This window comes from Dipteris shenzhenensis, chromosome 19, assembly GCF_047967505.1.
Source record: "Dipteris shenzhenensis isolate YYH24624 ecotype China chromosome 19, Dip_SZ_1.0, whole genome shotgun sequence".
Taxonomy (NCBI): Eukaryota; Viridiplantae; Streptophyta; class Polypodiopsida; order Gleicheniales; family Dipteridaceae; genus Dipteris; species Dipteris shenzhenensis.
In genome coordinates, this window is record NC_141614.1 from 50221470 (window position 1) to 50293558 (window position 72089).

The 72089-nt window shown below is 43.5% G+C and overlaps 1 protein-coding gene across 3 annotated transcripts; it reads left to right on the plus strand.

Annotated features, from left to right (window-relative positions):
- Nucleotides 1-2771: 2771 nt before the first annotated feature.
- On the plus strand, nt 2772-58356 carry LOC147890599 (uncharacterized). 3 transcript variants are annotated; one of them, XM_087390558.1, is made up of 23 exons: nt 2772-2792; nt 6210-6781; nt 6895-7089; nt 7173-7343; nt 7458-7721; nt 7834-7972; nt 8081-8272; nt 8373-8518; nt 8730-8861; nt 9005-9277; nt 9402-9581; nt 9692-9807; nt 9896-10046; nt 10376-10494; nt 10622-10835; nt 19446-19604; nt 19837-19958; nt 25183-25291; nt 25414-25550; nt 25640-25793; nt 46767-46904; nt 57643-57744; nt 57829-58356. In XM_087390558.1, the coding sequence occupies exons 2-23, from the start codon at nt 6263-6265 to the stop codon at nt 57901-57903; spliced, it is 3807 nt and encodes a 1268-aa protein (XP_087246684.1). In that variant the 5' UTR covers nt 2772-2792; nt 6210-6262; the 3' UTR covers nt 57904-58356. The 3 variants fall into 3 exon arrangements, with proteins under 3 accessions (XP_087246684.1, XP_087246682.1, XP_087246683.1); XM_087390556.1 differs by lacking the exon at nt 2772-2792 and adding an exon at nt 3683-3703; XM_087390557.1 differs by lacking the exon at nt 2772-2792 and adding an exon at nt 6098-6118.
- Nucleotides 58357-72089: the final 13733 nt, after the last annotated feature.

The window sequence follows — 72089 nt, forward strand, 5'->3', positions numbered from 1 at the left end:
CTTTGTAGATTGCATCGAAAAAGTCATCCATGATATCTATTTGCAAATGCTTAGACATACAAAAGTGTAGGCATGACTAAGACCAAAAGTATAGGCATGAGTGGGTGCCAAAGTACAACTTAAGAGATAAAGGTTGGAAGTCAACATGCAAGGGAAAATCAGAGGAAGAGGAGTATTGTCATTGTTATTGTTAGGTAAAGGTGATGAGGATGGAAAAGCTATTTATGTTTTGAAGCTATGTAAACTACAATGCAAGGCCCATATAAAGCTATCTATTTCAAAATGCTAGGTGTGTAAAAGTGCAATTTTAGAGAACAAACATTGTGAGCAAATATGCAAACACAAAATATACTAAGGTACGATTTTATTGTTGTGTCTCATTTTGCTTGCATCAAACCATTAAAAATTCAATAACATGAAATTCAAAGCTTCACTCCTAAATGATAGATGGTAGCTCGTGCATAAGGGAAGAATATGGCTGCATGTACAAGAATAAACACTAAAGTATATCTAGTATATATCTCTTTTCATGTTATAAGTGAGAGGATTATATTAAATGATGACAAAAAATGTAGCCTTAATACATATGCATCACTGATGTGCCCTAGCAAGAAGACAACCATGGAACATGTTGTAGATATGTGTGTGAAATTATTATTTAAAATTGGGTATAAAGACATGGGTAGAGAAGGCGCCTGAATTCTAACCATATTGGTTTGCACATTTTTTCATAACAGTTACAATTAGAGATTAGAAATGGAAGAAACACATGAATTAATTTTAAGCCCCAAAAAGTGGTGCTAAGGGCATTAGTAGTGGGGGAGTACTACTCATTATGCTTAACCATGAACTTAGTAGAGACATATCTTTTCTAATTAGGGGGATCTATTTCAAGGAGGAATACTCGTTATCCTTAGCCATAAGTTTAGTAAGTCGATGAGGCACAAATTAGATTAAGAGCACTAAATCAAGGGACTAAAGTACCCCAAAAACCTTGAAAAGAATACAAGTGCTTCTAAATGCGTTAACTTTGCTTGATTCAGCTTTTAACAGTTTGCTACTTTGTAATATTGTAGTTGGTGGTTACATTAAATAACTTACAAATGTCCAAAGAACACTCAAGGATCTATATCTTGTCACATTGTTTTGGAATTATGCATGAATTTCACTTGACCAACTTTTTGATAGTTTGCTACTTTGTATAATTATAACCTTTTGAACTAAACAACATAACAAGGTCCAAAGAATACACAAGAATAATGTATTAAGTACGATCAATTGGTTACATAGATATTACAGATATTAAACTTATGCATTAAGTTTGCTTGGCCAAATTTTTAATAGTTTGCTACTTTGTACTTTTGTAGTCCATTTGAATACAAAACATGCAATTAAAAAAAAAACTCAGATGACGTATTTTAAATATGATCATATGTGCTTTGACCTCTAATTTTTTATTCTCTTCAAATGATAATATCGAGATATTCTTAAGATCTAAAGAGATTTTGCATCTTTCCTTGGCCGACTTTTAAATAGTTTGCTACTTTGTACTATCGTGGTATTTTCCAATAAGGAGCTTGCAAATGTCCAAAGAATACTCAAGGACGATGGGTATTAATATGATTGTATGTCTTTGAACTTTGAACTTTGAGATTTAAATGTCTTCAAATGTCAATGTCATGGATGGGAACAATACATGCATGAGCATAAGACTTTTGATCCAAGTGTGAATCTATATCCTTCGTTTTCTTGTGAGAGCATTGCACGCAAAGGTAGAATCACAATAAAGTTAAGGTCGTAGAACTGAAGAAAATAAGTGTTCAAGCATGCCACATATGATGTGGCCATTTTTTGTTTTGGTCATGCTTCGCTAGAAAATAAACTTTTGGAAAAGCCCCTTTTTAATTTGGCTAGTTTGGATAAGATACATTTTTATTCTATCTTTAATAAGCAAGAATCATCTCGAACCATGCTAGTAATGTGATTAAGATGTTGGAAACACCCTTCAGCCTTAAGGAATGTACAATTGCATACTTTGAAAAGTTAGCTTTTCATTACTAATATCTTAACAAGTTAAAATTGTGTCCAACCTTTTCATAGTGGGTCCAAGATGTTTGAAAATTCAAAAACTTATAAGCCTCAAGTAACGTATATAAGTAAGGCATTCAATCATGCATTAAATTTCATGTGATCATTTGCCATTTTGATTGTTTTGACTACAAAAACAAAAGGTAGTGAATCCTTATGGGTGTTGCCACATGGTCTATTAGAAGTAGAAGGGGGCAATTGGTGAGCTTAGAGCAGAGAGAGAGAGAGAGAGAGAGAGAGAGAGAGAGAACAAGAGTGCACAAGTACATGTGGGCAGTGCCTCCTAATATAGTGGTAAGGCGCTTTTGGATGCAAAGAGGAAGCAAATGTTTTATAATTGCATTGGTTATAAGCGTGAAGGTTGAAATTTCCACAAGAGGAGAGTCCAATTCTCCACTATAGCACTCCCTAAAAGGATAAAGGCCCCTCCCTAAAAGGATAAGGAGTGAGGATAGTGGATGGAAGCTGGAGGTCAAAAGGGGTGGATGGAAGAGAGACAAAGGGGAGGGGCTAAAAGAAGGGGCATCCCATGGTCCAACGACGACCTTCGTTGGGCGGTCGGCTTGTCTCCATCAAAAAAGTCAAAAATAAGGGGCTCATGAGGCCAGTCCATTTGAACCGTCCTTCTTACTTTCTTTATTAAAGTGTCCTAGTTTTTTAATGATACTTTGCAATCAGTTTTCATACCTGCATCTCTCACCAAGGTCCGTTCCTCGATCGATTTTTTCTTTGCAGTTGCCACTCGTTGTTGTGATTTAGTTGTTGTTGTTGTTTGTGCTTTGATGTTGTTCCAATGTTTAGTGAATGGACGCCGTTTTTGTTTTGCGCTACAAGGAACTTGCATGTGTTGTTGTTGCTTGTGCTTTGATGTTGTTGTTGCAAAGCGGAAGGAAATTGCATTGTTCTCCTTCACTAAATGTTGTTGTTTGTGCTTTGATTAACTAGTTATTACACACAAGCAAGCAGTAGTTGTTTGTGCTGTGATGAACCAGATACAGAGTGAAAGTTGCTGTTGTTTGTGGTTTGATGGAGTTGCAACTTACAGAGTGCAAGCACAAAAATAGTTGTTGTTTCTGCTTTGATTGTTGTTGCAAATCGGATATTCCATCGCAGGAATCAATCAATCACTCAATTCTCCAATTTAGCTTTTGGGCAAGCATCAACATAATTGCTGCGCAGAATCTTTACCGGTTCATCATACAAGCTCGCATCAATCCGTAGTGCAATTTTTCGGTTTTCTGTGTCTCAAAAGTAAGCGGCTAATCCGCCTCGCTTTGCGGGCTTTCTAAGTAACGCCCACTTTAGCTATAAACTGTCTGCGCCTCACACTATTCTGCAGTTTCCGTTCTGCTCATGTACCACCCTTCAGGCTTCTATCAATTGCATTTTTATACCCACCTGCAACCTCCAATTTTCAGGCCTGGGCAGCTCAATTCAACGCGTACCCGTTGATATCCGTTCGCTGTCTGAGCGTCTAAACTTCAGCATTAGCGAAGCGTTCGCTGCATCGCTGTTTGAATGCGCGTCCGTGTTTCCCCCTTATCGATAAAATTGCAGGTGATCGATACTCGATAACGTCCTTTCTGGAGCAGCTGAAAAAGCCTCCCAAATTTTAGTATGACACTCTATCAGGACGCAAAACCACCGAGCTTTTTTCGGCTCTAGGAGCCTTGCGTTTTAGTCGGTCAACATCAGTGCGGCAACGGAGTTTTCTTTGAGCTTCAAGACAGGATCGCATAATCTTAATCCTCCTTAATCAAATTGCTTCGATACTTTTTATGTTGAACATCGTTATTGTCAAAGAATCAAACTTAGTGATTTCACGATCTAGGCTCTACCAAGAAGGGGGAAGTTAACCGTATGCGAGTCTCAAGGAGTTTTTCAGAGGAAAGACTCTTGCGCGAGAGATTGCCCAACGCGAAGAGGAGAAACATGGGAAAAGGAAGACCTTGGTCAGGAAACCTTTCAAAGAATGCCATGCTAAGAACATGAAGATTAGGACTGCTGTTGCCGAATGAAACCGCATTCACAAAGGCATTATCCCGCTTTCCATAACTCTCTTTGTCAGTAAGACGTGGTGGTGGCATCTGGGGAGTGCTCCATGCACCTCCTATCACTGGTGCTTTTGGGCTAAGGACGGAAGAATCGTCCATCCAGCTGGCCACAGCACCAATTCCATTCCCTACCGAACCATTGGAGATCATTGGAAGCCTGGCATCATCAACAGTCTTGCGATAGACCTGACTCTCCACAATGGAGCGTGACCCTTACACGCAGGAATTCTCCCTGTTTCAGGATACGACTTTCCGCGTCCCATCTCTCATTTTGTTCAAGAGAGATTTGTATAAATAGTCACGACTCGGCACCTCAACAACTTCCCAACTACAAATACGTGTTAGATAAAGCGAGTAAAGTTACCATGTTGTGCATAGATCGAGGAAAAGAGTTCAATTGAGAGAAGGGAACCGTGCTAAATTCTTGTTATCGTAGCACCTAATGGATGCCTGAGCCTGGTTTCATATGATCCCACTTTTAACCTGCCACTTCTTGATAGGGAAATTTTACTTGTCACGATAGATATGGAATGTGGATTGCTTTGAGTAAGTCCTATGTACTCACAAAGTTTGGAATGTGGAGTGCTTTAAGTAAGTCCTATGTTCTCACAAAGTTTCCTGCTTTCTTTTAAGTTGTGTGACATCTATGTATAATGTTCAGCTATCTGATTTCATTTTGTGTTCTTTACATATTGTGTTGGTGACCACTTCATGAGATCATGGCATGGCAAAGTATCAAGGAAATCTCCAGAAGTTTTGTGATTCCTTCTAAAAAATACCTATGGCTACATCCTATTGTCTTGATATTCACATACATTAGTAAACTCTAGAAGGGTGGAGATCTCTTCTAATGCATTTGATCTTACCTCTTTGCTAGGCTCCTTATCCCCATTAATCTACAATTTGTTCATGTCATAAGCTTATTGCTGGTCTTGAAGTACACACTTACTCATCATGCGGACATCTATGTACAAAGATGCCACATGTTGCATTTTCATATTGTTTTAGGTTTTCCGCATGGACTACTTTTTGATTAGCCTTCTCCTTCCAGACCAAAGTAAACAACTTGGCCTTTTATACATGCCATCTTTTGAAGGGAAGGACAACCCTAATTGCTCTCTACCACTCTCTCTTCTCATTCTTTTACCATCCTCTTGGGCCCATCTGACTCCAAGACACAATCTTGGCTTGACAAACTCGCCACCATCCATTAAATGACGTTGTTAACCTATTTGGTTAACATCCCCCCCTTCTTGTTCTTGATCTAGTCCCTTGGATCATGTAAAGGTCATGGTTGTTGGTTCATTCTTGGTGAAGATAATTACTGGCGAGTACCTGTGTGAATTTTTGGCATCTACAGTGCTTCATAGATCTTCATTGGATCCTCTGTGGTGGAATTGTTGCTAGAAAGATGGATATTGCATCTGGTAGCATTGGATTCCACTGTAATTGGCATGGCATGGCTTGATTGATTGCAATGGTTAGACGTTGGGTGGAGGGAGTATAGATGAGTACTTGTGACCTTTCAAAGAAAGAAGAAGAAGAAAAAGAGAACGAAAAATCTAAGGGGAAAGTTAATAGGCAAAAGTTGTTAGTAGGGGTTAATGTAAGATCCTAGTGGTTGATGTAAGATCGTAGTGGGATTAGTGTTAGTGGGGGTTGATGTAAGATCCTAGTGGGACTAGTGTTAGTGGGGTAAGTAGGGGTTGATGTAAGATCCTAATGACACTCCTATCTAACCATCAAACTAAAGATTTCAGAGGTGCTTCTGAATTATACATGTCCCTCTTCAATATAACAGTGTTCACGTGATTGGATTGGAAACAGTGACAAAAGGAAACTTCATGTCATGACTTATTAATTTAAAGTAGAGAGGATATCTAATTATTATGTATACACTGCTGAAGATGTGGCAGCCTCTGCTTGGAGATAATTTTTCTGTCAGGGACAATACAAAACGATACATAGTCCAAAGAGTAGGCAATCTGTTTTAGATCTTTCCATTTTGAATGTTGAAATTGAAGTTTCTGCTCGATACCTTTCTAATGATGCTGTGTAACGATGCAGACGAGATCTGTATGCCTTTGAGACTGGACAAGTAGAGAACTAAGGCATATGAGATGGGGAAGTATCCAAGTGGTCCAACTATCTGTTCTGAAGATCCCTCGTGTCGGGTTCTTATTCAGAGTCTTACAGACTGGGGGCCTATATTGGTGTTTGCATTTTGGGGCTACGTTGTGGTGACTTGTACCATCTTTCATCTTTTAAGACTACGGCAGCTGACCAGACGACCTGTTAAGTCCCTGATATACAATGAAGGAAGCTTGCGTGCAAGTCTAGACAATTCAATTTCTGGGCTTTCAAAACTTTACAGTGATGAATCAAAGAAGGGACAGCAACAGAGTAAAGAAGTGTTGGTCAACATGGAGGGTGAAAGAGAGCTGGAAATAACAGGATACTATCACACTGCTTTTGGGGAGTTCTGTTATATCTTGTGCTGCTTCTGTTCTCTGCATTGGATTGCTTTGTTCATTTTAATACTGTTCGATACATACAACAAGTGTGAAGTGGGTGGGATTGACAACCTGTGCTTTTATGGAAATCATGTTATTTTTGGCGTTTACGAATTCAATGCTGTGGTAAGGGCCACTCTGTTACTTTCAACTATCACATTTAATCTGCTTCATGAAGTCTCAAAGGCATAATTTGCATGATGTTTTCTGCTGAAATTCATCTTTTGTTGTGTGCATAGATATTCTTTGTCATTTGGTGGCTTGCAGCCATATGGTTTACAGCATGGATAATCAACCGTGATAGACTTCACAATTGGTTCCGTCTCCCATGTGATTTGTCTCGTGCGCAAATTGTTCGTGTTTGGGCACGGGACCAAAAAGAGATTCTTTCTGTCAATGTTTTCTATTTTATTCACATTGCACGCAAAATAAAGGTATGCTCATTCTTTTTCACATTGTGGGGCTTTGTACAAACCTCAAGAACTGCATGATGAGTCTGCTTGCCTCTTGTTTTCAGAATAGGATTATGCCCCCTGAAGCACGGGGTCATTATGAAATGATCTATGTTGAAAGAACACACAATGGGCAGCGTTTCTTCTTGTTTCAAGGAGCACGCTATCTAATAAAGGGTAATTCAATTCAGAGGTCTTGCATAAAGGTGGGATACAATTTTTCAGACTTCTACCAGGTACTTAAAGCCTCTACACCTGACATTTTCAACGTCACCTTTGAAAATTTGTGAATGTCTCTTCCTGCAGAGGGTTGGTGTCATCACTTATGATCATGATGACTTTTTTTGCAGTGTGAAGGCGGCTTGACTTCTGAGGAAGCACAGAAACGTCTGGAACTTGTTGGCCCAAATGAGATACCCTTCAAACCAGAATCATTGCTGTACACAGCCTATGCAGAATTGTTCTCACTTTTTCATGTGTACCAGCTTATAATGTACCTATTGTGGTTTTGGAACAGTTATCTCTTTGTCGGTGCTCTCATGTCTCTCATAGTCATGCTCAGTGCTGCTATTACTATTTATACACGGCAGCGTAGTCAACGTACTATTGCAAAGGTGATGATCTAAAAGCGTGGTTATACTTAAGGTTGCTGATCTATAACATAAGGTGAACAAGACTGCACCATGCATTGTTAGCAAAAATTGAGAGTTCTCTTGTTGGTGGCAGTTGACTGAGTACGTCACAGATGTTGAAGTTTTCCGGAATGCAACTTGGTTAAAAATTGATTCGAGAAAGGTGGTCCCTGGTGAGGTGGTGAAAATCACCAGCAACTGGCTCCTACCTTGTGACCTTGTCATTATCAGAGGTTCGATTGCTAAGTAAAGTTTTACATGTGCGCTTTTGTGTAGTGGTACACTCAGAATGGAAATTTTATGGTTTGAACTGCTTGCTTGTTGCTGAATTTTTGTTTTAGGATCATGTGTTTGCGATGAGAGTTCATTGACTGGTGAAGCAACACCAGTACAAAAGTACTATGCACCAAACACCTCAGCCATTTATGAAGTTGAAGGACGTGGGGCTCGCCATACCCTCTTTTCTGGAACAACAGTGCTTCAGGCGGGTACCCGAGAGAATGATGAAGTTTTGGCTGTTGTTTCAGAAACAGGTATTATACAGAATTTATATTATTTACAATGATGTTCCTGAGCGCTGTTTATCTCAAATACAATGTGCATTGATTGACAAATTAAGTCTGGTTCTTCAAGGCATGACTACTTCAAAAGGGAAGATACTTGCAGCAATTTTATATCCAGAGCAGATGCTGTTTAAGTATGATGAAGAGCTGCCAGTTGTGGTCGTTCTTCTTTTATTTTATGCAATCGTCTGCTTTTCGATATCTATCGTATTTCAGGTCAGGTCAACTCTTTCAAAATTCAGTCTGATGTGTTCTGAGAGGATGAGTTTGGGCATGTTCCTGAATTATCTAGATTAAACTGTCTAGATATAGGCTGATGTGATCCCTGTTCGAATATAAAGCACATATTGTTTTATGCTGGTCATATTGCATTCATCGTGTCCTTTCACTCGATCATGTCGTCAGATGAGCAATTTGGCTCTTGCAGACTATCACAGGCGCTCAAAGCATTTGGGTAACCAAGTGGAACTACTGCATGGCTATCATCAATCAAATTATGTCACCCTTACTGCCAGTGGCTCTTGAAGTTGGCCAATTGCACGCAGTTAAGCGCCTCAAGGTAAGCATTCTGTGAATGCACTGTTCTATGGCAGATATTGTTCTGTCGTTGCAGCTTAGCCTTTGTCCGTTGAATTACTATCTGCCAGCTTGGGTCGTGTCTCTGGTTTTCACATCTCTTTCATGATTTGGTCCCTTTTACAGAACCGTGGTATCTTCTGCCTCAATCCCAAGCGCATTGCCATTGCTGGCAAGATACGAGTGTTTTGCTTTGATAAAACAGGAACTTTGACAAAAGAAGGCTTGGACTTCATTGGTGTTCAAAGCTTGTTAAGCACGGCTGAAGCTGAGCCATCATTTGGACCACTTTTGTCTCTAGAAAAGGGGGACAATGTTAGCTCATTGACATTACATGGTCTTGCAACTTGTCATGCCGTGTCAAAATTTGGCAGTGAATATGTTGGAAATCAAGTCGAGGTGATACTAAAACACATGCAATTTTGGGAAAAACCAGAGCAAAAATAACATGGAAATTTCGAAGCGTACTCTCCATAAAGCTATAAAAGTCACTGCAATTATTGACAAGTCATGTTGCAAACAGGTGAAGATGTTCCAAGCAGTGGGATGGGAGCTGATAGAAGGGTTACATGAACCAGATGTTGTATATGATGGGATTGCTGAAAGACTTAAAATTTTAAAGCGTCATGAGTTTGATCACACAAGGGCAACAATGAGTGTGATTATTCAAGATAACCAGGGCAGTTTCCATGTTTATTGCAAGGTATTTGTGTGATGGTGGCATATCTTTACTGTTTTTGTACTTTTGAAACTAAAGCTTCCCTGTGGCATTAAGTAAGATGATAAAGATGTGACATTCCAATTGTGAAACAGGGGTCATTCGAGAAAATACAAGAATTGTGTTCCCAAGAAAGCCTGCCGAATAATTATCTAGAAACAGCACAAGCTCATGCCCTTAATGGCTGCTATGTGCTTGCACTAGGTTACAGGTAAGTTATGGGGGTTTCTAAAGGCGTTTTATGTGTTTTGGTGTTGAGTACCAGTACTACAAAATGTTCTCCTGTCTTTTGCCTGCAGAAATCTTCGATCTGAATTGTCTTTGAAGGATTTACTGGAAATTCCTCGGGAAGAATTGGAGATGCACTTGCAGTTTGTATCTCTCATACTTTTCAGGAATGAGCTGAAGAAGGACAGTCCGCTAGCTATTAAGGCCTTGAAGGAGGGACAGGTCAATGCCTTGTCTAATTTGGTTGTCTGATTTTGTCATCATTTGAAGTTTTGTCTATATATACACAATCCTCACTGCACAAGCAGCAAGGTCAGAATTTAAATCGAAAATTCAGCCAAGCTTTAAAAGATTGAGATTAAAAGGTAAAACTTTTAGACTTTGACGAAAAAACTTGACCATGTGGGTGTGATCATGTCTTTGAAAGGGAGGGAAGGAGGCAAGCTAGCTTGAGGAGCATAACTAGTTTTTAAAAAAATTTGGAAAAGAGAACTACTTTGTTAGTTCTACTGTTCAAAAATAGTAATTGAAAAAAATGATGTCAATAACAGGTCCGTCCTGTGATGGTGACCGGTGATAATGCACAATGTGGGCATTACATTGCAAGAGAATGCGGTATGGTGGCACCACATGCAGAAATATTTTTGGGTGATACAAATGCTGAAAACAGGTTTGATGCTTTTCCGGAGTATACATGAAGTTGAGCTTTACAGCAGATTTTTTAGATCAACCATTGTTCACAGTAGATTTCTTCTGCTATCCTGCTCTGAGACATGCTGATAGGATGGATTGGACAGCATTTTGTGGACAGCAATGAGCACAGATCCAGAAAGGGTTTCCAAACCTTTGATGATTGATGAGGTTTTTCAACAGCACCAAAAAGGTCTTGAATCTGGAGTGGTGGAGCTTGCAGTCACGGGAAAGGCATTTAATATTCTGAGAAGCACAGAAATCATGGATAATATTCTATTTTTCACTCGTATTTATGCACGTTTTACTCCTGAAGATAAGGTGAGTTATGGATGCAGACAGATGACTGAATCATCCAGAAGTGCTTTTTAAAATTTTTTTGTTCAAACATGTTTCCCTTGTATGACAGGATTGACCATACTTTTTGCCCTAAATTGAATTATCTCGATTTGATTTTGGATTCTCTTAACAAGGGCCTTTGTGTGGATGGGATCTTGTTTGGCCAAGTAGAGCACATAGTACTGGTTTTGTGTTGTTTCTAGCGTGTTTTTTCGCAGATCATCCATGAAGTTTGAAAAGTTGGTCATCCCATAGATTCATTTAATTTCTCTCCATCATGGTGAGCATGCCATGCTTTTGAAATTCAAGCCCAAAGGGAAGGGGCAGCATAAGCAGCATGCAAATCAGCCTACACATAAGCATAAAGCTGATTCTTGATAGCCTTCTCACAAGGCTAAGAATGATGCAGAGAAGCCCAAGAGAAAGGGCATTTGTCATTATTGCAAGAAGCCGGGTCACTACATAGGAGAATGCAAGAAAAGAATTGCCAAGGAAAAGAAAAAGGGTTCAAGTATGGCTGTCACAGATTCAGCTCCTCGTGCACATGACGGTGGTGATGCCATCCGCTACCCCCCCCGCTACCCCCTCCGCTTTGTTTGCTACCCCCCCCGCTACCCCCTCGGCTTTGTCTGCTACCCCCCCGCTACCCCCTCGCTACCCCCCCCGCTTCCGCTACCCCTCCGCTCTGTTTGCTACCCCCCCGCTACCCCCTCCGCTACCCCCCACTACCCCTCCGCTACCCCCTCGCTACCCCTCCGCTACCCCTCCGCCACCCTCGCTACCCCCTCGCCCAGCCCCCCCCCCTTGACCTTTTTTTGTTTTCTTCTTTTTTTCAGCTCTCTCCTCTTTTTTCTCTTTTTTTCTAGCTCTCCTCCTTCCCCCATAATGAAGGGAACAGGGGGATGAGGACAGGAGACTAGGCGGGAGACCCTTCGGTCCAAATTTACATACGTGTGGAGATGGGGAAGGGGAATGGTGACAAGGGGAAAACACAAAAGCAACTCAGTGTGGAGGACTTCAACAAACGTAGCAACCAGAGCGGTTTGTCAGTGGACAGCACCACGGCCCAAAAGAAAGGGGCCCACCCAAAGCCCATGCCGCTCACCACATCCTCGACCTCTATGGTTACCACCACTATTTCACCACCATTATCCGCCTCATCATCTACGCCACCTCTCTCCTTCCCCTCCCCTGCATCATCATCACAGGTCTCCTCTCTAGTAGCCTCACCACTGGCCCCACTGGCCACGGCTCCACAGTACTTTCCCCTCGTATCACCTCTACCTCTCAGTTAGCCACCCTTCATCACCTCGTCCGGCCTCGCTACTCCTACATACCACTCCCCCGCCCAAATCATGCTGTCCCCACCCTCAGTACAACCTCAGCAGCCCACCTTCATTCCAACCCCTCTCGAGATTGAGTTCCCACTTGGACCAGGACATCTTAGGCCCCCACCAGATGCTTGGGACTCCCTATTGGCTGAGATACACAGCATCCGGGCCCATCAGGCAGAGCTGACACATTACACTTAGGAGCAGGCTCGATACATCTAGGAGCAGGCCCGCATTATACACGAGCAGGGCACCCTTATCCAGGGGCTTAGACACGACATCACACAGCTTTGAGAGGAGCTCGGGACCCTGAGAGCAGCGCCTAGAGGGACCCCAGTCACAAAGATGGAGGCACAGATAGCCATGATACAGTCGGCTATAGCAGAGACGATTAGATGGGTGGACGTGGTGAAACGGGAGCCCGCAAAGGCAACCGTTTCAGCCGCCATACGAGAGTAGTAATAGAGGGCTTCGAAGGCCCTCAACATCCGGATACAAGGGATCACGCGAGACATCACTAGCACCACTACGACGCCCATGGAGGAGGCGATCACCTTTGTGACCATCACCATGGGGATCCCTGACCATGGCATAGAGGGAGCATGGCGTGTTGGGAGAGACCCCACCGGTTGGAGAGCATCCCCTAGTCATTCACTTTAGAGATTCACATGCTCGACTAGCAACACTCCGACGCCGAGCCGCTCTACGAGAGCATCCCACCCTGTCCATGGACGAGGATTTGACACCACTACAGATTAAGGAGCGACGAGTTCTTCTGTAGCAGTGGGATGTTGCCCGCAAGGAGGGGCAATGGGTTGTGGTCTGAGATGGTAGGTTGTTGACCGGCACCCGTCGGGCTCCCACCTGTACCTCCTAGGGGGACGGGGCCTATGAGACTCAGGTTTCCAAGACCCTAGTCTGCACCATTTGGAACTGTAATGGTACCTTATGGTCAGACCAAGGGAACTTCTCAGAGTCTTATACAGGATGAGACAGAGTCTTTTACACGAAGACACACCAAAGCCCAAAGCATCCACTACCGATAGTCAGTGGTTGCACATGGGAGTCAACCTTCAGGGATGAGACGAGGGATACAAGAGTCGTGCGAGGATCAGGCGGGGTCGCAGTATTGTACAGGTCTTCCCTCGCTGGAGCCATCTCCATTGAGAGAAAGGACGCACACTCCCGATTCATGTGGATCCAGATCCGACGCACAGACATCCGTGACCTTTTCATAACAATATGCTACTTCCCGCCAGACACATCCCACTTTGCCAGAGTGGCACGAGAGGAGGGTGAGACATTGCCATATGCACCCTTACATCAGGATATCCCAGACCTTTCAGTCCGCAGGGAGATTCTCCTTGTTAGGGACTTCAACGCTAGGACGAGCGCGCGCCAGGCACCACTCCTGGACTTCTGAGACGACTCTATCATGCTATTAGACATGGACCTAGACGGAGAAGGTATGACCAGGACCTCATCAGACTGACACGGGCCTGTCACACCATATGGACACGCGCTCCTTGACCTGGGCAGGATGCATGATCTCATCATCTATAACAGGCTTGACCTATGGCCCTCCTCAGGTGGTTTTACTTGCTTCCCACATGGGGGGGGCACTAGTGTAGTAGATTACATCATGGGATCCCCTACCTTCACTTCATGTATCACCGACTTCACCGTAGCACCACTCCCTCCAGGAGCTGATCACACATATCTATTCTTCACTATCGCCACCCCACGCTTAGCCACACCACATATCACATAGGAAGCACAATACCTACCACGACATACACTTTGATCACAGTTTCTCACTGGCCTCCTCTGGATGCCTAAACAGACTCCTAACCTACATCTATCACATACCACTCATAGAGGACTGTGCTACCCTGACTAGTTGCACACTCCATGAGGCTGCCCTCCAAATCTTTCCCCACACCACACGGTCCACTAGACCACCACCTCTTGGTTCTATACCCTGCAACAACTGGTACGATGCGGAGTGCAAGGCTTATCGCCGACAGCTCCGACTTAAAACTAGATGTCACCTCCCGAACACACCAGACACGGTATGCAAGTACCGACATCTCTTATGTCGGAAGAAGCATACATTTCTTCGTCGAAATGAGGAGGAGCTGCTGCACATCTTGTATATCAACAACGAAGGATTTTTGGCAGAGATTCCTTGAGCGTAGGTCTCCATCACCCCTCACTGACACGAGAGTCTAGCACACGTATGCACACCATCTTTATGATGTCCCACACCAGCCCACTCCAGATCTCATACACACACCTCGCCCCACCACTTGCACGTTGTTCACCAGAGGGGGAGTCAAGGACGCGACATTGAAAATGAACAATGGCCGAGCTAAGGATCATGAGGGGCTATGCACTGAGTTTATCGCATATGGGATCGACACGTTAGCCCCAGCAAAGCTATTCAATGACGCTGTTTGCCTTGGCTTCCCCCACACTTGGACACTCAACATCATCACCCCCATCCACAAGGCAGGGGATCCCATGGACCCGAGTAACTACAAGACTATCATGATTGGACACGTGATGTCCAAGATCTATGCAGCTGTATTGGATGCGTCGGTCAGCTTGTTCGTAGAGATGAGAGGGCTCAGAGCAGAGGGTCACGCCAGTTTCAGGCGAGACCACGGGACTATGGACCACATGCTCACACTCACGAGTGTCATTGAGGATGCCAGATCACAGAAGGAGAGGGCATATTGCTGCTTTGTGGATTTCCGCAAAGCCTTTGACACAGTACCTCGAGCTCGTCTCATCACACGCCTGCAGACACTGGGATTTGATCAGGAGATCATCTAGGCAGTCATGGCACTTTATGAGAGAGTCTCAGGCTGAGTTCGGATAGGCGCAAGTTGGACAGATGAGATCTTGAGTACCATAGGAGTCAAACAGGGTCGTCTCTTATCACCAACCCTGTTTGGCCTCTACATCAATGAGCTTGAGACTTTCATGGGGGCGTTCGGAGAGACCGGTTGCTCACTTGCTGGGATCATCATCAGGATTCTTCTTTATGCAGATGACGTGGCACCCGAGGGGCTCTAGCGACACCTAGATGCACTGCAGGCTTTTTGTTTTTCCCGTGATTTGGAGGTCAACCTTGGCAAGACCAAGGTCATGATCTTTAACATCTCTCGAGCAAACAAGCAATGAAAGCAGTTCACTTTCGGTGGGTCACTAGTTGAGATCGTATCCTCATACACTTACTTGGGGATCATCTTCTCCGGCCCCATCTTCACGATGAGACCAGCGATGCAGGCCCGACTGAGTAGGGGAAATGCCATACTGGCTCAGCTAGAGAGACAATGCTTCCACTCCCACTTCGAGGACCCTCGGACGAAGGCTCTTCTCTTTGACTCCTTGGTCTGACCAGCCGGTATGTATGGCAACCCTTGTTGGGGGCTTGACATGTCAGAGATAGAGTGGACATGGGTGGAGCACCTGTAGATCATCATGCTCTCATGGATGATCCCGGGGAAACCGTCTGTACCACATCACATCATTCAAGCCGAGTTTGGTGCTTCTCCACTCCAGCTAGATGCAGCCTTTCAGACCATCACATATCTACACCGGGTTAGATCATATGAGGACTGCACATCAGGGAGACAAAGGTTGCCATGGTTGGCTCTTGATTCCCACATGAGGTTGGCAGCAGAGGGAGATGAGCGATGCTGGTATGCACGGACTCACAGATGATTTGTGAGACTAGGGTTTCACATCGATAGGATATCTCATTTTCAGTACAGTTTAGATGCCTCTCCAGTACTCCCACCCACCATCCTCATCGGGCCACACACCAACCAGGTCATTCGAGAGGATCTCTTGCAGCTGCACACCTTTAGGGTCTGGTTGGAGCCGAATGAGCTTCCAGTGAAGCTGAGTTTCTACAGAGATTATTGTCTTCGTATTTTGGAGGAGGGATTCATCACACCACCGGGGTACACTGAGCTTCATATGCCTCACTCACTACGGATCTTGGTAAAACCAAGGTTATGATCTTCAATACATCTCGAGCCGTCATGCACCAGGAGCAGTTCACATTTGATGGGTCACCTATTGAGATAGTTTCGTCATGCACGTATCTTGGGGTTGTCTTCTCCGGGCCCATCTTCACTATGAGACCCGCGATGCAGGTTCGACTGGGCAGGGGATATGCTTCATTGGCCAAACTAGAGAGGCAGTGCTTCCGCTCGCACTTTCAGGATCCACGGACCAAGGGGCTGCTTTTTGACTCCTTGGTCCGCCCAGCGAGGATGTATGGCAGTCCTTGCTGGGGGCAAGATTTGTCGGATATAGAATGGGCTCGTGTGGAGCGGCTACAGGCTCTCATGCTATTGTGGATGATTGAGGCTGAGTTTGGGTCATCCCCATTACAGCTAGGTGCGGCATTTCAGGTCATTAAGTATCTGTATCGAGTCAGGGAGTAAGGTGATTACACTTCTGGGCACAACAGACTACCATGGCTGGCACGGTCCTTCTTTATGGTACCATCAGTAGGGGGTGACCAGAGATGCTGCTATGCACGCACAGAGAGATGGTTTGAGCGATTGGGGCTCCACATGGATAGACTCCCTCCCTTCCAGTACAGTATGGATACTCCGTTTTCTCCCCTCCTGTCACACGAGGTCTAGGTCATCCGTGAGGATCTCTTACAGCTACACATATTCTGGACCTGGCTGGGACTGAGCGAGCTTCCAGTGAAGCTCAGCTTCTACAAGGCTGACTGCTTGCATATCAAAGAGGAGGGTTTCACTGACCCACCAGGATACACGCAGATCCACCCGCCCCACTCACTAAGGATCTCTATTAGGCAGTTTCGAGTCTCTTCACATAGACTTCGTATCGAGAGCGACAGAGCAGAGGGCCTACCCAAGGAGAGGTGCATATGCATATTATGTGACATACAGGAGGTTGAGACGGAGGAGCATTTCATCTTGAGATGTCCTGTTTACTATGAGATCCGAGGGCGTTTCTACTGCCTCTTCAGAGATAGCTTTGGGGTTTTATCTTGATTCCTCTCCTATATACACCAAAGATGTTTGGCGGCTTTCATTCATGAGGCAGTCAGGCACCGCAAGAGGCTACTTCGATCGTGTAGAGGAGCATATTTCTTCCTTGGCAGATACCTCTCAAAGCTCTATCACGAAGTTCTTCCAGCCAGATCACATGGACTCCCACGATACGAGGTCTCGACATGATCATGATCCAGAGCCAGTGACTCGACAACTCAGACAGAGGATTGACACACAGACAGATCCTCTTGCTCTCGCGGATGATCCGGGGCAAGCCATTAGCACTGCATCATATCATCCAGGCCGAGTTCGGAGCTACCCCCTTGTAGCTAGATGCCACCTTCCAGACTATCACCTATCTCCATCGAGTTAGATAGTATGGATCTTGCACATTGAAACGATGTAGGTTACCATGGTTGGCTCTGGTATCATCCACGAGTCTCACAGATGGAGGAGACGAGAGGGGTTGGTATGCACAGACACATAGGTGGTTCAAGAGACTGGGACTCCACATTGGCAAGTTGCCTCCTTTCTAGTACAGCTTAGATGCTCCATCTATCCCACTTGGGTAACACGAGGTGAACCAGGTCATTCGAGAGGACCTCCTACAGCTACACACTTTTAGGACCTGGTTGGAATTGAGGGAGCTTCTAGTGAAGCTGAGCTTTTTTAGGGATCATTGCCTCCACTTGTCGGAGGAGGGTTTCATTTACCCCCCTGAGTGCACGCGGATCCATCTACCGCACTCAGTGAGGATCGCCATCTGGCAGCTTCGAGTGTCATCTTATCGACTCCGTATCGAGAGTGGACGAGATGAGGGATCCCCAGGGAGGGCCACATATGCACGTTGTGTGATCGACACAAGAGATCGGGTCTGAGGAGCACTTCGCATTCAGATGCCTTGCATACTATGAGATCCATGGCCGATATCATTGACTCTTTAGAGATGGTTTTGGGCCCCTCACTCAGCTCCTTACATACCCATACCAGAGGTGTCTTCTTGCTGCCTTTCTTCACAAGACACTTCGGCATAGAGGGCTTCTACTTAGGGCGCGGAGACAGGCCCCTCCTAGTTTGATCTCTCTCAGAGTAGGATTACTGAGTTTTTACCACACAGCCCCTGTCGGGAGAGGCAGTGGAGACCCAAAGTCCGAGACACGCCACACTCGACAGTGGACGGACATGCAGATTACACTTGGTGACCTCCCCCCGTTTAGACCTGGAGCACGGCCCACAGGAGTTACAATAGCTTTGGTTAGGAACAGGCATCGCCAGGAGACCGAGACGGACTGCACCCTCAGACAGTTGCTAGTGTCATCACGGGCTACACATCATCACGATCTCGCCCTTCTCCCGAGTCCCCCTTGACACCTACACCATCATGATGTACATTGTACTTATGAGGACGATGTTGATGACACCACTATTTATTTTTAGGACTTAGTGTTCAGCATGGGTGATAATGCTCGCTTAGTAGCTCCACCCTTCTGCTTGTTTGTAACAGGTTTTTTGTAGACCCATCGGTCGTTCGTAGACTTTAATAAACTTTCTTTTCGTCTCTCTCTCTCTCTCTCTCTCTCTCTCTCTGTCTCTTGAAGATGTTAATACATCTTTCTTTCTTTCTTTCTTTCATAGACTGCGAGGTCTTCTAAAGACATTAATACATCTTTTTTTCTTCCTCCCCCCCCCTGCGGACTCCATATGAAAACCCTCCTAGCTTCTTTGCTTCTGCACTTTGAGTCTATAGCAAACTGTGGCTTTTGTGTTCCAAACTTAAAACTCTGATCTTCTCTTAACTTCTTATACCCCTTTCCTACGTTAATACTCCCCCTTCTGTCAGAAGAATGGGTGCTGTGCAGCCATTTTCCACACTATTGGAGTCCTCTCTCCTGTGACCCCTCGGGATTTTTATCCAGCTTGTTCTGCAGCTGCTTGCTTCATGCTGCAATTGCCTGCTGCAAAGGCTTGTATTATTGTCACTGGCTTAAAAATGGAGCCAAGGAACTGTGGTGTTGTTGGTTTTCTCTGAAGTCTGAGGATGTTCTCTTGAATCTTGGTTCATTCTCAAAGATGAAACTATGCCTAGAACCTTAGAAATTTTAACGAATGCATAGACATTTTGTGAGTTAAATAGCTGATTGCCGTATTAGATTGCCACAATTCTCTTCTTTCTTGCTTTTCATGATATATTTTTTTTGAGTGGGTCTTTTCAGGTGCTGGTGGCAAAAATGCATCGTGATCATGGGCTAATAGTGGGTATGTGTGGTGATGGCGGCAATGATTGTGGTGCGTTAAGAACAGCTCATGCTGGTATTGCCCTCAGTGAAGCTGAAGCATCTGTGGTGTCTCCTTTCACCTCTAAAGATAAGTCGGTATGTGAATAATCTCTGGTGCCAATGATGCGTTGTTTCAAGCATGAAGATAATATTGTATACTACGCATCTTCTCCTTAGTGATAGCTTAGAAGGTGCTAGTAAATCAACATCTTGTCTCTTTGAAAACAATGCAGTTCTCCCAGCTTTTCAAGTGCGGCTTGAATCCTCAAAATTTTCCTTTTGTGCCCTGCAATATTTATTAAATATCTATTTGAAATCATGATGCAAGGTTATGTCTGCTGTTGACTTGCTTCGAGAAGGACGCGGGGCGTTGCATACATCATTCGCCTGCTACAAATTTCTTATTATGTATGGGTTGATGTTCTCCATACTCAAGCTTTGTTGCTACTGGTATGAATCTATACCAACTTATTATATTCAAATTCATAAAAATGTTTCATTCCAATACTCTCTTCTTTTGTTCAGGTTACTTGTTCTATTATTTGAAGTCTATGTTCAGGTTTTGATATGATATTCTAATGTTGGTCAAACAAGATTTTTACGTGGCTTTTTCTGCCAAACACTCTCAAAACCACCCGCCCTCCCCTTCCCCCCTTCTTTCTCTCTTCCCTTCCCCCCTGTCCCTGTCCCCCATCTAAGGAGGTGAAACAAGATTTTTACTATTGCAAAATTGCAATAGGAGGTTGACAAAGGCAATGGAATCCAATGACACAGACCAGACTTATGCACTACAATCTGAAAGTACAGAAATTAAAAAGGGTCTTAATGATGCACAAGAACAAATGTCCACCTTGATCTGAAGATGTAGCACAATGGGATGTAAATGATGAAACATATGATGAATGCAAGGCAGATATTTCAGACCAATTGAAATTAAAAACAGCAGGATGTCTTGATAGAGTTAAGGATTTGAGCTCAAGACAATGGATGCAGAAATGCAGGGGGAGAACCATCCACCCTCGAGATTGAAAGAGAAGAATGGAAGGCCTCCGAAAAGATGCTTGGGATTCAAGCTTGAAGTGAAGGACCTAAACATGGTAGCCCATGGCATTGGATTCCAAGGCATTGAGATCACTAAAGGATGAGAGCACAACACTTAAAACTATGCGTGGAAGTGGTAAAGGCTAGCCAAGGGTAAGTCTTGGAGGAATCCAAGATGGAAGGAAAAATGATAGCCATTACGGAAGAGCATTCCAAGGAGGCCAGGCAAGGGCAAGTCTTGGAGGAATCCAAGAAGATGGAAAGAAACATGACAACCAAGATGGAAGAGCGTTCCAAGGAGGCTAAATCATAGTCATAGGTAAGGAATACAAACCTCTGAACGTAATTCAGGAGACTTTTGAGGCGAATGAAAAACAGAAGTCTTGGATCTCAAAATAGTGGGCAAGGTGAAAGACGATGCATTCAGCCCATTGGAAACAGAATGGGAATTCCTCCATACAATTTTTGTGGTAATCTAGGATACCTGGAGGGTAGGGAAGGATGACACAACAAAGAAGCCGCTGATATGAAATTCAAGCATGCCAAAGTAGCAGTCCTTATGAAGGAAGCAAGTCTAAGGGGGGACCCAATCTTCATTGATGGAGATTGAGTGACTGAATGAGGGTATAAAGAGGTAAGGAACAAGGGCAAGTGAGAAGTATCTAGAGACCCAGAGTGATCATCTAGAAGCGAAAACCACCCGCTCCTTCCCAAAAAGGGGCACGCAGCCTGTGAGACCATCAATGCTTTGTCTTGTGCCATTTCGAATGGGAATGGGACTCAGTGGTCCTCAGTGGGTACCTTGCCGAGACTTTCTGGGGGGGAAGATTTTGTAATATATACCAAGATGCATTAGAGGTTGGAGAGAGGGTTATCCATAATACATGGGTACATGTGGATGTGCACAAATTGGTCAGAGACTTGCACATATGGAGTCGTCCATGACCCACATAGATGGAGGAGTGCATGGTCTTCTCCGCTCACACCTCCAGACACATGTTCCAATCATTGGCATGGATGAGCATGCTGGTTATATGTGGATCAGACTCAGGAGTCCATCATTCATGGATGTATATATTGCAGTCTGCTACTTTCTTTCACAGACATCAGATTATGCCAAGACAACCTTTGGGAGAGACAGGTTTTCCGTTCGTGGCACTCTATGAGGATATCCAGATGTACATGCAAAAGGGATAGGTCCTATTCATGGGGGACAGTAAACTGGTTCTGTTGCATGTTTGCTCGAGAGGTGTTAAAGATCATGACCTTGGTCTTGCCAAGGTTGACCTCCAAATCATGGGATAAACAAAAAGCATGCAGTGCATCCAGGTGTTGATGGAGCCCCTCGGGTGTGGGCGACGAGTGCCACATCATCTGCATAAAGAAGAATCCTGGTGATGATCCCGGCAAGTGAGCAACCGGTCCCTCCTCAAGCTCATCGATGTAGAGGCCAAACAGGGTCGGTGATAAGGGACAACCCTGTTTGACCCCTATGGTACTCAAGATCTCATCTATCCAACGTGCGCCTGTCCAAACTCGGCCTGAGACTCTCATACAGTGCCATGACTGCCCAGATGATCTCCTGATCAAATCCCAGTGTCTGTAGGCGTGTGATGAGACGAGCTCGAGGTACTGTGTCAAAGGCTTTGCAGAAATCCACAAAGCAGCAATATACCCTCTCCTTCCGTGATCTGGCCTCCTCAATGACACTCCTGAGTGTGAGTATGTGATCCATAGTCCCATGGTCTCGCCTGAAACTGGCGTGACCCTCTGCTTTGAGCCCTCTCATCTCTGCGAACAGGTTGACCAATGCATCCAATACAGCTGCATAGATCTTGGACATCACATGTCCAATCATGATAGTCCTATAGTTACTCGGGTCCATGGGATCCCCTACCTTGTGGATGGGGGTGATGGTGTTGAGTGTCCAAGTGTGGGGGAAGCCAAGGCAAATACCGTAATTGAATAGCTTTGCTAGGATCGGGGCTAATGTGTCGATCCCATATGCGATAAACTCAGTGCATAGCCCCTTGTGATCCTTAGCTCGGCCATTGTGCAGTTTCAACATCGCATCTTCGACTCCCCCTCTAGAGAGAGAGAGAGAGAGAGAGAGCAAACTAGCCACAAGACTGAACTGGAGAGACTTGCACAAGGATCTTAGGAGAAAACCCCTCCACTGCTACGGGAAAACCTCAACTCCGAAGTGGACTAGTTGCTGTACACTGAGATGAAAAAAATGGGGGAGAGGGGCCCTATGTATAGGGTCCCCCCCTTGCCCTAGGAAACTAACTAGGAGGAGGGGGGTTGGCCAACTGAATAGGCCAACCCAGGACGGGTCTTTGGCCGACCTATAGGTCGGTGGTAGTGGCCAGGGTTGGGCACCTGACTGACCCACCAACCAAGGCGCCACCTAGGTGCCATGAAGGCAGCCTGGTGGCAGCCATGGATAGGCCCCATAAGTGGGCAAAATGACCCTGCATCCTCCCGGCAGCAACCACGACAGTCTCAATAGTTGTCCTAGCCTGGTACGGACATAGAGGCGGGTGAGAACAGCCCCACATCCCTTCGTACACCTGTCCACATAGTTGAGCACTGAGCAGCCCCATAGCTCTCAGAGCATGATCAATGAGTTCTTTCAGTCGGACCACATGGATGCCCGCTCTACAGGTCTCAGACATAATCGTGACCTAGAGCCAGTGACACGACAGCGTAGGCAGAGGGTTGATGCACATATTACAGTTGGGGACATTCCCTCCATGTTCAGAGTGGGAGCGGTGTGACTATCACCCTTGTCAGACATAGAGCTGTGACGAGGAGACAGTGTAGGACTGCATCTGCAGGGGACTGACAACACTCCACATCTGATTTCATGCTATTGCTCTCTCGTACCTGACGAGGAGAGGGGCCACATTGTCCCTTGAGCACACGTCATTGTATATTATGACAATAGTTGATGATGATGATGCTATAGATGATTATTATTATTATTGTTATCGTTCTGATGTGACTAGGATACAGCTTTTCTGCTTTTGTATGGGTATGGATGCTCATATGAATGAAGCCCTAAGAGTCTATGCAAATGGTGGTATCCCTTGTATTTGTGTTGACAAAGGGGTTAGTTTGGATATGTTACTTTTACTTTTAGCTCTATACGTTAATGGAAAAGATCACGATTCACAAATACTCTAAATGAGAAAGTGTGAGCCACTAATCTAAGGGGGGAGATTGTCGGTATCACCATCCTCTTTCTATGCTTTTGTTCCTTTCAAATGATCAAGTGGTGCTTTGAAGAATAGGGTTATTCATTTATGGTTTTATTTGATGATGAGAGTCTTCTTGAAGATATCGAACTTCTCTTTCGAAAGGATTTTTGTAAAGAGGTGCACCACATTATTCTCACTAGGGTCATGTTTCTATCCTCCGTGGGCTGTAGTATATAATGATAATAATACCAACAGGTTCCATCATCATATCTATTGAGCTTGAGCTTTGTCCCAAGCAGTGTTGCTCCTGTTTAATGCCAAAGAGGAATGGAGTGGCCCCAATGAAGGGAAAACTCGACTGTAAAGATATTTTTCACGTAAGTAATCACACAAACAAATGAGCTCCTCTCTCACATGCAATATAACATCAAAATGAAAATAGAGACAGTTTCTTCCCAGTACTAAAAAGACGACATCTCCGATTATGATCAAGACGACTTCACAATAGACTCGAGTAAAATTATATCATCAGCTCAACCCTACGGGGTTTGTTGCTGGTAACAAAATTATTGACTCAATCCAAGGACCCTACAGACACCGACATAGCCCATATACTGCAGTGCCTGAGGAAGTCGGTTGCCGCCTTGGATCATCTCCACTGAACTAGAAGCTACTCACTGCCATAGCCCATGTACTGCAGTGCCTGAGGAAGTTGGTTGCCGCCTTGGATCATCTCCACTCAACTAGAAGCTACTCACTGCCAACCTGAGATGACCACATGTACGCCATGCACTGGCTGGCCTCCAAAGCTTGCATGGTCCAATCAGACTGTTACCACCACCTTATGATCACGTGAACGTCTCATACGACCAGCCAGCCAACAATAGGTCGACCCCTTGAGAAGGAGTCTCCAACACCCAAATCTATCATCTTCAAATGAATTGGATAGATCAGTTCAACGAATAGTATATTATGAACATATGGGATGGGGAGAACCAAAGCTGTCCTGTCTTGAAGCACTTGAAGACCATTCTCCTTGGGATATTATTTGGGAAGTGTTTAACGAAAATTTTGCATGGATCTTTTGACACCAAGCGAGGCTTTTGGATTCTCTACATTTCCAGGCATATGGAAATGAAGGGTTGTGGGTTTGAAGCACTCTAATCAACGTGGATAAAATTTTCAGATTGTGGGTCCATGTCATTACTTCCGCCAATAGGAATACTCAAAGTATTGACCATGCCCTGTGGTTTCGTTGATACAGTTTCCCTTGCTGTAATCTGGTTGATGCAACCAATGGCTTTTCATAATAGTTTTTTTTGTATACGGAGAATTCTTTCTGTTTTTTTGGTTGAATTTGAACAGTAATGTAACAATCCTGAACTTCCGATTTTGTCTATGAGTACAAGCTGATTCGACCTTGTGACCAGGTATGGAGTGATTGCTTGCCAAATGGATTATCTTTTTATTGATGGAGTTGCAGTGCTTAGTCTTGGCTATGCTATGACTCTTAGTTATCCTGAGGATACTCTCGGAAAGGTTGGCCTTTTGACTTATCTGATTTACTAGGATCACATTCACAAAATTTGAACATGCAAGTATGAAAGCAAAACTATTAAGCAATTTTCTGTACTCTAAAATACATTTGTTTTAAATTGTAGGAAAGGCCCACTTCAAGTCTCTTTGGCCCAATAAATGTGGCCTCTGTTTTTGGCGTATGGTCAATAAATCTGATTTTCCTAATCGGGGCTGTCATCTTCATGCAAGGGCAACCGGACTATGTCAAATGGCCAGCAAAGTAAGGATGTTGTTGGGGGTTTTCAATAGGTCATTTATGCAATTTTAGCTATCAATCTTCCAACATTGGGCAATGTTTGTATCTTGTAGGTACTCCCATGGTGCAAGCTGGTGGACACTTGGGGATAATTGGGAATCAACTGTGCTGTTTTTTACGATGTATTTTCAATTCATAACTTCTGCTTTTGTATTCACGTTTGGATCGACATTTCGAAAAAGTATATGGCATAATTGGGTTATTTTGGTAAGATATCAATCCAAGCTCATTAGAAAAGACTTCAAAAAGAAATCAATCTAAGTTCATTAGAAAAGATATAAATGCAAGTTCATTAGAAAAGACTTCAAAATTTACATTTTCTTCAAATGTTGAGCTTCCTTGCTAGGCAAGCAAAACTATGTGTCTCTGTCTTCTAAATATAAATACTTTGGTTCTATCATAATCTTTTTTGTCTTTTTAAAATTACAAAAGCAAGTGAGTGAAGTAAATTTAGCTTGGTCTAGATTTTCTGATGCAATTATCCTACCTTTCAATAATTTTCGTGAGTGACGTACTTTTAGCTTGGTCTAGTTTTTCTGATGCAATTATCATACCTTTAAAATTACTTGAAAACATCAGTTTGATACAGGGATAGCTTTAGAGGGAGCATGAAGGCTGAATGAGCTCGAATGTGCCTGAGAGCTTGAGAGCTTGTGAATGTATAGGCTTGGAAGCCAGCCTATGCTTTTACAGAATTCTAGCTTTTCGCATAAAGCTTGGTGGTGCTTTAACTGAAATAAGATGGCTTTACTGAAACACAAGCTTTCTTTAAAAACTAGGCGCTCCACTAATTGTAGCTTCTTTTCACATGTGGGACCCTCTTTAAAGCTGGTTGCCCCATTTCAAATGGCATTCCCCCTTAAAACGTGGGTGAATTTACCACTCTCTAGACCTACATCACAAATAAAGCAATTCCAACACATTTCATCTATTATTTGTTAGCCAATGCATGCATACTTGTGTCCTTGACTAATCCTACTCTAGTTTATTTCTTGGGTACTATTCCGTGACATGCCCTTTGCTTCTAAATAGTTGTCCCCAACTGAAAAGCCTCTTTTTATAGTTACAGTATTTGTGGATACTTTGAGATTAATTTTGCATCCACCCACTTGACATCCAATGCCGAACTCTTGAACTTTACAAGGTACCTTTGGGTGACCTTGCCTTAGGCTCTTTCTTATCTGTATGATAGAAAATTTGCTTAGGTTTGGAGGATCTTCTCCATCTCTTCCACCTTTGGTGGCTCTTCCAAAATTGGCTCTATAGGCCTAGGTCCTTGGCACATCTTCAGAAGACTCACATGAAAAGCATAGTAAATCTTCCAATGCTTGGGCAACTCTATTTGGTATGCAACTTCGTTGATTGCCTCAATGATCCAAAAAGGTCCATAATACCTAGTGGAAAGCTTTGGATACACCTTCTCTTTGCCCTTCATCTTTGGAGCCTTCCTTTCTCGAATTGGAGTAACACCCAATCTCCTTTTCAGAAATTCAATCCTCTTCTATGATTGTCCACAACCTTCTTATGCTTTTCTCTAACGTATGTCAAGACAGATGAGTAGGTGCATGACATATTCACAAAGTCATTGAGTGTAGAGGATCACCTAGCCATAAACCACTTTCGAAAGGTGCTTTTGCTGTGGAGCTATGAATGGTGTCGCTGTAAGCAAACTCCACTAATGGAAGATACTTCTCCCATTCTAATTCCACATAGCATTTCAAAAGATCTAACATTGTTGAAGTTGCAATTTTACTTTGGCCATCGATCTTAGGGTGAAAAGAAGGTGAAAATTCTAACTTGGTCTCCATATTATCCAACAATCCTCTCCAGGATAGGGACTGTGTCACTTACTATTCCATGATGCTTGAAGATCTATGCCAAGAATACTCTTGCCGTGTGGTCTGCTTTAATAGTTATGCAATGTGCCTATTTGTTGAATCTATCAATGATAGTCCATATACCATCATTCCCCTGTTTAGACCTAGTTGGATCAAAGACAAAATCCATAACTATGCTTTCCCATGGTGCCTGGGGCACTAGAAGAGGCATTAAAAGTATGGGTGTTTTTTTTCTTTCATATTTTACCTTTTGACAAATAAGGCATTTTGCCACAAACTTATGGATATCCTTTTGCATACCTAGCCATAAGAAATATCTTTCCAATGCTTGAGTGGTTGAAGTAATTCCTTGTGATCCGCATAAGGAGGTGCATGAGACTCCATTACTTTCATCCTCATATTCTTGTTGACACATAAATGGTCATCTTTCATAAGATATCTTTCCTTGAGAGAATACAAGCGGGAGGATTGTCCTTCTTGCAGGTTCTTCATGATCCCTCTGTGAGTCTCTAATAATAAGAATAAAGATCCAAGAAACTTCGTACTTTATGGAGTGTTTTGAGTTCAGGCCATTCTTGGATGGCTTTGACTTTTAGTAGGATCCATCTGCACACCCTCTTTAGAAATCATATGCCCTAGATAATGGATCTTATTGAGAAAGAAAGCACTCTTTTTCCCATTGATATAGATCTTGTTATCATGCAATTTCCGAAACACTATGGCTAAGCGTTTCTTGTGCTCTTCTTCCAACTTTGAGAATACAAGGCTATCATCGAAGAAGGTACTTGTGAGATGCCGATGGGGTCTAAAAATCTGATCCATCATCTGATTGAAGTTGGATGGAGCATTTGTAAGACCAAGGGGCATTTGTTGGTATTGCGATAATTCTTTCTATCTTAAATGGTGCATTGCCCTACCAGCTAGATTTAGATTTAGATGCTCGTTTGGGAGAGACTAAAATGAAATTGTTTAGACTTCACAAGCCGTTGTAGCTTGAGTGAAGAGATTTGGACTACTTTTTGATTAGCCTTCTCCTTTAGTGCTAGCCTTCGTCATGGCTGAGTTTGCCTTGCCCTTCACCTCCAGAGTGCCGATAGAAACTCAGTACGAAGACTTTGTATAAATGGATGCTTAAGTATGTGTGGGTGTGTGGATTTGTATGTGTGAGAGCATACTTTTATACTATGGTCTACACCCACTATTGTTCGCTGATGGCGTCAGTGGGGATGTCATAGTAGCTAGTCCCTACTATGTGTGATGGAGTTTATGGTTTTCAATCTTATGAGTGACTATCGTGAGATTGAAACTGCACTATGTTGTGTTTTTAGAGGATGAGTTTGTGAATGTTCCTGGATTCATCTAGGTATATGCTTCTGCCGTATTAGCGGACATGCAAATTTCACCTTGTGAAGTTTTCGTCCAAGTTGTGGCCTGCTAGTATTGCGATAATTCTTTCTATCTTAAATGGTGCATTGCCCTACCAGCTAGATTTAGATTTAGATGCTCTTTTGGGAGAGACTAAAATGAAATCGTTTAGATTTCACAAGCCGTTGTAGCTTGAGTGACGAGATTTGGACTACTTTTTGATTAGCCTTCTCCTTTAGTGCTAGCCTTCATCATGGCTGAGTTTGCCCTTCACCTCCGGAGTGCCGACAGAAACTCAATACGAAGACTTTGTAAAAATGGATGCTCAAGTATGTGTGGGTGTGTGGATTTGTATGTGTGAGAGCATACTTTTATACTATGGTCTACACCCACTGTTGGGCGTTGATGACGTCAGTGGGAATGTCACAGTAGCTAGTCCCTACTATGCATGATGGAGTTTATGGTTTTCAATCTTATGAGTGACTATCATGAGATTGAAACTGCACTATGTTTTGTTTTTAGAGAATGAGTTTGGGAATGTTCCTGGATTCATCTAGGTATATGCTTCTGCTGTATTAGCGGACATGTAAATTTCACCTTGTGAAGTTTTCGTCCAAGTTGTGGCCTGCTGGTATTGCGATAATTCTTTCTATCTTAAATGGTGCGTTGCCCTACCAGCTAAATTTAGATTTAGATGCTCGTTTGGGAGAGACTAAAATGAAATCGTTTAGACTTCACAAGCCGTTGTAGCTTGAGTGAAGAGATTTGGACTACTTTTTGATTAGCCTTCTCTTTTAGTGCTAGCCTTCGTCATGGCTGAGTTTGCCCTTCACCTCCGGAGTGCCGATAGAAACTCAGTACGAAGACTTTGTATAAATGGATGCTCAAGTATGTGTGGGTGTGTGGATTTTTTATACCAATACTCTCTCTCTATATATATGTGTAGCATGACCCCTCTATGACGGGTTATTAAAGTCACTCTCTGCTGGGTCTCAAGGTTGGGATTCTTCGGTTCCTTTAAGTTCAAGGAATAAAATTTCAGGTTTTAATTTTCAAATCTTTTCATTTGAATGCTTTTTGCAAAATTTTCAAGTCGGATCTTTAGCATTGCCTTTATTTTTTGTAACATTGCATCTCTCTCTTTCTCTCTCTCTCTCAATCTGAAAGTTCACAAATCTGAATGTTTGTATGCTTACAAATTTTCAAACCATATCCCAATGAAGTCCTAACAGTGCCTTTATTTGGAAAAAAAAATTATGACGTCAGTGGGGATGTCATAGCAGCGAGTCCCTACTATGCGTGATGGAGTTTATGGTTTTCAATCTTATGAGTGACTATCGTGAGATTGAAACTGCACTATGTTGTGTTTTTAGAGGATGAGTTTGGGAATGTTCTTGGATTCATCTAGGTATATGCTTCTGCCGTATTAGCGGACATGCAAATTTCACCTTGTGAAGTTTTTGTCCAAGTTGCGGCCTGCTGGTATTGCGATAATTCTTTCTATCTTAAATGGTGTGTTGCCCTACCGGCTAGATTTAGATTTAGATGCTTGTTTAGGAGAGACTAAAATGAAATCGTTTAGACTTCACAAGCCGTTGTAGCTTGAGTGAAGAGATTTGGACTACTTTTTGATTAGCCTTCTCCTTTAGTGCTAGCCTTCATCATGGCTGAGTTTGCCCTTCACCTCCGTAGTGTCGATAGAAACTCAGTACGAAGACTTTGTATACGTGGATGCTCAAGTATGTGTGGGTGTGTGGATTTGTATGTGTGAGATCATACTTTTATACTATGGTCTACACCCATTGTTGGGTGCTGATGATGTCAGTGGGGGTGTCATAGTAGCTAGTCCCTACTATGCGTGATGGAGTTTATGGTTTTCAATCTTATGAGTGACTATCGTGAGATTGAAACTGCACTATGTTGTGTTTTTAGAGGATGAGTTTGGGAATGTTCCTGGATTCATCTAGGTATATATATATTTATATATATCCAAAAGTGGTCCGAAAAGTTGTTTATGTATGTCTTGGGATTTATACATGTTTGATGATACCTCACTTTTTACATCTATCATGCTAAATTCTAAGGATCCCTCCAACACATCATCTATGCACGGAATAGGGAAACAAAATTTTATGGTTATTTTGTTAAGAGCTATGTAGCCCACACACACGTGAAATGACCCGTCCTTTTTCTAAACTAGTAACACAGGTGAACAAAAAGGTGAAGAACTGGGTCTAATGAGCCCTTTAGAAAGGAGATCTTGTACTTGAGTCACAATTTCTTCTCTCTTGACTGTGCTCATCCTGTAAGGTAGATGGTTTGGAGGTTTACTCCTTGGTATGAGCTCGATGGTGTGATCCTCTGGATGCTCTAGTGGTAATTCTTTTGGAATGGTCTATGAGAAACAAACTTGAAAGACTCCAAAAACTGAAAATGTTCCTTGTTCAACGGTCTCAATTTGGTTTTTGCATCATTTTCCTTATCTTTGATAAATATCATAGATGGAGTTTTGTTCTTGTTTTGGTATACAAAAAACAAAAGACTTCATTGATTTTGGAAGTGAAGCATTTGATACAACAGGAATACTCCTGAGAATCAAAAGTTGTACTTCCTTTCTATAAAACCAAGGAATTCCTAAGACTACATCACGATGCTTTACTTGAGAGAGAAATCTTCTTGAACCCCATAACCCTAGATGTGAATCAATCCTAAACTTCCCAATGATGGAACATGATATTTACTTGGGAGTCTAGTGCTCTTCTCAACTCTTCTGTTTTATTCCCTATTCTCACTAAAAAATGAAGCTATTTGTAGCTCCTTGGTCAAACAGTATCAAAACATTCTGATCTCTTACTTTGCCCCAAAATAGGCAAAGTTATTTTGCCTTTGGATTGGCCACTCTCCCCAGTACATCAAGGACTCCACTTGCCAAAGTCTTTTGATGGCTCTTGTGGCTTTTTATGCTCCCTTAAGCCCGTACACTTTTCAAGCACCGGGCAGCCATATGCCCCTCTTTTCCACATGGAAACACTTATTTTCCTTATGAAAGGTCTCAGTCTACTCTGATTTTTGATTTTCCATTGGTTTCTTAGTATGGAACTCTCTTCTTTCAATCTGAGGGGGTACAAAATATTCATAATGGCTACCATTGCTTTAAAAATTCATGACTTTCGTGATACTAATGCTTCCACCTCCATTCAAAGATCAATATCTTTATTTTGGCATGGAAAATTGACATGCTAGAAAAGCCATAGAATCTTAAACTTGAACATTTGCGTTACTCACATATTCGTTAAAGTAAGGCTTAAAATATTTGTGTAAACTTGCTAACTCTACGTACCTAACCCAAAGTTCCGTGTAACCCATTCCAACCTCTAACCTATCGTGGATTGACGGGGAGGGAATGAAGGGCGACAGTAGCAATGGATTGGCCTGAACCAATAAGCTCCACTTTGCTAGCTATTGCTCACAAAATGCTTCCAACCATTTTTTCCAACAATAGTCTATGCTTACAATCGTATTACAGCTATGAAACATGTTCTAAACTGTTGCTTTGCTTTGTGTGATGGGAATGTGTAAGGAGGGGTGGCCATTTGAAACATGTTCAAGACTTTTTCTTTCCTCTCCATCTTCTTCTTTGTGATGGGAATGCATGTGGAGTGGCCATACGTAGGCCTGGAGGAAGGAGAATGGATGCATTCATAAAAAACAGATTTTAAATTAAAAGGCTTGATGATATCTTGGACAGATTGGAAGGGTCAGCCATTTTCAGTCGCATAGATCTCAAGAGTGGGTATCGTCAGATACGCATTTGTCCAGAGGATGTGTCCAAGACAGCCTTTAGAACTAGCTTTGGGTTGTATGAGTTCTTAGTTATGCCATTTGGGCTTACAAATGCTCCTACCACTTTAATCAAATGATGGACAGAATCTTCCGTGAGCATAGGGCTTTTGTGGGCACTTTCTTCGATGACATGATAAAGATGAGGCAGAGTACTAGAAGCATCTGGCAATTGTGTTTGTAGAACTAAGCAAGCATATGCTGGTTGTAAATGCAAAGAAAAGTGAATTCTTTATGCCTGAGATTCACGTTCTAGGGCACATTATCTCTAAGGATGGAGTGTGTATGGATCCTACGAAGATTGAAGCGATTTGCAGCCGGCCACAGCTTAAGAATTTGCATTAAGTACAAAGCTTTTTGGGCGTATGCTCGTACTACAGGCAATTTATACGCCATTTTGCTGAAATTGCTTCACCACTCTGTGCTATGCAGAAGAAGGGAGCATTTTTCGTGTGGACTGAAAAATAAATTTTTATTTTATAGCTTTCTATTGGATTAATTTCCTTTTTGTAGAACTGCATTTTTGCCCTCGGGTCTTGCCATAGTTTTTGTAGCATATTTTGTTCAATATTCCATTGATGGGATCATACTTGTATCTGTCCAATGGTGATCCTCAAGGCATGTGAGACTCCTCTATCCTCAAGATACCGGGGTTTGATAATGAATCTCTCCTCCAATACTCTCAGGAAGTGGTCACAATAGCATTGGGTTTTGGTGGGGGAACTTGGTCCCCATCCCAAGTCCGAGATGTATGGAGATGGAGGAGATCTAACCATATGATACGATTAATGTCATCTCTTGTCCATCTTAAAGTTGTGTTTGGCAAACCATGTGGATACACCTGCATAACATGTGTCTACTTGTAACCTCAATTACAGCAAACAACTCTCTCTCTTCCCCCTAGCACACTAGGGCCTAGGACAAATTGTAGGGCTGGACCCCCCCAAAGGTCTTTATTCATTGAAAAGTCTTTATTTCTGAGTACAGAGAGTTCAGCGTAGAGCTGTTGTTACCAAAATTCAAAACGTGAATAGTTTTACAAGAGCTCAAGGATCATTCATTTGGCAACATGCCACTTGTTAAAACAATTATCTAAATTTTAGCTACATGCCACAAAGGGCAAAGCTCTAGAGTCTTCATAGCCCCTTGGTCACATGGACACCTCTTGGCTGCGCATAGAGCTCCAAAGCGCTTGGGTTATCAACCCCGCTTGGTACTTGCAATAATAAACTAAAGCGCACAACCATGGCACCCATTAAAGGTTAGCGCCTTGCATGCAAATAATGATATGTGGACTAATCCTAGTCACGGTGGCGTCCCCACCAAGCAAACATGTGAACAAAACATAAAACTAATTCTTAGTTGACCGAGGTCAACCCTCTTGGTCGTAATTAAGGGGCTTGACCATCAGTCAAAGTGCCTTAATTATGGCCAAGTCTCTCCAACCAAAGTTGGTGCACCTTGGTTAACAAGGTCAACCCTCTTGGCATGAGCCAAGTTTCGTTGACCGAAGTTGTACTCTCTGACCGAAGTCAGCGCTTTGGTTCCTTGGTTAGCCGCGGTTAACCATCTTGGCTGAAGCCAAATCTTCCTAATTGGAGTTAGGCTCACAAAACTGAGGTTAGGTATCTTTGACCTAAGTCAATATTTTGACGAAATAAATGTAACTCTTTGAACATAATTAAATCAATGAAGAACTAAATAATTATGATCAATAGATGGTCAACTTGAACTTTGACTTTGGAGTATTTACAGCTTGGTGACATCCCCTCAGCTTCTTTTCAGTTGACCTCAACTGAAATGCTTCCTTGTAAATATCCAAAAGCTGTGGATAAGTAGACAACATGTCTTCATCCATCCACTTGGCATCCAATGCCGAATAATTATTGAATTTTACAAGATACCTGTAAAATTCCTTGCCGAGAGGGCCTTTGAGTACAGTATGGTACACAATCTGCTCTGGTTTAAGGCCTTCCTCCAGCTCATCCACTTCTGGTGGATCCTCTGCTACTGGCTTTATAGGCTCTAGCTCATGAAATTTCTTTAGAAGACTCACCTGAAAGGCATTGTGAATCCTCCAATGCTCTGGTAGTGCCAATCTGTATGCAACCTTATTAATTTCTTCTGTAACCCTGAAAGGGCCATAATATCTAAGAGATAACTTTGCATACACCTTTCATTTGCCCTTTAACTTGCGGAGCCTAGCCTTCTCGAACTTTAAAAGCACCCAATCCCCTTCCTTGAGATCTAACTATCGGAGCCTAGCCTTCTCGAACTTTAAAAGCACCCAATCTCCTTCCTTGAGATCTAACTATCTCCTATGCTTATCTATAGCTCTTTTATGCGTTTCTTGAGACCTTTCATTTGCTGTTCGGACTTGGCTGAAAGCTGTTTGGAGGTCTCTAACAAACTGATCAACTGCAAATATTTCATCTTTTGGTCTTCAGGATAGGTGGTAGAATCACCTTTCCATAGATAACCTCAAAGGGGGCTTTCCCTGTGGAGTTGTGAACTATGTTTTTGTAAGCAAACTCCACCAATGGTAGGTATTTTTCCCAGTCTGAACCTTGGTCACCCACGTAGTATTTGAGCATATCCAACGCTGTAGAATTTGCTACCTCACTTTGACCATCTGTTTGGGGATGGAAGGAAAAAGAAAAATTCAGATTTGTCCCCTTATTATCAAATAAAGCTCTCCAGAATAGACTGGTCATTTTGGGATCTCGATCACTGACAATGGACTTAGGCATACCATGGTGCTTAAAGATCTAGCCATGAAAAGCTTAGCCATATGATTTGCCTTTATGGTTTTGCGAACCGGAATGAAATGAGCTTGCTTGCTGAATCTATCAATGATAGTCCGGATCCCATCATTCCCTGACTTCAATCTTGGCAAATAAAAAATGAAGTCCATTGCAATACTTTCCCACGGTGCTTGAGAAACGGGAAGAGGCATAAGTAGGCCAGGTGCCTTCCGTCTGTCATATTTAACCTTCTGACAGGTAAGGTATTCTATGACAAACTGGTGATATCTTTCTGCATGCTTGGCCAAAAGAAATACCTCTCTATTGCTTGAGTTGTTGCTGTGATTCCTCTATGTCCCACGTATAGGGAGGTGCATGGCATTCCTCCAAAATCTTTTTCCTCATCTCCTGGGTGATGCATAGGCAGTCATCTTTCATTAGATATCCATCTTTCAGGGAACAGTGACTGGTAAACTGCCCCTCTTGCACTTGCTGTAAAATATCACCAAAATCTGCATCATTAGCATATTGCTCCCTCATGTCTTCCAAATCCCGATGATAAGCAATAGTCACATTGTTTACCTGGGGTCTTTAGGACAAGGCATTTGCCACTCTGTTCCTAACTACCGGAGTATGGACAATCTGAAAATGATACATTGACAGCATGTTTTCCCATTTCATATGCTTCTTGGAGAGCTTTGTTTGAGTAAAGAAATATCTCAGACTTTGGTGATCTGTTTCAATTGTAAAGTCTGCACCCAAAAGATAATGCTTCCATGTATGGAGGGCATGAATTACAGCCAGTAACTCTTTCTCATAGATTCCCATATATCTCTTTGAATCCCGGAGTCTCCTGCTCTCATAGGCCACTACATGACCATTCTGATGCAATGCAACCCCAACACACTCCCCACAAGCATCACAATCCACATCAAATGGCTGATACAAATCTGGAACTATTAAAATTGGCTCTGTGGTCAGCTTCTCTTTGAGTGAGGTGAATGCTTTCTTTTGTGGAATTTCCCATCTGAAAGCTGCATTTTTCTTAGTAAGGTTGTGAAGTGGAGCGGCTATGTCCGCAAAATGCCTGATAAATCTTTTGTAGTAAGAACACATGCCTAGGAAACTACAGACTTCATGCACAGGTTTCAGCTCTGGCCATTCTTGAATGGCCTTGCTCAACTTCTCCGTCTTTATTCCTAGCCTTAGGGTTAAATTCTCTGGTATAAAGTTATCTTTAGCCCCGGGATCAAATAAAATCAGCGTTTGCTGGTATCTGATCTTGCCCCATGATAGCAGCAATTCTCGTTCCTCTGGGTTTGAAACACGACCCAATACATCAGGAATTCCTCCCCCCATTGGTTTGTGCGGTCCCCGTGGCTTCTTTGCCTCTTTTCCTTTCGTAGTTGAAGGCTTTTCTGGACACTGGGCAGCCACATGCCCCTCTTTGTCGCATTTGAAGCATTTACCCTCTTTTTTGAAAGTTTCAATCTATTCAGGGGTAAACTGTGCTCTTCCCTTATAGGGCTTTTGTGCTTGGTTTCCTCTGGGCTTCTGAGGCTGAAATCCCCTCTTCTGAGCCTTGGGAAATTCTCTTGTCTCGGACTTGGGGGTCGTTGGCTTTTTATCCCCCAGTATTCCTGCCTGTAGTGAAGGCAAAGTAGTAGGATCCTGCATATACAGAAGACTAGCCACATTGGCTGAATGCATAAGATCTGAAATATCTTTGATATCCTTCACTTGGGCCTGTATCTTTGGAGTGAGTCCTGCCCAATACTTCCTGAGTTGAGTCTTGTCTAAGACTTTCTTGAAAGGCGAAACCTGCAAATATGAGTCCCAAAATTTCTAATTATAAGACTGAACTGTATCTTCTGCATCCATATCATACTTTCCCAACCAAGGAGGACATGGTCGCGAAACTGCTTGGGAATGAACTATTTATAAAAGGCTTTCTTGAAGCCCTTCCATTTCTTGGGAGCTGTATAGTTAGCAGTTTGGGCTATCCACCATGCACTGGTTGTACCAGTCAAATGCAAACCAACCATATGAGATAAGTCCTAAACTCTATAGATAATGTCACAGTCTGAAAGGTGGCATCAATCTGTAGAGGTATAATGATGAACTCTACCTGTACTATCTCATGTAGGATTGAGGACTTTATCCGAATCATCCTGGACCCCATAGTCACCTGTAGCTACTAAAATCTCCTCCGCTTTGTCTTTGAGAGATCACTCCCCTAGAAGGGTATTGCTTGCATACATGGCCGTTGGCCGCACTAACATGTCGAAAAGCTAGTCCTTATTTGGTGGATCTTGGAAGTGTGCCTAGAAGTACTGTCTCTCTAGTTGGGCCAAAGCACTCCGACCCCGTGAGTCGTGCTTGGAGGGTATTGCATACATGGCAATTGGCCGCACTAACATGTCGAAAAGCTAGCCCTTCTTGGGTGGATCTTGGAAGTGTGCCTGGAAGTACTGTCTCTCTAGTTGGGCCAAAGCATTCCGACCCCGTGAGTCGCACTTGGGTTGTGTGAGTCATAGTGAAGATGGTCCTATGAAGACTGCTCCTAGGTATATGTAGGACTGCACTATCTCCACTGGCTCAACCCGGTAGGTGAAGCTGAATTGATGGATAAATCACTTGGAGCCCGAACTCTACCTTTGTCTGACTAATATATGCTCATCACACCCCAAATCAACGTCTCTTCTCTTGTAGTTTGTTGATCATGCGGGATTGCGGGACAGTGTCAAAGGCTTTCCGAAAGTCTACAAAGCATGTGTAGACTTTCTGGTGTCTGAACCTCGCCTCCTCAATGATAGCCCTTAGAGGTGAAGATGTGATCTAGAGTAGAATGCTGCCACCAGAATCGTGCTTGTTGTAGTGCCCGCTGTCCTCGAGCCTCTGCATGACTACTGAGCTCCCTCTCTAATACTGATCCATAAATCTTGGCCAAAGTGTGGCTAATTCCATGAGGGCGTGATAATTCCCAGTATTCGTAGGGTCCTCATCTGGTGGTGGTGCTCCAAGTACATGGGAAGCTGTGGCATACTGCCTAGTTGAACATCTATGCTACGATCGGAGCGAAGACCTCCTGCCCATGTGCAAAGTGCTCAATCCGTAGGCCCTCATGATTCTATGCTCTCGGATTGTGTAGCCGATGGAGTGCAGCCCGTACATTCTCTGTGGTGAACAAGTGGCAAGTACTGGGCTTGGGCATAGAGGACATATGCGGTGGTGCCTGCATAGGGACATCATAGAGAGAGCATGTATAAGTGTGCCACACATCTGGATCAATGATGGAAATAGGTGGCTTCCCCTTTGATAGATGCCTCCATCCAATGGTCGGATCTCCTCCTTGAAACGATGTGATAATCTCATCCATCTTGTGTGAGGAAGGCCCGTCTCTTATGGTGTGTCAATCGTCGGAATACCTGTTGTGCCTTTGATAGGGGCAATTGGCCAAGGGTTCGCTCCCCTGTAAGGTGGGTTGTCCCCTCTTTGCACTCATCATCGAACCAAGGGATTTGAGGCATCTTCCCATCTCGAGCTTATGTGGGTCCAGTCGTGGGGAAGGATCTGATAGCGGCATCCTGTATCACTGAAAAAAGGTTGTTAGAGGCATGGGCGAGGTCTATGTCAGTCTTTGGGTCTAGTTTTGAAGTCTCTAATTAGTGCTACCATCTCGATAAACAGCCCATTTTCCTTCCTTACGAGCCATTCTTTGTATGAGTCAAGTTCTTCTTGGGGGCGTTGTTAACTGACTTTGACTCCCCTGTTCCAGAAGCTGACTGGAAGAACTTCCTCTTGTTCTTCCCACTTGTTTTGAAAGTAGCAGTTCCCTTTGCACTGGCCATTGTATCATCATATATGCGTGTATAATTCATGGCCTCTTGCAAAGTGGTGCATTTATTGTTCTTGATTTGGAGTTTATAGGAATCCGGCAATCCATCCACAAAGAATCCCAATAAAGTCACAAGGTCCATCTTTGTAGCTTTGGCTTGCAAATCTCGAAACTTCTGGAGATTAAGTTCAAAGGTCAGATTCTGCTTGGACAAATCGATATTAAGTACTTGCAACTTGCCCCCGCCCTGCAAATGCCTCGCAACCCACACGCACCTTGATGTGACCTTGCGCAGACTTTGGTTTTGCATTGTCTTCTTTTGGGTAAGTTGTCTTCTATTCTTTGCTCGCCTCACAAACTAGCTTCTCTGGGTCTATTCTGGGAGGATCATGGCTATGGCGTCAATGGCAACACGTAGTTCACCATGGCTCAAAAGAGAATCATACAGAGGTTCTGAGATAGGAAACCTGAAAAGCCTGGTCAAGGCACAAGGAACAAATTGTGGGCGAGGAAAGCAATGGCACGGTATCAAAATGGCAATGGAAGACACTTTTGCAACATTTGCGAAGGGAGAAACAACCAAACGAAAGAAGACTCCTTGCAAAGCAGAAGCAGAAAGCACTTGCAGATGCACGTAGTCAATCATTGCCATCGAAGCAATGAACACGAGCTGTGGTGTCACGGTTGGTGGGAGTATTGGAGGCAATAGCATTAGGCCATTCAGGTGAATACCAATCTTGAGTCTTCACAAGCTTTAGCCTACACCCTAAAGTTCGTAGACTTTACCAATACCTTGGGAGATGCACTCCCAAGAGGCAATGCTCTCTAACTTGAGAAATGGCCTACAGAAAGTGAAAGGGGTGCACAACTTAGATTAACTAGCTACAAAGAGGGCGACATTAGCTATGTTGGTGTCCCTGAAACAAAGGAGAAATGGCTTGGGCGCACAATGTCGAAGATGTTGTCAATCAAAAGGAGAAACAGCGTGGGCGCACAATTTCTTGCCTTGAGCTGAGTTGGGGTGAGCTCCTTTGAAATCCACATTGTGGTTCCTCTCAGCTTGTTGGCTTGTCTTCCTTGTTGTCTTGTCTTGAAAGATTACTCTTGCCTATACCCCCTTTTAGTTGACAAAATCTCTCTCTTTTGGCCCCATTCAATCTTGGGAATTGTCTTCTTGAGATGTTCTATCTTTGTTTTTGTACTTACATTTTCTGGAGTCCAGCCCTCGGGCAACCCACCTATGCGTGTAATCTGATTATTTTCAGCATTTGTTTCTTACTCTTTTTACCTCGTCATAGACATCATACTTATTGGTCTTGTTATTCACCTTTGCTATGAGTTCCTGTTTCATAGACTTGAGTTGAGTATTAACTAATTCTTGTACGTTAGTCATAAGCTATGGCGTGGGTTCTGTTGTGTTGCATTGTTGTAGAACCTCTTGGATTACTTCCTCTTTGCCCTTGCTTGTCATTTCTGAAAGTCTTCTCTAGAGAGGCAGTGTGGAGCTTTGCATCTCTAAGCTCTCGTTGTAGTAAAAAGATATGCTCATGTGGATCAAATTAGGTCTGGAATTGGTGGTAGGTCAAGGCATAGGGGGATGTTGTTGAGGATATGGAAGCGTAGAAGGGAGTCTTGCTTGTTGGAGTCATAGCAAACAGTTTTGTTTTGGGGGACTCCATGTGGTGTCCTGCCTCTTTGCTAAGACGAAACCCCAAGCTGGGCCAAGGGTTCAATAGAGCTCGGGGTGTTTCGACATTGACTGGCCCTCGACTGCTGACTTGTTGTGGTGGTGCTCCCTTGACCGGGCTGCTGCTGCTACTGTTGGATCCAACCTTGAAGCTGCTGCTGCTGATGAAGGCCTGCACCTAGGGTTGCATCTTGGCTGTACGGAAAGGCTATGCACGGCAGCACGTTTGGGAGAGGCCATGCAACCAGTACAAAAGGGGCTACACGAGGTACACAGCTGTACGAGAGAGTCTACGTGAGGCTACGGGAGAGGCTATATGAGAGAGAGAGAGAGAGAGAGAGAGAGAGAGAGAGAGAGAAAGTCATATTAGCGTCTTTTGGAGACCTCACGGGTCTATGGGACAAAGTACAAAATGTCAAAAAGACTTACAATATCTGGATAAGCCAGAGGGTCGAGGAATGCACATGGCTTCTCAGCTAAATAATGTATCACACCGATACATACTAGGACTATAAAACTAATAGAAGTGGCCTTCATAAAATCAGTTTAAGATTGAGAGTCTTTAGGTTTAGATTTGAAATCTCTAATTAGTGTTGTTCCATCTCAATACACAGCCCATTTTCCAGCTTTACGTGCATCCTTCATTTTGGTGAGCTTGACACTCCTCTACTTGAGCTGAGTTAAGGTGAGTTCCTCAGAGATTCAAATCCTTGTGCCCTTCAAATTGTTTGTCTGTCAAAGAATCTTAATTCTTCCCACTCTCTCCTTGAAAAACACTTGTACTTGCATTCCTGTTTGGGAGACAGCTGATATCGTTATTATCCCACTCTACTTGTGGTATTTCCTTCTTGAGACATGCTATCCTCTCATCTGCTGTGTAATCTTCTTCTGCTGAGACTGAGAGAGAGAGAGAGAGAGAGAGAGAGAGAGAGAGAGAGAGATCATATGATATGATATGATTCTATTAAAGTCTGCATGAGACCCTTCGGGATCTATGGGACTGGTGATCACTGTTAACTAATAGTGAAGGACATCCAGTGAAAGTAGGTATTACAAAACTTGCTATGTAATGCACCTGTTGAGCTAGCTTGTGGCTAGCCTTAGTACCTTGTTATGGTGTTCTAAGACTTCTTTTATGTAGCTTCCTAGTTTTTTTGCTTGCTTCTTTAGCAGGCTTTTCAAGTTATTTCTGCTGTCCCCATAACTCTCTCTATTGTGTGTGCAAGCTCGGCAGTTTAGGAGTACATGCTACTCATTTTCTACCTCCCTTGAGGGGCAGATTTTGTAGATCCTTTCTTCTCTAGGGATTCTGGGGTCTTGTCCACCCACACTAGATCGGAACTAGTTCTAATTTTGCTTATTAGATGCCTTTCAAATATTGACCCCAAGGTAATTCTGCATCTTGTAGCTGTCCATTGAGTTAATGTCCTGCTTGTAAAACTGCATTTTCGACCCTGGGTTTTGCCATAACTTCAGTATCATTTTCTACGTCACTACCTCTCTGATTTCACATGCATCTTCTAGTATATCCGCAGCTATTATCCCCCATGTTTCCATCCACTTTATCCCCTCCCTATGCTAACTCGCGCTTTGCGTAGCTTCCATCGCATTGTATGGTGTCCTATTGGCATCCATCTTCACAACTTTGTTGAGATAAGCCATGACTTGACACATCACCTCCCCTTCTAGAGGTATCATACTTGTTTCAGCCAGTAGGATGGGGTAGGGTGTCTATGCTTTAACCCCTAGCTCCCCTATTACCACTATTAATCTACAGTGTTCTTTTACATGCAATGAAAAGAAATCTTTACAAAGCTTGCTATGTTGTGAGTACTTGTTTAGCTAACTTGTGTGCTAGCCCAAGGACTTAGTTGCGATGTTTTGATTAAATGCCTTTTGAACATTGATATATCCCTCAGGAGGTATTTGGGCATTTAAATACTATTCCATTGGATAAATTTCTTGTTTGTAAAACTGCATTTTTGCCCTTGGGTCTTGCCAGTTTTTTTAGCACTTTCTATGTTGCTAAATTCCTGATTTCACATGTATCTTCTGGTATATCAGCAGCCATTATGCCCCATGAATCCATCCATTTCCTTCCCTCAAGGTTCAATTCAGTGGTCTTTGTAGCCTCCATTGGTTTGTGTGGTATCGTACTTGCATCTGTGTCTCGAGCTTATTGAGGTAGACCACATATTAGCATAGTGCTTCCCCTATAAATGGCATCATACTAGCGTTAGCTAGTCTGATTGGGTAGGGTATCTGTCCTTTGACCCTAGTTCTCCTATGAGAAAGCATTTATATAGTGTCTCTATGTCATGGGGGCGTGACTTCTAGTGCATGCATGCTGGCCTGCATGTGGGTAGGACCCTGGGAAACAAGGGGTGAGGTCAAGGGTTGCTTGATGTGCCAGGACCCCTAGCATTTGTGTCTTGGGGCCAAATGTAAGGTCTAGGGCCAAGAGGGGCTCAAAGAACCTTAGAAATTGAAGTTTGTCATTGGTTTGGTCCCACTAGAAGGGGCAAGGGGAAAATGAGCTCTAAGTTGGTCATTTTGACCAACTAGGGCTTAGAGGCAAATTAAGCCCCTAGGGGCAAACTGAAGGCGTGGGCTGCCACGTGGCATGCCCATGCTTACCAAAAAGGAAAAGAAGCCTTTGGAACAATGTGGTGGAATGGTGACGGGAAAAAGAACCTCGTGAGAGTTTGATAGGCAGAGGATCGACGCATGGGGAAGAAATGGTGGCACCACAGAATTTCCACGATGGGCAGTCAGCAAATCGGCTCCCGTACGGATCCGTACACGAACCAGGCTGCCATACAGCCGTACGGACTGTACAGACAGTCCATACATTGAGAACGGGCGTTTAGTGAGCAGGCTGTACGTAATAAGGTAGCAGCTATTGCACGGGCTGTTCAAAGGAGTTTCTCTGCTGTAAAGCGTTTACTACAAGACCACACACTCCCCAGACATTACAAGTGCCCACTGACTCACTGGAATACCCAAACAATGGGTGAAGCATGACTGAACTGCCCATGGTGCTCAGAAGCACGAACAACCTCCGCAAACATTCATTGTGAACCATCCTGCCAAGCAAGTCTCTCTGAAAACACAGCCCAATGATCACCGGCAATCACATGAAAGCATGAGTGAGCCCTTTACCAGCCAGGAGCTCAACCAAGCTCCTTCATGAGCTAATGCCAAACATTCGTGAATCCCATGGGCGCCATGCCACGATGAGAACCTTCTCATTCAACCACTTTGACAGCAGCCCATTCATATGCGAATGTTTGGGTGGAAGCTCAACATTTCGCAGCCCATTTAAATGCAAGTGTTTGCACATGGATGCCTATGGTCACATGGGTGTGAGAGCAGAGCCCCGCAGGGCTAATGTTTGTGATATTGATGCCTACTGAGAGTGGGAAGAGCACTGAATGCAAGTGGGTTTGAATTCATTGTGTATCATATTGCAGGCTTTGGCTTGTAACATGTTCCGTGTAGGAATATGTCTTTGGTTTCTCTACACGGAACATGTCTTTGGTTTCTCTAGGAGATGGGTCACTTGCAGCTAGTGGTTGCTAGTCAGACGTTGCTAGTCAGACGGCACATCTTTGGTACAGCCTCATTGCTGAGCAGGCAGGGGTCGGGACCCCATGCTTGGAATGGGAAGTATCCCTGGAACCCCGAGAGGGATGGTACAAGTGTGACTGCCATAGTGTTTGCTGTATTGTGATGCTAGATCTCTTGTGGGAAACAAGTTATTGTATCATAATATGTGCGACCCATAGGGTGAGAGACTCTTGGTCATGGCAGTCCTGGACAGTGGAGAAAGCTCCTATATGCTTTCTCTCTCTGCTTTGAGTAGATGGATGACTAGTTGGGCACTAGTGACAACTATGGGGAACTGAGTGGCTGAGTGGGCTGCTAGTAACAGTTCTGCGCTATGTGCAAGCTTCTTGGACTAGGGATGGAGACCTACTACCAGGAGTAGTGAGAGCGGTGAACAGTAAGGGCTATGCAAGGTATGTAAGGAGTGTATCCTTTATGTAGCCTGGATTTCAAGGCCTCTCACTTAATTAAAGAAATACCGAAAGGGGCGCCAAGGTTTGGGGCCACTTTGACTTGGTGTAGGGGCATTCTAGCTCCCAATCTGTTGGTTATACTTTTGCTGAATTGTATATGTGACAGTGTTGACTGGTTACTTGTTAGTTTTACTGCCCTTTACTTTATTGAAGGCCGGTTTCACTCTATTCTTCCTGAGTAAGTTCTAGAGACACGGCTGCCTAGGCCGGACATCCATACAGGATCACTGTTTGCACGAGCATCGTGTATTAAAACTTTCTCATTTCCCAGTTCCATATGTGCACTTTCTTGCCACTTATTTTTGGAGGCTTTATAGAGCTTTAAAAATTACCCAAATTCCTCATACATTTCACTTGTAATTTTTTTCAAATTCCAGCCCTAGATATTTGTATATGGTGACCACTATTTATATATTAAAGTTCCAATTACTGTTGCTTTTGCCTTGGTTATGTTGACCTGCATGCCTGAGTGTTTGCAGAATTTGCCTAGTGCATTCATGTGTGCTTGCATGTCTCTCTTGTCTTTTGCAAAGAATACTACGCCATCTGCATAGATGAGCAATAGTAGGGCATACACTGCAACCTAGACTACTCCTTTGCTGTGTATTCCCATCCATTCTTCCAGTTCATCAATGAAAAGACCAAAAGAGAGTCGGCGAGAAGGGACAGCCTTGCTTGAACCCTATGCCGCTGCTTATGATGACCTTCTCTCTTGAGCATTATCCATCTACTAATGGCTGCGTTAACTTGGCCAACGCCCTCATATAGTCGGTATGTTTCTTCTTTGACTTCTCGAGGAATGTCGAGCATTTCTAGTCTTTCCCATAGCTTTTTGCATGGAACTGTGTCGAAGGCTTGCTTGAAGTCTACAAAGCATGAATATACAACCCCTCTCTTATTCTTCACTGCCTCCGTTGCCGCTCTTATGGCAACTAAATTATCCACCGTTGAGTGCTTGGAAGGGAACCTTGCCCATGTGTTGTTGATGTCATGTGAGAACTAGCATGATCTATGGGAGAGGGAACATAGTTACATATGCCTAGTCCATTGCAATTTGCAACTCTATGAGTAGCTGACAACTGCGAGTCTGTTTTTATTAGGGGAAATTCCAAGGCCTTGTCTAAGACCTTATCAAGTATTCCAGGAAACAAAATATTGGTGGGTGGATTAAGTGTATGTGGGGATCAGTGTTGCAAATAAGGTGCATGTAGTGCAATGATATGGCAGCCACTGTAAAAGGATTCTACAGTAAAGAAAATTAAAAAAAGCAACTAGGAAAAAATAAGAGAGTTTAAAATATATAGGTTTTAATGATGTTCTACAACTGTGTAAACAAGTAATGTACACTTGAGTCTTTCACTTCTTTATTGGACGAAATCACCCTTTTTGGCTTAATAAAAAAAAACGACAGAGAATGGAGTAGGATAGGAGACCTGAAATACAGGGAATAAAAGCACGAGTAAAAGATACGAGAAAATCATTGTGGATGTATGTTGGTGTTGATGTGAACTATGGGAAAAGGTTGAGTGAAATTGTGTGCGTGTGTGCATGCATGTGTTCTTTTCAAAGATGAGTGTTGGTGTAGTGGGACAATGCTTATGTACGTGGTTGTGTCTGCGTGGTGCAAGTAAGCGATTGGCTATCATTTGTATAGCATGTGTATTAATACACGACGAAAGCAATTAGGGGAATTTCTTTAATTTCCATTCAAGCAGTGACATTTTATTAACATTAAATTATTACAACAATATGTAATTTAATGGTTATCATTTGTATTGCATTTCAGGTTTGTTATGGATCTCTAATGATATTGATGTCATTTGTGCTGCTACTTCCAACAAGTGGCTTCACTAGCCTATGGCATGTGGCAAGTGAGCAATTCAATGCAGTCAATACTTCTTCGCCTGTTTGGGCTGCATACCAGGTCTCTCTCTCTCTCTCTCTCTCTCTCTTGCGCGCGCGCGCACGTACAACACACAACAAAGAGCACATAATTTGCAAAGTATGCATCAGAAAGGGAATGAGAGCAAGGTTCCACTGGATTCCCAAATGTACAAATACATTAGGAGCTCTCAAAACATGCAAGATTTAAAGACAAATAATATTGATATTTTCTTGATTTCACAAGGAAGGTAGGTGGAAGCTGTATGGGTATACTCCAAAAAAAAACATTTTTGACAGAGCTTCATGGAGCTGTAATATGTTTTCTTGTCATTTTATTATCTTTGACAGTCAAGGGAAAGGCATTTGGAATGTTAACATGTATTTATTTTTGGGGTTTTGGCACCTCCATAGGCCCTGCACTTTCTAATGCAGGGCAGGAACCGAGTGGACAGAACATTAGGGATAGATTCATCAGAGCTTCTTAACAAATTCTGCCGTCAAAGGACGTGCAATGCAAAAATTTCCAGACAAGCGATGGCATTAGCTCTCTTTTACAAAATGGGAAATGAACCGAATGTTGGCTTCTAGAAGACATGACTCTCTCAATGAGAACATCTCTTCTTCAAGAGATGGCTAGAAAAACATGCTGCTCAGGAGACATTGAGAATGAGTACCATACATATCTTCTATGCTAGAAATTTTAGGTAAATCAGGGAGGAATACGCAAGATAACAAGATTTCTCAGCTTTGAATGTGCATAGCCTCTTTTGTGAATAGCTGGAATGAGAGGAGTCTTCATGAAACCACACACTCACACACAAAGAAGAATGTGGATAGGGAAAGAGAGAGCATGCCACAAGATGACTAACTGTACACTACTTGTATTAAGCAAAGAAAAAACACATAACAGCATCACCCATTGCAAGTGTAAGGACTCTTAATTCCCTTTCGGAATCTTTTGGTTATTTTTCTCATTTCTCATATACAAATATTCACAAATGATATTGAGGTTGCTCCCTCACATAGTTGGATACGAAACTCACCCATTACAGTACGGGTGTTAAAAGGCATTTGAGGATGCCTCTTACCAGTAAGAGGCATCTTTCTAATTTAAGTTACTATGATTACTTTTGGTTGGATGGGTTGGTGGGATATGAAGGGGAGGTAGGGTATTTTTGTTGTGGTCTTATGCTTGATGCTCATCCATGTTCAGCCTCTCATTGTTCCCTCTTGATCTGAATGCCCTTCCTCTTTGCCAAATCAAGAATTTGTTGATGCTTTTCAAAAATATTTTGCTAAGTGGCTTGATAACGATATGTACAAGATTTCTTTGCTATCACAATGCTACAGTGTGGTGTTACTAGTTTGTAGACTTTCTTTGATGAAGTGCTCTCCAACATCAGTATGGCTGGTTCTTGAATGATAAACTAGGTTCTTAGCTAGTTCTTGTACTGATTGATTGTCCCAATAGACATTATTGGTTGATTGTCATCAAAATAATATATCTCTTGTCACATCCTTGACTAATCATAGGTTGCCAATGCCTATCCCAAGGGTTAACAGAAATCCTAGAGGGTGAGGCTATTAGCCTAGGGCGTAAGGCCTTAGGGCTAAGGTTAAGAAATAACATCCGGATTAGAGGTCTAAAGGGGTAAAAAAAACTAATGATATATTTAGCCGTGACCTAGGCTATACATTAGCATGAGGGCTAAGGCCATGGGGATTCATTGATCAAATGTGGAATTTGGATCTTGGCCATAGGCATGGTAGGATGGCAAGCTAGTCCAATGCCTCGCTTGTAGAGCAGATGTTCGTAGTATGGCTCACGGATGTCTACTGGACTAGGGTCAAGCCATAGACCTTACCCACGACCTCTAGGCACTTGGTGGTGATTTGGAAAAGCTCTGTGGTGGGGTGGTGAGTTTCCGATGGTGATTCATATAGCAGTCTCTAGTTTGGTAAAGATGTTCGGAGCAAGACTTCACAATGAGAATTGGAATGGAGGGGACAAAACTTTCTGGCTGTGTGTGATTGTGTTCTTCTTGGTTGTTCTCCAAGAATATGAAACTTTGGAGGCAGCAAAATTTTATTGTTGCGTAGACTTGTATGATTGCTACAAGGTAGAGGGGCAAAACTTTTGTTGGATTATACGCTGGATGAACTATTGAACTTCAGCAAAGCTATGCGAAAGTGTAATTCTCCAGGTGTGCTTTCTCATGGACTGCTCGGAATCACAATTTGCTAAATTGGTCTTAATATCGACAAATTTTGGTTTTGTACGATAGTGCAACCTCGAGGACACACCCAGCATAAGATGGAGTCGAAAATGCAGAAAAGGCATGAGAGAAATTGCACGTTTTTCCTTAAAGGGGGTGCGCCTAGGGTTTGGGTTCCTATGGCAAGATTAGCGATTTGCTGTTTGGATTTGTTTCGACGATGGCCGAATCACTTGGGGAAAGAGTTGACCTTGTTGCTGGCTGAGAAATTTGAAATACAATAGGAGTGATGAGCTCAAGGAAGATCATTGTGGCAGAGGTGTCACCTATGATTGCTGGAAATTGATGTGTGGGATGTAGGAAATTGGGCAATCTCAATTCCGTAGTCGGGTGAACAAGATTTGTGGTTGTCTCAGGAGAGACATGTTTGGGTCTCAAGGAGATAGGCGACGAATGGTTATTTATATGATTACTAAGTATGAATATATAAAGATGGAAGAATCGGTGCAGGGGAGGAGAGAATTAATTAGCATCATTGCTTGAAGATGTTGAGAGGTTCACGTTATGGGCCATAAGCACCTAGGTTTTGATTAGAATCCCCAAAGACAAAGCAAGTCAACCTTATGAAAATAAAATTGACTTTCTTATTGATTTAACCTATGTTGATGTTGATATAGATCTACGGGGTAGGGTTATCCTACAATTCTCTATGTAGATTATAACTTGAATTGGTGTGCTTGATTTCATAAATGAAGTCGGGATCCAATGAATGGGATAGATAAGTCTTAAGATGAATTGATTATTTCTAAGAAAGCTTCATCCTTGAATGGGATATAGAATTTAGGAATCAATTTGTTATTGAGATCTCAAATACTTTTTGAATTACTTGGAAGAATGGTAATTGCTTCATAGCTCAATCATTGTCTGTAATGGATTATTTCTTTTAGCATGTTTTGCCTCTTTGAAGATTTTTTGTAAAAAGAGAAGAGATCGACAGGTCGCTTGCTTATTACCTGTTTCATAGACATAATTGATCCAGACTGAATAAATAGGGTGCTATACCTGCTATAAACATATGATTGAGAAGGAGATTTTCTTTTGGATACACAAACTATGTCTTGATTTTCCAATAGGTTGAGAATGGTAAGATGATGTATCATCCAGTAAGGATTGGTGTTTCATAAACATAGGTTTTGTTTAGTAGACCAAGATGGATTTTGAAATTGAAGAACTTCTATTATACTGAATGCTTATAGGTGTGTAAATCATTTGGTATGTACAACCTACATCTTGGTTTGTTTGATTGAATGAAAAGCGTACGTCTAGTACTATGGTTAAGTGTTGATAAACTCTAGAGCAATTGACTTGCTGTATCCTCTAGTGATTCCCTCAGGGAAGGGGAGAAACCTCTCCAAAGTAATTGTCAGAGGGTTATCCCGAAATGATAAAAAAAGGCTAGGGTTATCCTGGACAAGATAAAAGAGGATAGGAGACAATTTGGATGAACTTTAAATACATACTTACCAATACTGAAATTGGATATTATAGGTTGACTATCTACATAGTTGGTGACCAAGTATCTAATCCCATGGAGAAGAGGGGAATTGTGATCGGATCTATGGTGGTCTTATATGCTGCTAAGTCTGGGCGGTTGAGAGTAATAAGAGGGTCTCGACAGAGAAAGGTTCTGGTGGTGGTCGGTGCTACGGTGGCGTGAATCCCGTGGCATTCATGTTGGTCAGTCTATGTGGTTCTTTGTGGTCTCGTAGTCGTGGCTTTTAAGTCCCACCGTCACATCTGTGGGTTGTGCCCCTGGTCTAGTTGGCTGTCTCAAAGCCTAATCTGTGCATGGACACGCTGATGGGTATTTTGTGTCTCTTGCACTGGGGCTTGGCTACACTGCCTTATGGGGATTGCTGGTCCATGCTACCGGTCTGGAAAAAGTCAGTGATCATGCTCTGGGTGGTTGAGCACCCTAACCCTATCCATGTGTCCTAAGCAGCTGGTCTTTGTGTCATACGGTCTCATGACATCAATGGAGCATTGTGTGGTGTGTGTGTGTGCTCTTTTACTGAACAGGAGAAGCACTTTGTCTTATAGGCCAATTTGGCTTTCTTAAACCATGGTGCTCCGCCTCCCCTCTCTCCTCCCGCTCTACTTCTCCGCCTCCCCCTCTACACCCAGCCTTACCCGGCTGCTGCTGCAGCCTCAGCATTGCCCTTCCCTCTCAGTTTGCTGGGCACTCCCCTGCTCAGCCTGCTGGCCCGCCTGGCCCGTCGGCTTCCTTGGCGCATCCACGACCTGCTTGGTGCACCCTTGCCCGCCTCCTTGGTGCACCCTCCCCCCTGCTCCTCTGCCCCTCCCGCTCAACCTCCTTGGCGCTCTCCTACCCAATTTGCTTGCCACATCCCCCCCCTGCTCGCTTGGGCCTGCTGGTCAGGCCACTTAGCCTCAAATCCCCAAGGCAACCTCCCTTCCCCTCCGTCCGGTTCTTACCTCCACTTCTGGGCAGCCTCTCCACCTCCCATTACCTGTCCCTCCACCTCCCTATAGCCCCGCCCCCCCCGCCCCCCCCCCCCCCCCCCCCGCCCCTCTCTCCCTCCCTTCCCAATACCTCTTTAACAGCCCCCCCTAAAAATTCTTCAATTCAGTTCAGACAGGGCTGGAGCTCTTTCAGGGGCTCCGGCAGGACATTTTACAGCTCCAAAAGGAGGTCACCGCCCTACATATAGCTCCAGGGAGTACACTAGTAGTGGAGGCCAAATTGCTAGCATGCAGTTTGTAATTGAAGAGACATCCATATGGGTGGATGTGGCCAAGCGGGAACCTGCAAAGGCAACCGTCTCATCCACTCTCATGGAGCAGTAGCAGAGAGCTAGTAAAGCTGACCCACTTCGCACAGGAGAAGGCCCGCTTCGCTCAGGATCAAACTCGTGTCATACAGGAGCAGGCCGGGGTATACAGGAGCAGGCTGGGCTCTTTTAGGGGCTCCGACATGACATTTTACAGCTCCAAAAGGTCGTCACCACCCTACATACAGCTCCAGGGAGTACACTTGGTGGAGGCCAAATTGCTAGCATGCAGTCTGTAATTGAGGAGACATCCATATGGGGGAATGTGGCCAAGCGGGAACCTGCAAAGGCAATTGTCTCACCCACTCTCATGGAGCAGTAGTAGAGAGCTAGTAAAGCTCTCAACATTAGAGTTCATGGTATCACCTGCACATCAGCTACATTGATGGATGATGCGATCACAATCGCAGAGCATGCGATTGAGAGAGCCTGGCGAGTGGGGAGTGACCCAATTGTGAGCAGCCCCTCATCATATGATTCCATGATGCTCAGGTTCGACTAGCAGCATTATGCCGTACATCGGTCCTATAGGACCACCTACTAGTTGTCAACGGGTATACTTGGGAGATTGCTTTTAGAGACGAGACGAGGGATACTGGTATTCAGGAGTTGCAGTACTTTACAGATCATCCCTTTTTTGGGTGATCTCGGTAGAGAGGAGAGACGTTCATTCCAGATTTCTTTGGATCCGGATCTGACGTATGGACTTCCAAGACTTGTTCATTGCAGTATGCTACTTTCCACCTGAGACGTCCCAATTTGCACGAGATATCCGGGACAACACCGAGATGCTGCTGATACTGACACCCTGAAGTGCCTTTATAGCTGAAACAACAGTCACGTTTGCAAACACACCGAGAAGAAACACAATCCCATCATAAGCTCAAGACACCATGACCAAAAAACATTGAAAAAACACAATATACCCATAACTATAAATAAGTGTCGAAAATACAAAGATCACTGAAGCATATGACAATCATAACCTCCTAGGAATCACGGACTCATAAGAAAATCCCCTGTAGGATTAGAAATAACTTGTAGCCAAGGTGATGGACTGGATGCCCTGGAGCTGAGATGGAACGTTGGACCTTGTGTTGAATGCTCCACTCCTAGCTTGGCTTGGGATTTCTTCTACGGTCCTTAAAGCCTTTTAAATTTCAAAGAGATCCTGTCTTCCTTTATCCACGCCTTGAACCAAGTCACAAGATTATTCAATTTTTGCTTCTTCGGCCCTTCCTGCATCCTTAAATGCTTATATTTAAAGCAAGCAAAGAATCAAGGAGATATGCAATTGCATGGGAAGCTGCACACTAGGTAACCACAACTCTGACTATAACTGCAGTAGTAGTAGGCTGGTGCGAACCTCTACGAGACCCTTGAATCCAATCCACTGATCACCCCGTCCCTTTCTTCAACCTGTGATATCCTTCAGCTCCCACATGCAACCTACGGCAGTAGAACACTTTATGCAGCAGATATAGGCTCTGCCATCCTTCCTGGCTGGTAAAGGTCGCTTGGAGAATGTCCAGACCTCTAAAGCAATGCTTTCTTTGTAATGCTGCAAACCTCAATGTCAAAGGAAAAAGTTGTAGCACAACAGCTATTAGAGGAAAAGGCACACCCAGATATTTGGCTATCCTTAGCACGGCTGGGGATTTGATATCTGATCCATATTGCTCGACGAGAACAATACTTCAAATGTCGCTTGGAGAGGGCAATTGTAGAGACTCCTTGTGGAAGGCCAAGAGGCACCCGAGAGGTAGGCGACCTCTTATAGAAGCTTTGGCGACGGGAAGTCGAGGCAATACCTCATGAAAAGATGGACCCAGAAACTGTTTGTTGGTCATTTGTAAAACTAGGCAGAAGGGTCCATAAGATGGCCGATATGGAGAAGAGAGCTCCGTGCAATACCAGGAAGCAGTAAGCAGCCACTTCCTCACTACGAACAGCTAGCAATTCAGTCAGCTGTGTATATGTCCCAAGCAGTCTTCAAAGAGTAGTCAATGAGCAGAACAATGTGCCAGGGAGCAAGATCTCTTAAGCTTGAGAGCTGGTCCACGAACAATTTTTTTGAAGCTACCTTTATTCCTTACATGGCCGGCACAGCTGAACAAACCTCATCAGCTCGCTACAACCAGCATCACCTTCAACCTACCATATATGCTATTTCTTCCCTTTAAGCATGTCCTTCAATTTGTACATAACTAATCACAGTGCTTCTACGCAGCTCACAACCGATGTTGTCGACCAAGGAGACCAAGGAACTGTGATTTCATTCAACCCTCCTTTCCTTCATGGCGCACCATGCAAAGCCCATGATTTCATGTGACCAGCGATAGCCACCCACCAGCGAGCAATCAACCCATGAGCAGTTGATAATGCACCTCATGATTACTAGCCTAAGAGTCACCGAATCTGATTCCAAACCATCCGATTACTACCAACTGAAACAAAATCGACCTTCTATGATCACCTATGAACCACTGGAGCACGCAAAGCTTCCCTTATCAATTTGGCCATTTTGTAGAATTGATGGCGCAGCCACAGGTTTACTTGAATCAAGCAAAAGATCCTCTACAATGAGCATAAGCTCATGAAACCACCCACACAATTGATGGCCCCCTCAACAAGAACTGAAGATGAGCCCAAAGCTCATGAATTCCTCGATCAACTGCCCTCTACCTTACGAGACAAGCAAGAAGATGCCCATGCTGATCCGGCTGCCCTTCTTATGGATGGCTTACTGGTAGTTCCTCTTCACTTCCTTTACTTCTCGTCCCTTCTTTCCCATGCAATACTGATTGGCTCTTTCCCCATCATCAATAGGAACCATCCCTTCAGTTCGTTTCTTATGGCCCTCTCTTTCCATTTGTGGTCATGCAAAGTACTACTCATCTGTAGTCTTTTTGAGGAAAGCACAGGTCCTTCTTCAGTGCCTTCGTGACCACTCTCTTCACTGCCCTTTCACTACTAGTGTCCTTTTGAGCACCTAGTCTTCACTCACTTCATCATTCATTTTATGTGCCAAGGCAAGATCCAAGGTCCACATCCAAGCTGCAATGACTATCCAGTCATCTCATTGGTGACAAAATCCATGTCATCATTTCGTGCAATCAGGGTTCTCCATACAAGCAGTCATTTATTTATGAAATAAACATTTAATACAAAACATTGTCTCAAAAAATAGAAGAGGCCATTGTCATGCTATTCACTAGCTATCATCTCCTACCCTATCCATGCCAGCTACAAGTGTACCTATTAGTGCTAGTTTCTCCTACACATGAGTGTTCTTGTACATGACCTATATAGCATTTCCTTATGTACAAAAAGATGTCAGTCGCACAAAAAAATCCCATCAACGTCGCCCTATGTAGCACTATATTCAGACATTGTGGATTTCTCGAGCCATGGATAAGTCCTTGTTGGGGACTTCAATGCAAGGATGGGGGTGCGCTAGGTGTGTCTCCTTGATTTCAAAGATGATGCTATCCTATGGCCAGACGTTGACTTGGACGATGCAGGTATGTCATAAGTCTCAGTTGATAGGCGAGCCCCGGTCACATCTTATGGGCATGCACTGCTAGATTTGGGAAGGATGCATGATCTCATTATCTACAATGGTCTCAACTGATGGCCCCCTTCAGGTGGTTTTACTTGTTTCCCATATGTGGGGGGGGCTCTAGCGTCGACTACTTTATCATGGGATCCCCTGCCTTAGCCTCTAATATCACGGTTCACTATTGCACAACCTCCTTCAGAAGCGGATCACACATACCTTTTCTTCTATATCTCCATTCCCCATCTCGCAGTACCGTGCACACCACCGATCACTGATACTACCTGATCATGGCATACACTTCGATTGCAATCTTTCACCTAGCTAATCTGTCAACTTTATACACTGCTCACATACATTGATTTTATACCCCTTCTAGAGGACCGAGCAGCTTTAATCACACGCTCACTTCACTAGGCTGCACTTCATGCATTCCCATACACTACTCACTCCAGTCACCCACCAGCTCTGAGAACCGTTCCATGAAATAGTTAGTACGAGATGATTGTAATGCCCTGCGCCGTCAACTCAAATTTGAGACCAAACATAATCAGCTTGATTCCAGGTCATCATGTATCTATATCACGTCAGGGGCTATCTTAGGACAACGTAGATTGTCATGGCTGGCATTGTTCTCCTCTATGGCCTTAGTAGTTGAGGGCGATTGGAGTTGCTGGTATGCACACATGTGCAGGTGGTTCGACAAAATGAGGCTCCAGATGGATAGACTCGCTCCCTTCCAATACAACATTGATCCGTCATTTCTCCCACCTAGGTATCACATGGTTAACCAAGTTATACGTGAGGACTTTGTGCAGCTACACACATTCTAAACCTAGTTGGAACCGCAGGAACTCTCAGTGAAGCTTAGCTTCTACAGAGATCACTGCCTACTTATTTCTGATGAGGGTTTTGTTGATCCTCCTGGATGTACCTGGATTCACTTCCCGCCATTCATTGAGGATCTCTATTGGGCAGTTTCGGGTTTCTTCACACTGACTTCGCATTGAGAGTGGGTGAGTTGAGGGAGTACCTAGGGAGCGGTGCATATGCACTCTGTGTGAGCTACAAGAAATTGAGTCAGAGGAGCATTTCATCTTCAGGGGCCCAGTATACTACAAGATCCGAGGTCTCTTTTATTGCCTCTTCAGAGACAGCTTTGGGATACTTTTCCACTTCCTTGCCTTTCCAGACTAGAGATGCTTGGCCGTCTTCATCCATGAGGCAGCTAGAGATCGAGAGTGCTAACTCAGGTCATAGAGACAGGGGTGAGATGCACTAGTAGATTCCTCTCAGAGCACGATCACAGAGTTTTTTCAGCCAGACCATGCAGGTTTTCACCACGCACGCCTATGACAGGAGCGAGCTCCGGATCCAGTGACGTGTCATACCCGACAGAGGATCGACACACAGGTTACACTTGGAGACATCCCTTCCATGTTCAGGGTAGGAGTACGACTGATTGCGGTTACCGTAGCCCTGGTTCGACACTGACATTCTTCCAAGAGACCAAGCCGGGTAGCGCCCATGGATAGTTGACAGCACTCTATCTCTGACTTTATGCTACCATTGTCTCATCAAGCTCAGATTTTGCATTACATTCTACTTTGTACTCTGATGACATATGATGAGGAGGGCCATACTGATATGGTCGTTATGTTCTGGCTTTGTATTGAGGTTCTAATGACTATGTAGCATGTAGCATGTAGCATGTAGTATGGGTGTTGATGCCATTTACTAGCACTACCCTTTCAGCTTGTTTGTATCTGGTTTCTCACAGCTGCATAGACCCATCGGTCCTTCAAAGACTCTAATAAACTTTCATTCATTCATTGTGTGTGTGCTTCTTGCCGATGCATGGAGATGGATGGTCTCCTTACAAATATTCAATTATATTGTGAAAATGGTGTGCCTTCAGTCTTGACATTTTGTGGTCAACTTTCAGAATTTATAGCGCATATTAGATAGAAATCGAGGATACTCTCATTTTGTGAAAAGATTCACACAAGAATGAGAGGGGAATTAAAGAACTGGAGTGTATCTTGAGATTTTTCATATTGCATATGTATTGCGAAGTCACAAAGTTGATATGCAGGACTCTATTAGACACTAAGGTATTTAAGAGAATGCTGATTTGTTTGATTCATTCAGGCAGCTGGAGGTTCCACTTCACCAGGGATGAGCTTTCATTTTCGGTTTCGGCTATGGTTGCTAATAATGAGTGGTCTTGTCACTGTGACAATATGGCAAAAGGTATGCAATGGTTATGTGCTAAAAATCTTTTAAATATGTTAAAACTGCTTTTTTTGCAGTACATGATGCAGTCCTCTCTTGCAGGTTGTTGCAGAAGGTCCAGTTGCCAAACTTTTAGCACAAAGATTCCCATCTAACCGTCCAAAATTCTTCATGTAACATTAATATGGAAATATTGACAAATTATTATTGTTTGTAACATTAATATGGAAATATTGGCAATTATCTTTTGTATGGGTTTATTGCATTTTAGTATCTTGCATTCACAATTATTTGTGCTAAACCAAGCCCCTCATATGGTAAAGGCTTGGAGGCACACAAATGGCAGAGTGCCAATGTAGAAAATGTTTATGTTTTATCGGATGAAGCTGCTCTTTTCTCACATCCATGTCTCCAAGATTTCGTTAATCAGCATGGCATATGCATTTCTTTCTGCATAAGGTGACCCATATGGGATTCAGAGGCAGCTGCCTCTGCAGTTGATGGAATGGTTTTATGTGCATGAAGACTGTTAGGAAATAGGGACCAAGTTGATAGAAGATAACTACCATGTGATATGATGGAGACAATGTGATGCACACAGCTTTAATTTGATATGCCATATTCGTTTTTTTCTGTTTCTGGTGTCATGAGGCCACTGTCAATGATTGAGACCTCCGATTTTGCATTCAAGAGATCGCCATACAACCTCGACCCTTGAGAACTTGAGGAAAAATTGTTTCTAAGATGCTTTGTTATGCCATTCTGTCATATTATTGAAGCTTTTCAGCAAATTTGAACTCGATCTTAGAGCAGTCCTAATATTTTTGGAAGATACATCTATTCTAAGAACATCCTTCCAGAAATTGGATCCGAAAGCATTAGAAATTTACAACCTAATTAACTAGTGAAGGATAGAGCATGGAAAGCATAGTTGCACGAAACGGCCGTTTCGTGGCCGGAAACGGAAACGGCGAAATGGAAACGGCGTTTCTTGTTTCATAAAACCTGTTTTTGCCCTAAACCCCAAAAGGCGTGATTTCGCCGCCTGGCTCCATCTTTCGCCGCCTCTCACCCATTCCACTCCTCCTATGCATCCTTGCTGCTCTCTCCACCTTCTCTAAGCTCTCTTCATCCCTCCATCCTATGCTCTTGGATCAGTAGTCCTGCTGCTTTTTTTAATATCATCCATGGGTGCTTTTATTTTGAGTCTTGCATGACTCATGAGTCATGATCATGAAATTTGTGGATCATGAATCATGATCATCTATGGAGTCTGGAAATTGGATACTTTCAAGTTTCAAGTTTCAAGTTTCAACTTGTGTGCTAAGTTTAAAGTACTTCAAACTTCTAAATTTCAGATTCTTGTAATGCCAAACTTGTTAGTCATGACTCATGATACATGTTGATTTCAGATTATTGAAGCATCATTCAAGAATTTAGAATCATAGAGGCATGAATGATGCATTGATGCTTGAAGGCTGAAGCTTCAAGTATAGATAATTGTAATTTGTATTATGTATGATTTGCACTCTATTAATAATTATATTATGTATAAAAAATAAATTTTTATAAATAAATTGTATCATATTGCCGTTTCTTTCGTTTCCGTTTTGGCGGGGCTCGGAAACTCCGTTTCTTCCGTTTCCGTTTCTTGCGTTTCCATTTCGGCTGGTAACTATGATGGAAAGGCTGAAGGGAATGAAGTACAAGGAGTTTATACCTAGATGAATCCAGGAACATTCCCAAACTCATCCTCTAAAAACACAACACAGTGCAGTTTCAATCTCATGATAGTCATGATAGTACAAGGAGTTATTTAAATTATTAATGTATTTGCTTATTGTGGGTGGGCATACATCAAAGTGCACCAAGGCACTTGCCAAAGGAAAATTTCCTATGCAAACATGGATGAAATATATATGATGAGGAGATGCAAGCTTATGTGTTCCTTTTAAAGGGAGAAGGCCTTCCCCTTTTCGCCTACATATAGTTGAATTTAGAGGATAACAAGGATATATATGATGAGGGGATGCAGGGTTATGTGGTCCTATTAAGGGGAACACCTTTCCTTTTTCACCTACATACACTTGATTTCAGAGGATAACAAGGATATCCCATCCAATTGGGCTCCAATTTCAGCAAAGAGTCGGCTAAATTTATGTACCAAGAAAATGAAAAGGGCAAACTTTGAACATTCAAAGTTTACACCTTTAATCTAGAGCATGATAATTCTAGACTCATGTATCCATCTTAATTCCATACAAACGATCAAAACGATTAGAAAAGGTACGAGGAGGATGGTGACGGCAATGGAGGCAACCTTGATGGGATCTCCATCTTCATCGTAACCTCCCTTGAACTTGAACTCCAAGTGAAACTTGTATGGGACCTGGGACTAAAGGGATAACTGCTGAGCTGGGGGAATCTATTGGGATAACTGCTGAGCTGGGGGAATCTATTGGCTGACGGCTCTGAGTTCCTCCCTCTAATGTCCAAGAAAGACGAACAAGCCCTTTTCAGAGGCAGCTTTCAGACTACTGATGTTGGCTTTGTGATGGAGCATGGCAAACAACGAGAATATCGTTTTGACAGCTCAGGCCGCTCCCCATCCTATAGCAAAGGAGGATACAACGCCCATGCAGGAAGAGGAGGACGTGGAGGTGGTAGTAGTCCGAGAAGTGAAAGAGAGCCCGAATATGACAGAGAAGAGCAGAGATACTCCGCCGAAAGAGGCTTGCAAGCAGGCAGAGGCCGGCGAGGCAACACCAAGGCCTCGTGTGCGGCAGCAGCTCAGACTGCTAGAAGCGGGTTCTTCTCCATTAGATCGAGATGTGCTCCTCGCAATCCTCTCCTAGAAGGAAACTCCGGTATGTCCCGCTCTGGAAGAGAAGGTGAGGAAACAAGATCACTCCTCCCTCGGAGAGTGAAGCAACAGCGCTGCCAAGAAACAGAGACCCAGATTCTAGAAGAACGAGCGGTTGGCGAAGTCGTTGAAGTTCAGGAACAATCGAACAATGCGATGACAATGACAAGTGGTTTTTCTACTCTCCTCCAAGCTGCCACGTGTTATGCTTTTGTCCGTGGGATTAAAGTGCCTTGTCGGTTGAAAAGCTTCTTACGACTGTTTGAAAGCTTGATAGGGTTGCAAAAGAGCAAGCTCATCAGAGATGGAGGGGCAGGAGGACGATATGGGCGAGATGATGCCTACCGCTGCAGCTCCCCCTGCAGCCTACGTGGTTTCTTTGAGAATCTCTCTTTCGAGGAGAAGGAGGCTTGGCTTAAAGAAAACTTTCCTGGTTTCTTCGTAGGAAGCAGGGCCTGGCAGCTCATCAAGTTTTCCCGAGCCAGAGAAGCTTTGGGCGGTCTCTGTTCACAGGGCAATTAGTAAATACCCTTCAGTCCAACAGATTATATTCTATGTTACCTATGCGGCCTTTTGACTGCGCTCTTAAGATGCGTTTGTTATCTTGTAATTATCCGTTTGTTATCTCGTAATTGATGATGACAAGCGATTCTGCTTTTGTCCCTCTGTTCTTCTTATTCGGAATAGAAACTTGGATTCGAACCAACTGGGTGAGGAAGGGTCGAGTCGTTACAAATGTTAGATTCCTAAGAAAGGGATATTTTGTAATCCTCTTTGAAAGAGCGGATACTTGCAACATGGACTGTGGACCATCTAAAACCAAGCACTGTACTTTTCTCTTGACAACCCGAGATCGACCAAAATTCCTATTTGGGTTGAATTGCTTCAGATGGATATAGCTGAAGAACTGCCTAATACCCTTGTCAGCAAGTTTAGAGTGAGATGAGTCAACTTTTTGCCCTGAGAAGGTCTATAAGACAGGGTTGCCCTTTAGCTCCCCTCCTTTTGCAATTGCTGCAAATTCTTGGGTTGGCTCATACACAATGAGGTGAAGGCCGGTGCACTTAAAGGCATAAAGTTTCCCTCAGGCAAATAGTATACGGATGATACAAACTTCACACCAAGAAACCCGTCCTCCCTGGGGCACTTCTGGAATGGAAGAGCTCCCAAAGCTCTGCATCCGAAAAAGGCACATGTAATTGGCTGTTCACACTCCGAGAGACCACCTTCGGAACATGCACCCAAACTAAATCTTGGGCAGCCAAAACCTACGGGGACCCCTCCTCTGCCTGGAACAAGCGCTGACAGAAATCCGAGGTCAAACTCCAAGATCTTCTGTGGATTCAAGTGCATCTGCCCACTAGAGTCTCTCAATCTCTGCAACCGTGCGCCAAGTGATCTAGGGCCAGTGGCTTGAAAGAATTGACTGGTCATCCTGTCACCCTGTTGTACCCATCGAGATCTAGAGAAATGGTAGGAGTACTTAGCACATTTCACCTTAGTATCCTGAAGCTCCAAGCGAGCGCACTCATACCAATTTGCTAACCACTGCGACTTTGAATCTTGCTCCCTAAGATGTTCAATGGTGGAGGCCAAGTCTTGCTGCAAAGCCGTCTCTCTCTCTTGAAGAGTATGATGGCGGTGCATAGCATGGGTGCAAAGCTCCTCACTGCTTCGCTGAATTGCCTCAGCTGCCCACACGGCCCACCCTCCCTATGGGGGGGACTTAGGCTGCTGCCAAATAGCTGTAATACTCTGTTGTGCCTCCTCCTCCAAGAGCAAAGCATCTGGAATGCAGACCCCTCTCTGCGGTAGGCCACAACGGGGCTAGGGGAGTGGTCTGAGAGGGTAGTCCCTGCTAGAATATTGGTGGCTCCACCCTTATGCATGGCCTAATCTCCGACATAGAATTTGTCTAGTCTTTCAAGTAGGCCATACTGCCGCCCCACTGCCCAAAGGAGAAACTGAGAATGCCTGGAGACCTAGAGAACTCCGGTTCCCTCTAGAGGTCCCGACAGCCGATCGAGAAAATGAACTGCTCCCAAGTGCTTTTCGAAGCCGGCATCTCGGAATAAGAAGCACCCCGTGCTCGTCCTCCTCAAACTCGAGATTGTTGAAGTCACCTCCAACAATCCACGAGTACACATCCAGGAGGGACACCATCAACTGCCTCCAGAAGGCGGGTTGCTGTTATCTACAAGCTGGGGCATACACATGAACCCCAATTGTGGAGTCTCCAACCCTCAAATCCATCCATACTACTCTGCTTGGGATGAGTTTGCCTTGATCATACACATCCGCTCCAACAAACTGGGATAGGGAAATGCATACCCCCCCCTCCTGCCAACCGCGGGGGACCATACCTCAGGGCCTCTCCCTGGAAGGAGGTTCCGTCTAAGTCAAACATCTGTGGCTGAAAACATATGCTCCTAGATCAAGAGGAAGTCCACTGTCCACCCAACCACTGCCCTCTACAACTCCTATAGAAGTAACAGATGTTGCGGCGGCTGCTAACGCGTGCGGTTGTGGAGCTCGTGCACTTTCCAACTCACCATGGTCCAATTCATGCGGAGGTGGGGGGAGTGGAGAATATAGCTCGCCTATGAGTGGGAGCCTGTATTGAAACTTGAGACCCCTGGGACTTTGCTGCGGGTTTAGACGGAGAGCAATATGTGTCAGTACGGCGTTGCACCAGGGGCATAACTAGCTTGATGCCTACCTTGCTGACCCACTGCCTTAGAAATGAGGAATCAACCCCTAATCTATCCGGACAAAGCTGTATAGTCCACAATACATGGCTTGCTTCAGCTGATCCTCGGGTCCCAGGCGAAGCACACAGATTGCAACACCTAGCTCTCGACGGTGAGTTGAGAAGCTAAGCTGAAAATTGGCGGTGTGACCATGGCTGACCCACATCTCCCTGAGGGGTCAAGCCACTCCTCCATCATGTCAAACATCTGTTGTTGCATTATAAGGTCGAACAATGTGGAAGTCCAATGCTCCTCTCTAGATGCCGCGAAGAGAAACCCCCAGAAAGGGCACGACCGCGAGCCAAACACTGCTATAGAGCCTCCTCGAGGCTGCAAAACCAGGACAGACACCTCTAGAAACATCGGGTATCTGTCAGGGATCTCAAGATAGCTCCATGGTCTTGGCCGCCAGAACTCTCTAGGTAGAGGCTTTCCTGGATGAGGCTTGGGACCTGGAAGCTGCGAAAACGGACCGCTTGAGCTTTGCAACATGGAGGAGGACTATGCTACACCTAGGAAGAGGGGCCCAAGGCCTGTTGCAACAAGGGAGAGGACTATGGCACCCCCTTGCTTGAAGGCAAGGGTCTGGAGAGAGAAGGGGGACGGGTAATGGAGGGGACGGAGAGGGCTCCAGTCCTAGAGGTAGGGAGGGAAGACAGGGAGGGGAGGTGGGCAAGAAGAAGGGGGGGGGGCAAGTGGTACCGGTGACTGCAGGTTCAGGTGGAGGGGGCGGGGGGACTAGGGGGGGTCAAGAGGTGGGGCGGCCCTGATGGAGGGTCCGCCAAGACCTGTTGAGCGGTGGCTCCAAGATCTTGCGGCAAAGGGACTTGGGCGCTCTGCTTTGTTGGCGCCTACGGCTCAGTCGGGAGATCGAAGAAGGTCTCCTTCACCTACTCCATAGGGGCAACCTCTGCTAGCTTCTCTTGGAGGCTGGGGAATCGCCGATACGCTCCAAAACATCCTCCGATAGATTGGATAATGGATCTATACTCCTTTGGGAGCCTCGAGAAGCGGAGCGTCACTGAGAAGCGAGGTACATGGTGGTGAGTCGTGTCCATGTCCACCACTGTGAAGCCATGGTACCAAGGGAAGAGGAAGACCAGATGAGGACCAAGAAAGATAGGGCTCTGCTCCACGAGTGACAAGGTGGTCTCCAGAGAGCTCTGCTAGAGAAGGAAGACCCCTCTCCCATAGATGGTGACCTCTTGAATGTGGTCATCTTCTAGGGCTAAACTCGCCTAAAGCCAATCCCGAATCTGTCGCCTCGAGGGGGTAAACCCAACAATCTGGCCTACGAGGGCCCTGTCTTGAAGAGCCTCCACTACACTTTGAACTTGTTGCTTATCCTTCGGAGAGAGAAAAACCTTAACAGTATTGGGAGTCGAAGGTGATGCCATTTGAGCCCCTCTTGCCAAACCAAGGGTCACTATCAAGGTTGACTAAAAAAAAAAAAAGCAATTAGCACGCTACTACGTGAAAAGGAAGGTAGAACAAAGGGATACCCTCCACTACAGTCGATGGGTCACAACAAAGTGAAATAAGAGTTTTCACCGTGTATGCAACTAATGCACTCAGCCTTTTCTTTCCTGATAAGAATACCTCAACAAGAGGTGTATTGCATGCACAGCTTGTGCCAGTGTCAAGCTGTCAACTCAATGAAAAAACTCCCAAAGTTGCTTAAGCATTCACTTACTATTGCCCCTTTTTCTGGCTGCAGAAAGCACTGAAAATGCATCTGTTTTCCCCTTTTTCTATGCAAAGGCGTGCAACTTTTATACTGAGAAAATCTCAGATTTTTTGCTGATTTGCTGACAGTAAAATGACTGACAGATGGGTGGAATCTGAAGGCAAAAATTGTCTCTGCAACTCTCTCTTCTTTCCTTTTTTTTTTTGGGGACAGTAACTGGATGAGTAACTAATTGGTTACACTAACCAGACTAATTGGCTCTGGTCTAGTTAGTTTATAACTAAGCTCTAACCAGAGTAACTAGATTGATCACAATCTGGTTACACTAACCAAATTGATTTGATTAGGTCAAGCTAATTAGACCAAGGTTAGGCTAACTGGGTACTGGTTCAACTAAACCAAAGTCAACTAACCAGGGTCAACCAACCCATGGTTAACTAGCTACAATTAAATTAACCAGAATTACCCTAACCACAATCAGCCACCTCAACTGACATGTGTCACTTAGGAAATAGAGAGACTAAGGTCTGTAGAGCGATGGAGAGGCGACGGACGACGACGATCTCTACCTCCACGAAGTCTTCTACCCCAACGAATCAGTAGATATGCTCTCATCCAATGTATGTCGACGACGATCTCTACCTCCACGAAGTCTTCTACCCCAACGAATCAGTAGATATGCTCTCATCCAATGTATCCAACAAAACCTCCAGGCTCATCTAGCCCGAACAAGTCAATCACACGTGCGTGCAACACTGCTCCTCTGCAAAACACCCGTCTACGCTGACGACCACCCAACCGCCATTGCCTAGGAGCTCATGGGCTCCCTCGACACACAGCTAGTGCACCACCCACGGCAGTTGAGATCTTGGATCTACTGGTGCCGACCTAGCCTCTTGAAACCTCCATAGAGGGCCCTTTGTTTTTCAGCTAGATATTGTCCTAGATGCACTCACGTCTTCTATTTCTTTGGGTACAGTATTTTTATGGATAGAATGGTGGCTGCATGGTAAAGTAAATTATACATACCCCTTTACATAGATGTACAATTCTGTTATATCCATGTCTAGTCATAAAGTCCAAAAGTCATAAGCACTTTTTAAGAGGTTTGTAAAACCCTATGACTAAGACACACGGGTAAATTAGCCTACCAGCAATGATTAAAATACATGAATTGTGAAGGTCCATTGGGAGACCCTTGGCATTTTGATGCTATTACGACTACCATCGTACCAAGTTGGTTGAGGAATCAGGTGGAGAGACATTATAATGACTATGGCTTGTTGCAACGCGTATGATCTCAGTTGCTATATCATCCAATGCATGTCAAATATGATTTTCTTCATTCAAAGAGACACAACCAATTCAAACCATTTAGGGCTAATCAATTAGTTCATTGTATTGATATGGTAGCAAGTATTGGATGCATTGAGAAATGGTGAACAAGGTTAACTACAAAACTTGTGGATAAAGAGGATGAGTTTGGGCTACATATTGAGCATAGTGACATTGAGGAGACCAATGTTATTGTGCCCACTATGACATATAATGCCCTATAATGCATAGTAGGATATGGATATGAGAATATGCTAAGGGACCTAAGGAGTGCATATGCTTAGATCCACCTTGTCTCTTGTACATCTAAATTCAATTTGTAGACATTATTATGCACTGTGATACTTTGGAATATACTTCTCAATTGTCAAAGAGGTATATGCTTTCCCTCCCCCTCTCTCTTTTTTTTGTATGACATCGAAATGAGAAATTAGCTAATTTAAGGGCGTGGTTATGAAATTCCATAAGTACATCTTGGTTTGAAATGTCCCCCACTAAACATGCTTTAATAGCATACTTGGAAGATCTCTACAATGAATACTATGACATTATGGAAGCTTAGTTGACATTGTCTTTCTCCCTCAGCACATACAAGCCCACACATATTGAAAAAAGAGATAAGAATCTATTGGTTGTTTGGCGTATTCCCTTCCACCTCTATAAAATATTGAAGTTTGGGTTACAGCCAAAGCATTTGTGCCTTAGATGCTAAAGGTTTGACAGTGAGTTCCTATTTCTAGAATTTCTAGAGTTTCTAGGTCAAAGAAAGAATGTGCTTCTTATGAATTTTGATGGACAAATTTTAGCTACCTTTTAAAGGCTAAGTGGGTCCCCTTGTAGTGTATCATCATCTATGGGCCCCACATTGAAAGTTCCTAAACCCTCCTTCTATAGTAGAGCTCTATGTTTACCTAGGGTTTCTTGTTTCTCAACATAGTTTAACTTTGATTTAAAATTTGGGCTCCTACGATACAAAACTGACATCATGTGGATCCTACATTGCTGATGGGTTTATCTCCTCTTCTAGATCACACAAGAAGGAATTTACAACCTATTGAACTTTTATAATTCTTGAAATGAAACACTTAATAAGCATTAACACGGTTCTAAATTTTATTAGAAGCTTCTTGTTAACAATGTGAAGAAATTTAAGGAATACAAGACTTTATTTCCAATATAAATTATAGAGAGGATAGATTGACTTATAGTGTAAAGAAGGGGGGGTTAAATAAAGCTTTTTATGTAATCCAAAAAGGATCAAAATATCTCTTAATATTTCCACTCGTGCATATGCCTACACTTACATTTGTTTGGTGAAGGTGGCAAGGCTACAAATATGGGTGTGAGATTGTGAGGGAGAGGGTGCATCATGAAAAGAGAATATGTCCATATTGGGAAAGGAATCCAAACATGCATAAGGTAGCAAAAATGGGTTTACAATGGGTGGTACAAATGTTGGGTACAAAAGATAGTGTAGATGTGATGGAGGATGTGCAAGGAACAAAGAACATATGAATGGAATAAAGGACAAAGAAAGAGAGACTACGGGGGTTGTGGGGGAACCTGTTGTACTCCACCTTGTGTAAACAATGTCGATGTGGCTAAGGTGAGAAGGTTGGGACTCATTGCCTCTAAAATCATGCTCTTGACGAAATGGCAAGGCCTTCGCACTTTGTGTGACAAGAGGTTATGTCGTGATCTATTTGACCAAGACATCATCAACTCTCAATTGAAAAGTAGTGCAAGTACTTGTAGTTGTCTATAATTGATAATGAAGCTATCTGGGAATGGTCATCTTAGGGTCTTGAGTGCATGTTTTGCCATGGTTCGAACAAGATTTGTCATGCCATTTTTACCATTGTTGAAAGTAATATTGATGACGTGTTGATTGACAACCATTAAGAAGTGCATGTTTGCATTCTTCAAAACCTCCTTTTGAGGTCGAGTAAGCTCTTTATGCTCACTTTGCTTTCTCTTTTCACGTGAGCCATGTAGTATTTTGAGTTTTCAAAATATATTAGATAGAAAGAACACTACAACATAGTCTTGATAGGAAAGATTGTCAATTGAGACAAACAAACTTGAATACATAACACATTCAAAACACAATGTGACATACTTACAACCTACTATCCAAAATGGTATAGAGTGTCAAGATTGTTTGTGGTGGTTAGAACCCACAAGATCCATTAGGCCTTGCTACAAAACATTTGTCATGATTTTGTGATGCATGCATGCATGGGCTTTGGAACATATGTACCAACAAACCATATGTGCAACCTTAGAGTTTTCACACGTTGGTACCTTTTCCAGATATATAGCCTACTATAAATGAGGAAGCTACATACACATCTGCAACTTTTGAAGGCCATCATGACGTGTTAAGCAATTCTTTGCGTATTGGTGACACTTTTGCAGTCAACACAGAGACCAATAATGTTGAGGGTGCAGATTTTTATCTACTTAAATGTACTGCAAAAAAAGAATGGGCAAGATGTCATGCTAGGACAGCTCAACATCATCAAGACATTGAAACAAGCATGGGATACGTTTGCAGCTCTCTACGAGTCCAAGAGCACTTCTAGGATTCTCACACTGAGAAACCACTGCACCAAATCAAGCCTTCCAAGCTCTTTCTTTCCCCTTCTTTTATGGGCTAATTTAGTCTGCTTCCCATAGAGACACTGCTCACAAAATTCAAAGTCAAAAAAACTCAAATGTGGTACATAACCCAAATGGCATGAGTTTCATTCCATTATGTCTCGTGTGCCCCATCGTGCAATGCTGCAAAGATGTACTTAGTTGCTTGGCTCTTGCAACAACATGATCAGACACCCCTAATACATGTAAGGGATACAATGTCCCACACTTGGCACCCCTTGCCAAAACAATAGAGCCCTTCTAAATTTTCCAACTCTGAAAGCCAAATGTGGTCTGAAAACCAGGATCATCTAGTTAACCTGCTAAAATAAGACTCTTTGTTAGCTTAGGCACATGTCTCACATTTTTCAAAACAAAAGAAGCCCCATTTGCAAAAGAATATGTCACCTACTCCCACTATGTCACATGCATAGCTATTTCCAAGATGCACACAACCTTTCTTTCCACCGTCATAAGTGGAGAACCATTTCCTACTATGGGGAGTGACATGGAATGAAGCACTAGAATCCAAAATCCAATCCTGGGAATATGCATCATCTAAAGTGGTAAGCAAGTCTGTAGGTAGACTAGACATGAAGAGAATGTCATTGTCACTATTATCAGTGATGACTACATTGATCTCCTCGGTCTTCATTTTTCCTTTGTTCTCCTTTGGACTCTCTTCCTTCTTATTTGCACCCCAATTTGCATTCTTTTTCTTATCCTTTTGCTCTCTTTTCATCTTTTAGCAATCCTTTTTCATGTGGCCCTTCTTACCGCAATGGTAACACTCAATGTTCCGTGCCCTGGATTTGCTACGAGACTTCCCCCTAAACTATGATCTACCCCGTTGCACATTTAAGGTTGCATCCTTCTTGTTGCCATCCATAGACTTCCATTTAATCTCCTTGGTCAACGAGCTACCAACAACATCATCAAACTTTAGTACTCCACCAGGTGCAAAGTTACCGACAAATGTATGGATGGTATCCCATGAGGATGGCAATGAACATATGAGGAATATTGCCTCAGTCTCCGCATCAAAATTCAGCTTCTGAGCCTAAAGCTATAACATTGAATTCATTCAAGTGAGAAGCAATGGAGACCCCTTCCTTCATCAGTAGCTCAAACAACCTGTTCGTGAGGTAAACTTTATCAAAGGCCGTTTCCTTCTCATAAGTGGCACATAATTTCTTTCATAAATCTTGCGTAGTCTCCTTGTTTACTACTGTGAAATAAATTAACTCTGCAAGATGAAGTATAACAGTAGACTTTGATAATGCATCCAACTCATTCCAATCATCCTTAGATATATCTGCAGGCTTAGCTTCAATCCCTGCCAAGGGTTTAATCTGCTTCTTTTGAATAAGCACATCCCTTATCTATTCTTTCCACAAAGAAAAGTTTGTCCCATCAAACTCTTTAATACGGAAAGACTCCTTTTCATACATGGAATAGCATGCCATGATGCAAATGAAATAAAATCCCAAATGGTAGTACTTGCAAGAGAGAAATCACACCAAATACCAAGTGCACCAAAATATGTCTGCCTTAATGAAGGATAGTGTCACCAAAACTCAAGGCTCAAAGCATTAAAATGCATCTGACTTGTGTGCATATACCATGCATCCATATGAGCAAATCTGGCCCAAAAGAAAAATGCCAACTTGCAATGACAAAAAAAACCCAATGCCAATATAACATCATCCATGGGTATAAGCATCAATAATGTCTCATCCAAGAGATCATAGCACTATGAGTGCATTAATTGCAATGTGTCGAAGCTTTCCCTCAACATAAAATAGCATTTGCATGCTAAACGTCCATTAATAAAGCATCCCTCAAGGAAATCTAGGCTTATCAGCGCATCCAACAAGGATCGCAATGCATCCAAATGTCCTGTAAAGCATCCATTGCAACCCAATGCAAACCACGAATGAGCGCACATGGCTCAGACTACAACTAGAGTGATCTATATAAAGTATATTAAAAAAATCATGGCCCCACGATAATGACCAATAGTGAAAATAGAACCTGAGATGCCTCAAAACATGGGAGTCACTGCATAATCGGACACATCAAGAAAATATGCAAATATCTCTCTTCTGCTGCTGGAACTCCAAAATCCCAGCCGATAAATCGGAAACATGGAGTCAACCCTTGCAATTGATCTGTAATCAAGAAATCAAAGGTTTGAACCTTTGAATGGATTTTTGACAGAGAAACATACGATTTGGCACAAAATCATGCATGAGTTGACATGAAATCATGCAAGCTGACAGGTAGAGGTTTTTGAGCCTTCAAAACGCAATGGAACAAACAGTTTTGGAAATCGTGGTCCGAGTCACTGGGTCCAACACACGGACCCAAAAACATTTTTGCAAATAGACCTGTTTGTAAACACCACTGAAGTGCAAATGATGAGCAACACAGAAGTTTAAGGACCTCCTGAGTCCACCAAAATTGACAGATCTACGAATGGTTGCTTCAAACATGAGTCACATTGGCAGAAAAACGTTTAAGTAAAGACATTAAGTCAGAAATCCAATGAAATGATCCCAAATTCAATAATGAAGGAGTTTTTGAACTCCCAAAATGCAACGGACACCAAAAGCAAGCAATGGCTACCTCTGCAAAGTCATTCCGAACTCTCAATCTTATCGAAAGGAATAGGGGAATCATTAAGAAACATCTTTTTTGCTCCAAAACCACACAGAGAATATTCCAAAGGTTTCTAAAAGGTCTTTGTACACCAGAATGCAGGTAAAATCACCCAACAGAGATTATCCTTCCTCCCACATAGTTGTAAAGCAACAAACGTTGGGCTCCAGGTCTACACTCGGGCTCAGCTAGAACACCTGCACTCTAATACCAGTTGAGAGATCTCAACAATGGAAATGGAATGGAAGAAGGTTAGAGAGAGGGAGAGTTAGAAGAGAGAGACACACAAGTTTTGGTGGGTGTAGAACACTCTAATCTTCTATGTCATCCATATATATATGTGTTTGAGTATTGTACATAATCAGGGTTAAGGTAGAGTGGCATTTAACCCCCACATTAATGACATATGAAGGTAGAACTATAATAT

Excerpts from the sequence above, each read along its gene's own strand:
- LOC147890599 (XM_087390558.1), top strand. The coding sequence starts at position 6,263 with ATGGGGAAGTATCCAAGTGGTCCAACTATCTGTTCTGAAGATCCCTCG. Across the intron at positions 8,519-8,729 it reads CGATATCTATCGTATTTCAG|ACTATCACAGGCGCTCAAAG; the intron begins GTCAGGTCAACT and ends TGGCTCTTGCAG. Across the intron at positions 25,292-25,413 it reads CTGAGGATACTCTCGGAAAG|GAAAGGCCCACTTCAAGTCT; the intron begins GTTGGCCTTTTG and ends TTTAAATTGTAG.